Consider the following 72,089-nt stretch of genomic DNA (forward strand, 5'->3'; position numbering starts at 1 on the left):
ATTGTCTGAACTTTCCATAGTTTGAGGTTCCCCTAAGTTCCGGGGGCAGGGAGTTACACACACAGGGAGCTGTGACTGAGAATCTGACACCACCAGATCTATTCCTATTAAATTGTGTGATCACTAAATAGTGTAGATGAGTGGTTCTAAGATCCTCAGTGAGGGAAAACGTATGGTTCTGAGATTTGATGAAAGCTGTACTATTAGTGTGCAAAGTCTTTAAGATAGTATAACATACTTTGAATAGGGATCTCTGTGCAGCTGGGTGCCAATGAAGATCATGTGTCACTTGAGAACTGTGACAGTGTTTGTGAAGTTGATAGATTAGCCAAGCAGCCTGGTTTTGAATCAATTGGAGCTTGCACGTAAGATATTAAGGAAGTCTCAGATAGAGAGAATTGGCATAGTCAATTCTTGTACATACAAAAAATATCCTGTAGTCAAAACATAGAAAGACAACAAAATAACTTTATAGCTACATAGACTGATCAACAAATACGCAAAATTTGTACGGATTCCCATCACTCACCGACCCCGGTGACATGCTTCATGATCTGGGTCTCCTTTGAAGGGCTACAACTCCACCCTAGTGATGAAGGAGCCCAAGGATGTTTTACAAGATATTAATCACTACAGATGTGAGTTAATATGATGAAAAGAGTGTATGGGAAGAAAGTGCAGTGCATGAAAAAGTGATGCGAATCTAAAATTGAAGCGGAATCAGACCTATAATTTTATTCTTTACTGATCCAAACAACCATAAAAACCGTGCAGAGAACAGGGCGGATTCAACAAATAACCGTCCATAAGAATTGGTCAACATGTTTCAGCACAAGTAGGTAGAAAGTAACCTTGTGCTTTCATCAGGACCTCTTAAGTATAAAATGCTACTGCCATGCAACACAGAGAAGTGATTAAGTGGTAAATAAGAAAAGGATACGCTGCGAGATTTATCTTCTCGCAGTCAACATTCCTTTTGCCTCTTGGAGAAATCTCAAGGGTATGGAGGAAAATCCTCACCCCACCTGGCAACAGCTCAGGGCAAAGGAGGCACCGCTCTGACCGTCGGTACCTCAGGCGGTCATCTGAGCCGTAGGGAAGGTCATTTTCTTGACATGACCAAGGCAATTATAACTTGGACCAAGGTGTCATTAGTAAGAAATGTCTTTATCTTCTTAATCCTATGAAGTTGGAGAAAGCAGGATGAAATCGCTGAACCAATCTGCTGTGTTGTAGAACCGCGTCAATAATGAAGGTTGAATTTTTACCGACTTCTTGGGGAGGGGAGTCCATTTCACTAGAAGGAGGGGCTCCAGAGGTCGAACCTATTTTTGGTGACTACTATCTCTATTCTGTCAGAGTTAAGTTTCAATTGGTTGCTGTTCGTCCAGTCCAGAATGAACAGCATGGTATATTGAAAATGCAATTTGGAACTTGATATTAACAATCATAAAATGAGTTGCATGTCATCAGCATAACTGAAATTATTTACTTTCCTGTTTTTGAGAGACTGAACCAGAGGACAAATGTAGAGATTAATTAGGCGAGGGGAGAGGGAGGAGGCCTTTGGCACCCCACAATTCAATTGGACTTCAGGAGAGTTTAAAGGGGGAAGTCTAACTGATTGAGATCTGTCCTTGAGAAAAGAGACTATACAATTGAGAGCTGGGTTCTGCAGCCCCAAGGCCCGGTCAGCCAAAAGAATGTGGTTGACAAGGTCAAAGGCCGTCGACAGATCGTGGAGTACTAGGGCTTGAGTTTTACCTCTATCCACATTCTTTTGCATGTCATCAACTACTGAGAAGATCACTGCCTGTTTGGCAGGAATCAAGAAAGTCTGAGGCCTCTATAAATGAGCATAGGTGTCGAGCTACATGCGTCTCAAGTAGTTTTGCCAGATAGGGGAAGGGAAAGTTAGGTCGATAATTTTTCATGTTCAGGGGGTCCTCACCTGCTTTCTTTTGTAAGGGGACTAAAATTGCCTTTTTGAAGGAAGTGGGTTTATGCTTTGATTGAGAGACTGATTAAGTGGCGATAATGCCAGGTCTGGAGAGTGGGGAAATACAATTTTTAAGACATTTGGAGGGCAGGGATTATTGGGCAACCCTGATTTAGTTTTTATCAGTAAGCTCATTAGGTCTGCTTTACTGATCTTGGGCAGGACGAAAAGTTAGTTGTATTTGTATCGTCGAATGGCAGACTATTGTGCACAGGGCTGGAATGAATACTCTTTTTGACTGACTTGATTGTATTAATAAAAAAATAATTGAGAGAATCACAGTGGTTATGAGAGGGCGTGATAGGTAAGGTGAATCTGTTTGCGTTTGAAAGTACAGAGACTGCCTTAAAGATATTTTTAGATTTATTGGGGGCATTCAAGATCTTATTAATGAAACAATTATCTTTAGTTTGCCTGATCAATTGTTTATACTCTTCAAGTTGTCTTACAATGGTGTTTCTGAGATCCGGAGAGTAAGTATTGCTCCATTTCAATTCAGAGTCCCACCGTTTCAGTTTACCTATTTTCAGATCATCTGAAAAACATTTGTAATCAATTTGCTTGTGTAAGAGTGGGCAAGAACAGCCGCAGGGCATTCCAAAACAAAACGTTTCCCATTAGCTTTAAAAACAGCAGCGGTTTGGGGGTAAAATAAGGCATACACATGTATCCACCAAAGAGCCAGACAGAGGTCAGACTTGAAGAAGTCTCCTACATTACGCGACCTCTCTATGGTGGGCACCACATGAAGCTTAGCACTTTTGAGGGAAGAGGTAGTGAGGCTTCAGGGCACATGAATAGCATCCTCTTGGTTCATGTAAATTGCAGTCAATGTTTTGTTTTGGTACTCAGACTTGTCCACTGACTGCCCAAAAGTTATTTTTGTACAAAACGGGAAGCGCAATGATGAGGCCATAGTGTTACTCTTCAGCAGTTTAGAAGACATCAGAAAATCATTTTGATAGGAAACACTCTCCACGTACAGAATGAAAGAGCATCTAAAACCGCCTGTTTTGTTTGAATTTTTCCCTCATGGGAGGTTACAAGAAGAGACAAGACGGTACTAAGGAGGGACTACTAAACCGATTTCTGAACTGTAATCTCCCAACACTACTCCATAAATCTGCACTGCTTGCAAACCCTGCTACACAATCCCCAAATCAATAAAAAACCAGTGCGCCCCTCGCTCCTCACTTACTGAAGACCGTGACTTGAAGAAACGGTTCACAACCTGTCTTTCCTTCTTTCATTTAGTAGCTTCCCTGTGAAATGGATCCAAAAAAGAACCAGCGCGTGCATTGTGCTGGCAGCAGGGGGAGGGGAGGGAGGAGGGGGCCTGCGGCTGTTTCCCTTGCGGGAGTGAGCAGAAACCATATGCTAAAGCTCGCTCCCGCAAGGGAATCGCCAAACGTGCCCACGTTGCATTCAAAGCAATGCAATACGTACGCGTTTTTGACTGAAAAACAGAATCGATTGCAAAAGGTCTTTTTGTCCATGAAGCGTATGTGCGCTGCGTAGGCGAGACCTAAAAATGATATACTTGCCATCAAGATTATGTCCCTTGTTATTTTTCCAGCCGCAATATTTCAAACACGAGGTTATGGGCAAATAATATTCAAAATATTTAGAAGGCCATATTCATAAGGATCCTTCTTAGCATAAACATGTCAAAAGGCCCAGACCCATGCAGGTCTTTTGTGATAACATCTGTTCTATTTACTCCAATGTCTCACCTAGATAAGTGGACCGTGATTACAACTCCAACCCTTTCAGTCAGCAGAGCGGAGACTAAAGTACTTTCCCAAGAAGGCTTTTCCCACCCAAGTCTAAAGAACTCTTTAAAAAAGGCCTTTTTCACACCTAATTAGTCTAGGAGTTATTGACACGGAAGGAAAGGAAAGCAAGCAGAACTGGTTTACTACTGCTATTCATGTTTTTTTTATCATCTTAGAAATATATTAGCGAACAGCTAAATTCATGGCATAACTCGAATATATTTTTGATTAATATTATAGAAGTGTGTGGATGTTTAATGTACTATTTTCCTGGCCTCGCTTATAGAAAAAATAGACTTTTATTGCTAAGCAGATTTTAACAACAGTGAAAGCTGCTTTAGCCTGTACAATGGAAGGGGCTATGATGCCTATCCCTGCAGGGACATACCTAATTAAATATTAGGATTGTCCGACTTTTCCACATTGTTCACCAGACCATGTTGACCTTAAGGTGCTACTCATTGGTAATACAGCTATTATCAAAAGGAGGTTTTTAGACAGGTTAAGTGAAGCTGCTGTAGTCTTGCTAACAGCAAGTCAATGCTGCACCACAGATTTGAAGTCATGTCTTTTCAATCGTGCATAGTGTAGTATAATTGTGCAAATTCAACAGCCTTAGGTTGCATTCAAGGTTTATGCTACTTGTGCATTTCTGTGCTGTTTTACAGTTACTTAAATATTAAATATGACAATTAAGTGAATCACTCATTTCACCATGTTTGAGAGGTCAGAGCACACACCAGGCGAGGCTGAATAGCAGAACCAAATTATGCCGGTGCATCTTTTAAAATAACCATGCATAATCAGGGCTGACCTCTCAAAAAGACACTTTTTCCAACAGCTAATAACTCTTGGCATTCATTAAATGTCAGTCAAATGCATCAACACACACTTTGCTTAGCATGTCACAGATGAGGGAGTAGTCATACAATAAATATGATGTACTGCTTTAAATATATCATTTTTACAACAGACTATGCATATCCACTCTTGTTATTTTTTTTACCTATTCTTGGTTCCATGGGGGCCCTGTCATAGCCCAGAAGGAGCCACACAATATGGCACTTAGGTAGAATCGCAATACCTTTCTTTGAGAATTTGTTTTACTGAAAAGAAAAGTCCACTGCCTCTTTGTGGACTTGGGAACCATGTGTGCACTATCTGTGTGCATTTTTGTGAAATCGAATGCAATATGGAGGTACAATGTTGCATTCCAACATGTAATTTGGGAGGTATTGACCGACAAAGAGATCAAGAAAAAGAATACTTGAATCATGACCTGCCACAGGAGCACGCAAGTGGTTCTATGATAAAGGATAATATGGTTAGGAATTATTTTAGAAGACTAGTTAAGAGCACATTTGTCAAAGGATGAAACAGTGTCACAATTCTATTTTCTCTCTCTATGTCCAATAAACTGCCATTTGATGTTAGTATAGCGTGTGATTCTTCTTCATAGCCCGATGGCAGCTCCAGTGTTGATCTCGGGTGAGCCTGATGCCCAGCTTCCCAAGAGCATTTTGAACCAGGTTGCTTTCGGCGGACTGCCGCACATGACTGGTGACTTACCTCACGCAGCATCCCACCCGTATGATTTCCCACGCTCGCGCTCTTCTCCCTAGGGAGACATGGGTGGAAGACGCCTTAGACATTTCCGTCCTGCATTGCCTTCTCTGTCCAAATACATTCTGCCCATTCCAAGATGCCCAACTTACAATTAGTTGTTATGAGGTGATTCCCAATCCGATATGACTAAGTCCTCTTCCTGTGAGGTACTTCCTGTGTCTAGGGGATAAAAGCCAGCTGATCTGTTTCACCTTGCGTTTGATTACTCCTGATCAGATTTAGGATATCCTGGTCATTCAGCCATATAGTTCTAGCTCCTGGCATTCCTATATATATCCTGACGTATCCGGTTCCTTCTAGTCCAGCTTCCTGTCCTTGTGCTTCTACTGTTACCTGGAGCCTGGCTGCCAACTAGTTTTGTTTGTCTTCCGGCTTTTATCTCCATCCAGGGCTCCTTCTCGAAGGCACCATCTGCTAAGGCGTGTTCATGTATTGGTTGGATCAAGGCCACTGGAAAGGGTCCCCCTTACCCCTGGCAGAAGAAGGCTGTAAAGACCTGGGCTTCTCGACCTCCCCCAGTCAGAGGTTTCTCACTAAGCATCCAGCTCATGACAAATTCTTCGCCTGATGCTTTGGCACTCCTTGCCTGGATGTTAGTAAGGGGCCCTTTTAGAGGTAGTGGGAGCATTTCATGGCCATATGGGTGTATTGTCATGACGAGTTTGAAGACTAAAGCACCCATTATAAGTGGGCTATTGATTTCCGTCGTCCGGTAACAAGAAGTCAATTTTACAGAATATCTTTACAAGAAAATAAAGCTTCAAAAAATCTATACGCAAGTAATGGTCTATCATGTCTAACAAAGACTTCAAGATGCCACCGCCAAGATTTGCTTTCAAAAGAGCGTGTAATTTGAAGGACAAATAAGTTCATACCCGTCTCCCTTTGGCCCAAAAACACATTGAAACTATGATTCCAAAAGGTCATTTCCCATGTGGGTCATACGCGGTGTGTCTCTTGACAAAGAAAACTTTGAATATGTACCTTGCTTCAGGACGACAATGGTTCCTTACGCACTTCAGCAATTGTAATACCACGAATGTGGTCTATAGGCTGGCGTGTGAATGTAACCTACAGTATGCAGAACATCTGAGCACTATAAGGTCTGGAAAACTAACTACGAAATTGGTGCAACACTGCCATCTACAGAAACACGCTCTAATTGTTTTTAACTATATGGGTCACGTCCATTATGGGGGCCCGGTAGGACGTTTAAAACTATTATTGAACAGAAAATTGTATTATACTTTAACAATTGTATTCAATTCAAAACATTTTAAAGCAACAGTTATTCATAATTTGAAAACTCATACCAAAACATATATTCATGAACTCATAACGAAAAGAAGAGACAGTAAAATCAAATCATTACATTACACCAGTCAAATTGAACAAGGAAAATAGTCCTACCGTGGGCAGGCAACTTATAGTATTGACTGGTGTAATGTAATGATTTGATTTTACTGTCTCTTCTTTTCGTTATGAGTTCATGAATATATGTTTTGGTATGAGTTTTCAAAGTTACACAATGCAGAATTAAATGTGTATTCTTTCAATGCATCAAATATGAATAACTTTTGCTTTAAAATGTTTTGAATTGAGTACAATTGTTAAAGTGTAATACAATGACTAAATGTGTTGTATGTTGAATCTGCTGAATAAATTAGCAGGACACTAAATTGGTGGCCAGGTAATTTTCTGTTCGATAATATCTACAGAAACACAGCGTCACTTGCGTTGTCCTTGAAATGGTAATAGGGAACCCACATAATATTGAGAGATTTCTGGCCTCAACAGAAGCGTGCTGGATATACCAAGAAAAAAGCGATCAATATGGGCTCAACAAATTTATTGAGTGGAACAAAGTAGGGTAATGTTTAAAATAGGTCCAGTCCCGGTGAGGGGTAGAAGCCCGTTAAGAAGGTGGGACACTACTACTGTGTCATTATTAGGATTTGGGAGTTTTTCTCTTTTTAATTGTTCGGGGCTACTAACATGTTAAATGATCTTTTAAGAGTAGTGCTTTATCCCGTCTGTTTGGTGTCAGTGGTAGAAGTGTTACATTATCAATCCCATCATGGATTTTGAAGAATGTGCTTGCAGGAGAGTTATTGAACACAAAACAACAATGCGACTTGTATTGTCATATAAAGCGTATTTGCTTAATGCTAAGCTGTCACTGATGACTATTTGTATGAGCCACTAAGTGGTGAATACATGGGGCCTCATTTATGAAAAGTGACGCATCGCTGCGTGAAAACAGCGATGCGTCACTTTTCACTGCGCACTCCTTGCGACACCAATGATGCGTCATATTTAATGTATGACGCATCATGTCTCAAGGACTTACAGATACGTCAGTATTTCTGACGCATCTGTAAGCGCAAAAGTGACGCATTGCTGGAGTGTGTCACAAAAGTGACGCATCTCCAGCAATGCGTCCTTTCACAGGGGGAAAGCCCCATGTGAAAGAGCTTGCGTCAGTCTTACGCCTGCTGTGAGGCAGGTGCAAGATTTTGACGCAACCGCATCCTAAAAGTGACGCAGTGAAATCTCATAGATTTCACTGCGTCACTATTACGAGGCTTTTTGCGGGGGAACGCCCCCTCTGCATACATTATACCTGACGCAGGTATAATGTGGCGCAGGGGTTTAAAAAGTGACGCATCTACCTAGATGCGTCACTATTTAAATATGGCGCAACAAGGCGCATGTTTTACGCCGCAGATGCGTCACAAAAATTGACGCATCCGCAGCGCAAAACTGACGCAAGGCCTCATAAATGAGGCCCATGGGGTTTTGCGTTTTTTTGTGTTTTCACGCAGCGATGCGTCACTTTTCATAAATGAGGCCCCTGGATCGTTGCTTCGGTGATAGAGCCCTGGTATACATGTGATCGTCCTGTTTAGAGATCATGGTGGGGCTTCATGAACATACAGTATGTGAGCAATAAGGGGGTTTTGCTCACATTTAGTGAAATTGAATCTCCAATAGGGTAGTCTAGTGTAATAACATGATGAAATATTCTAAATTTGGCTGTCATATAAATTTTGTAAAATTCACATGGGTGTCAAGTCAATGTGGATTTTTTTTAAATATGAGAAATGATGAAAGTTCGAGCAGTTGCGGCTCAAGCATTTGCGGTATTTCTCTTTGAAAAATTTATTCATTTGGGTCCCCCAATGCAAAATGGCACCCGCAACTAGACGCTTTGTGAGAACGACCCCATGCACGTGAGTAGTGGAATCAACATGATTGCAAGGGGGATGTTTAAAACTGGTGTGTTTACAATGAGACGCCACAGAGCTGACTACGTGCTCCGTGAGGCCCCGAGAAGTTTGGAGGTATTGGGTGGGCTGGCCTGGTTGTGATAGCGGGTGGTTTTTGCAATGGGCTAGAAACCGATGGAACCCGTTTTTGAGTGGTAAAAATGATAACTTTATTGTGCATTAGCAGTGCATGGGAAAGGGGTAGCAATATACGAGCACGCTGCTAAGGAGCTTAACGGTGAATTGCTCCTCACATACATGTGCAGTTTGTATATGTGTGCTCCTTCCATTCTGCATGTTGCTAACTATGTTTTACTTTCTTTTGGCTCCACTTCAGATTGACATAACAACTGTATGGTCAATTCTCAAGTAGGACTCATGAATGGAGTTTTCTAGGTGACCTCAAAAGTGAAAGCTAGTACAAAAGATAATGGCTATCTGAGGGTAAATATTGTCATTGGTAGAGGGATGAGTAACGCAGTATGTTATGAGTCTCTTTTTTGCATTTGACAGTCTTCCATAATGGTGTGTCCAATACGGGTGCTTTGGCCCTGAAGAATTTGCCCAAAAAGTTTGCGGAAAAGAAACATGTTGACAATTGAAGAGGTATGCATGAATGGCAACCTATTCATTTTAATTTGATAAAAAAACACTCAGTAAATAATAAAGGGATTGCTTTGTGAGTGTTTTTTTCAATTTTAAATCACATTTGGTTACATCGTGGGATGTGACCTCTCTCACTTCACTGCACCTGATTCTTACTTTTCTTTGTTTGGGCACTATTTCTCTTTCTTTTTGACAAAATGACCACCAATGATGGCAAAAGTGGGCACAACTGGTGAGTACCAAACAGTTATCCTATTGGTGGTGCGCACATGAGGGGTCATTTTGTCTTTTCAAATTTGTTTACATTGTTGTTTCACAGTTTGTGACTGTGGGGTTCAGATTATTTTATTTAAAAAAATACACTTTTTGGAGGACTGTCTTTTACAAAAATTGTGATTTTAAAGAAAGGCGGCTATACATGGTGTGACTACCTAACAAGTAAAAAATAAAAATAGAGGAGTATTTAGAAATTAGCAAATGGTAGTTCTTTGCACCTGTTTAATAAAGTTGTGAACTTGATAAAAGGCGCCTTAGAAACCAGGTCTTGGTGTTTTGATGTCTTGATGAGTGGAGGGTGACTTGGTTTTCTTTTCTTTTTCCTCTGTTGCTCCTTTGTGAATATTTGGTTAGGACGGCGGCTTAGCCGTGAGAGAAGTATTCTTTGAATTTTTATTGACACACACTGCGTTGTCTCCCCTACCAGTATTTTCGTGCGTGCTCTATCTTTACCTTGACAAAGGTTTATTAATAGTCTAGATGGATAAGCCTTGCTTGGTTTTTACGGATGAACAAATTGCGGCTGACTTAGCTGGTCCGTCCTTACTTCCAGATGCCCCCTACTAAGTAGTACTTCAGCAAGGGAGGAATGGGAAAAACTAAGCAAATTGAAGAAAAAACAGGTCAGAATTGCTCTACATGGAGCGCTTATCACCGAGTCCTAAAGAGCAGAAGCAGCCCCTGCCAGTCTTCTGGTTGGAATTGAGCCCAGAATCTTTCTAGAAGATAGTAAATTTAGACTTGATTGGAGCTTTATAGCCAACAAGTGTACACGGGACTGGCTGATCCTAATAATAAGCACTGCAAAAAGGCTGAGTGAGGAATTGTTAAAGGAAATCCTGGATTTGGAAGAGAAAATAAAACAGGATACTTCTCTCACTGATACCAAAGATCACTTATTAAGAATCCAGGAAGATCTCAGTGTATACGAGACTTATATGATAAATCAAAAGATCAAATGGTTACAGCATAATCTTGAAAGATATACCCACGAGTGGCCTTTCCCGTATATTGAAGACAAACACTATCAATCTGGCCCAGAACAGAAAAATTTTGGAGGGCGCCAAAGAGGTAGAGGCGGAAGACAGCAGAATAGGCGCACCCCAAACAGCTGGACCTTTGATAATACATCTAGCGAAGAAGAAGAGGAGGGCCCATAAGGAAATAGGGTCAGATTTATCCAACAAGATAGAAATAGCGACAGAAACAACAAGGACTTAGGTGCTTTACTCAGGTCTTTTTTAGGACAGGGACAAAGAACCAACAGAAGGGGAGGATAAACAGGGAGAGGCCGAGGGAGGGGTAACCAAGCCCCACAATGGAAATCCTTCTACCCCAGAGTAACACGCAGTTGGGGTCGGAATCAAACCTGAATAATATTGTGGTTAATTTGTCTGACCATGAGTTGACGACAGGTGAAGAGAGGGTCTTAAACAAGGGATTGGGGTTTTCCCCACACCTACACATGATTCCTTTAAATGCAGAGTGGAATTTAATGAAACTATGCGCAGGATAAAACTAAAAAAAATATTTGCCAATAAAACACAAGATTCCCCTGCAGTGTTTAACACAGATTTTAAAAGACTATCACAGTTCTGCCCACCGCCCACTTCTCTAGGACCTGAGGGTGCAGTTTTTGAAGCCAAAGTTTTACAAGATATTGCCACCTTTGAAACTAACAACAACAATCAATATCATAGAAATATGACAAAGGAGGATTGGAGTGCGGTTAAGAGCCTACAAAACAACCACTCCCTGACCATAAAACCAGCTGATAAGGGTGGGGCAGTGGTTGTGATGAACACAAAGGATTACGACCCTGAGGTCAACAGATTATTGGAGGTATGCACTAACTACCAGCCCCTTAGTCGTGACCCAGCAGGCGAACTCCAACAGACTATACGTGAGATGGTGGGTAAATCAAAAGAAAACAAATGGATCACAGTGAAGGAAGCAGAATTCCTTATTAATGAAAAACCCAGGACCCCAGCTTTTTATATCCTTCCTAAAATCCATAAATCCACACGCCCTACCCCCGGAAGACCGATTGTGTCTGAGATCCAACCAATCTTGTAACCATTATCACAAGTTGCCGATTTCTTTTTATGTGAATCTGTTATTAAACAACAGTCCTTTGTCAAAGACACCACTGAGATTTTGAATATTCTGGATGGTATGCGATTTGATGGTAATCAAGAGTTCTTGGTTACCATTGACATAGAATCACTCTACACTTGCATCCATCCGGGATTCAATGTTGGTGGCAGCAGTGCGTGCCCTGGAGGAGTAAGAGTGGTTCTATGACGCGCCTCAGTCCTTTGTACTGCAGTGCGTGGAATTGGCCCTCACCAGAAACTATTTTTGCTATAAGGAGAAGCAGTACCTCCAGACCACGGGTCCATCAATGGGCGACACAATGGCGCCCAGTCTGGCATGTATATATGTCGGCCAGCTTGAGGAGCACGTCGTCTATCAGTCTACAAACCCCTTCCAGAGAAATATACGCCTCTGGAAGTGATATATAGACGATGCGCTCTGTAGGTGGTCGGGAGGAGAAGAGGCTCTTTTGGAATTTTTAAACTGGCTGAATCAGCAAGACACTAGTTTAAGATTTACCTGGTCATATAGTAACAGCTTTGCTGTGTATTTGGACATGGATATAGAAGGCAATGAAGATTCACTGACTACACGTGTCCACCAAAAAGCCACAGACAGGAACACGCTTTTGTTATATAGGTCTTACCATCCAAGAGCATTGAGGGACAATCTGCCGGTTGGGCAGTTCTTGCGTTACCGCCGAAATTGTTCCTCGGTTAATACATATTTAGAACAATCTGAAGAACTCAGCAAGAGGTTGCAACAGAGAAATTACCCCCTTAAAATAATAAAACAAGCTAAGAAAAGTGTTCTGAACACTCCACGCAGTGCACTGCTAGAGAAGAATGAAAAAGTGAAAGATTAATGTGTCCCAGTGGTGATGACAATCGACCCACTAGCAACAAGAATCAGAAAATCAATATGCAAGCATTGGTCTATCCTGTCTAACAAGGACTTCAAGATGCCACCGCCAAGATTTGCCTTCAAAAGGATGTGTAATTTGAAGGACAAATTAACTCATACCCGTCTCCCTTTGGCACAAAAACACATTGAAACTATGATTTACGATTCCACAAGGACATTTCCCCTGTGGGTCATGTACGGTGTATCCCTTGACAAAGAATTCTTCGAGTGTGTCCCTTACTTCATGTAGAGAATGATTCCTTACTCACTTCAGCAATTCTAATACCACAAATGTGGTCTATAGGCTGACATGTGAATGTAACCTGCAGTACATAGGGCTTACGTCCAGAATAATCAAAATTAGAAAACAAAAAATCTGAGCAGTATAAGGTCTGGAAAACTAACTATGGAATTGGTGCAACACTGCCATCTACAGAAACACAGCTTCACTTGGGTAGTCCTAGATAAGATAATAGGGAACCCACAGAATATTGAGAGAATTTTGGCCTCAAAAGAAGCGCGCTGGATATACCAGGAAAAAAAACAATCAATATGGGCTCAACTAATTTATCGAGTGGAACAAAGTCGGTTAATGTTTAGAAAAGGTCCAGTCCCAGTGATCGGTAGAAGCCCGTTAAGAAGGTGGGACACTACTCCTGTGCCATTATTGGGATTTGGGAGTTTTTCTCTTTTTAATTGTTAGGGGTTCCTAACATGTTAAATGACCTTTTAAGAGTAGCGCTTTATCCCGTCTGTTTGGTATCAGTGGTAGAAGTATTAAATTATCAATCCCATTATAGATTTTGAAGAATGTGCTTGGAGTAGAGTTATTGAACAGACAACAACAATGCGACTAGTATTGTCATATAAAGCGTATTCGCTTAATGCTAAGCTGTTGTGATGACGATTTGTATGAGCCACTAAGTGGTGAATACATGGACCGTTTCTTTGGTGATGGAGCCCTGGTACACATGTGATCGTCCTGTTTGGAGATCCTGGTGGTGCTTCATGAAGATACAGTATGTGAGCAATAAGGGGGTTCTGCTCACATTTAGTGAAATTAAATCTCCAATAGGGTAGTCTAGTGTAATAGCATGATGAAATATTCTAAATTTGGCTGGCATAGAAATAGGAATTTTGTCAAATTCACATGCGTGTTAAGTCAATGTGGATTTTTTTTTTTAAACATGAGATGAAAAGCAGTTGCGGCGTGAGCATTTGCGGTGTTTCTCTTTGAAAAATGTATTCATTTGGGTGTCCCAATGCAAAATGGTGCCCGCAACTAGACGCTTTGTGAGAACGACCCCATGCACGTGATTAGTGGCATCTACGTGATTGAATGGGGGATGTTTAAAACTGGCGTGTTTACAACGAGATGCCACGGGAGCTAACTACGTGCTCCGTGAGGCCCCGAGAAGTAAGGAGGTATTGTGTGGGCTGGCCTGGTTGTGATAGCGGGTGGTTTTTGCAATGGGATAGAAACCTATGGAACCCGTTTTTGAGTGGTAAAAATGATAACGTTATTGTGCATTAGCAGTACATGGGAAAGGGGTAGCAATATACGAGCACGCTGCTATGGAGCTTAACAGTGAATTGCTCATCACATACATGTGCAGTTTGTATATGTGTGCTCCTTCTGTTTTGCATGTTGCTAAATATGTTTTACTTTCTTTTGGCTCTACTTCAGATTAACAAAACAATTGTATGGTCAATTCTCAAGGAGGACTCATAAATGGAGTTTTCTAGGTGACCTCAAAAGTGAAAGCTGGTACAAAAGATAATGGCTATCTGAGGGTAAATATTGTCATCTGAACAAGTTGAAAACAGAGCCTTTTTCGTACTTTTTTAATTGGCAGAGGGATGAGTAACGCAGTATGTTATGTGTCTCTTTTTTGCACTTGACAGTCATCCATAACGGTGTGTCCAATACGGGTTGTTTTGGCGAAGTGCTTTGACCCTGAAGAATTTTCCAAAAATGTTTGCAGCAAAGAAACATGTTGGCAACTGAAGAGGTATGCATGAATGGCAGTGGGTATTGGTATGCGAGTATAGCTACCATCCTTTTTAATTCAACAGATTACACCTAAAAATTAAGAATAAAGTTGTGAGAGAGGTGTGTCTGCTGATTTTAATAACTTTTTTTCACTAGTGAAGGGTGATTGCTTATCACTCCGCTGCACTTTACACATTCTTTCTTTGTTTGGACACTTTTCTTTCATTCTTTTCTTTTCTGGGACAAAAAATGACTGCCTATGATGAGAAAAGGGGCCCAATCTGGTGAGTACCTGCCAGTTACCCTGATGGTGGTGCGCCCGTGAGGGGTCATTTTGTCCTCTACACTTTTTTCACTGTTGCAGATGTACTGAATAATTGTTTTTCAGACATTGGTATGGTTCTTGTTGACTGTCTATTGAAAAGTGTTTCATATTTTAATAAAGGACAAACAAAAGTACACACTACCCCACAGTAAATAGCAACGAAAGGGTCCCGTTGTAGCAGAGGATATAGATGGGAGATATTTCCTGCTGAAAGAAATATATATATATTTTTTGCCTGAGAGACAGGGTTTTTGTTGCATTGATGATGCATGAATGGCAACCTATTCATTTTAATTTGATAACAAACACTCAGGGATTGCTTTGTGAGTCTTTTTTTCAATTTTAAATCACATTTGGTTACATCATGGGATGTGACCTGTCTCACTTAAGTGCACCTGATTCCTACTTTTCTTTATTTGGACTGTTTCTCTTTCTTTTTGACAAAATAACCACCAATGATTACAAAAGTGGGCACAACTGGTGAGTACCAACCAGTTATCCCATTGGAGCTGCACAAGTGAGGGGTCATTTTGTCTTTTCACATATCTTTACATTGTCTTTTCACAGTTTGTGACTGTGGGGTTCACAATATTTTACTGAAAAAGAACCCTTTTTGGAGGACTGTCTTTTGCAAAAAAATTGATTTTAAAGAAAGGCGGCGATATGTGGTGTGACTACCTTACAAATAAAAAATTAAAATAGAGGAGTATTTAGAAATTAGCAAATGCAGTACTTCGCACACGTTTAATAAAGTTGTGTACTTGATAAAAGGCACCTTAGAAACCAGGTCTTGGTGTTTTGATGAAGAAAATAAAGCTGTAAACATTGAATGGACATAACTGAGCTAAAATCTATGACCAGTCATTACAGCACCTACAAATCAACTGGGTAAACTCTATATAGTTGAATAAATGAAGAGTTATGGCTATCCGTGGTTCCATATTTGCAGGTTACTTAATTTTTTTCCTGGGTTTTATTATGAGAAAGTACTGCGTTCTGGGAGCTGAAGTATTGTGTCATTTCAGTTGAACTTGTTGCCTTTTGTTTTAGATCAAAGTGGTTTGTAAAGCAAATGCAGGATTGGAAACATTGACATGAAAAGATCAGCGAAGCCCAAGCACAGCTTTTAAGTACAGCTTGTAAGTTAAACATGAATAGTCGTGGTTACCCTACAACCCAAAACATAACGCATTAAAAGGTTCATAATCTTGGGAACACCGCCGACCCCCTTCCACCCACATCACCCGCAACACTCAATCCTCTTAACTACATTTTTCTTAAGTTCTTAGAGTTCGTTCAATGTTTTTTTTTTAAATCTTTTTATTGAAATTTCATAAGATATAAATCACAGTTGTATTAAAACAAGAAAACGGACCATCACACTACTGCATTCATCATCCAGGTGATAATACATTACAATAACATAGTTTCTGCATATGTACATATGTTACAGAAAATGGGGCGGGGATAGGGGGACAAAATGTATCAATTTCATTAGGTAGTAGGATTTTTACTTAAATAGTCTGTTAAATGCTTCCAATAATCTTTCGGTCTAGGGCGAGCAGGTAGTTCTTCCTCGTATGTTCGCAATGTATCTTGACAGTGAGACATATCACAGAGCCATTGTTTGTCAGTTGGCGCATTCTTACTTTCCCAGCACATGGGGATTCTACGTTTGGCTAACAATAATGCCACCATACAGTACTTCCGTTTCACAGCCCGGACATCATTTAAGAGCCCCAGAAGACACATACGCATGTTGCAGTTAACATCGCTTCCCACCATCTCTGTCAATATTGATGTGACCTCCTCCCAATATGTACGTATTCTCAAACAATGCCATGCCAAGTGGATACAATCTGCCTGATCTAAACCACCTTGTGTATATCTCGCCTCCGATCTTAAACCATACTTATGAAGTTTCAGCGGTGTATAATATGCTTGATGCAAATATTTAAAGTGTATAACTCATAAGTTGCCATTAGGTGTTAGCATTTGGATCAGGGTGCAAGTGGTTTTCCAGTCCACCTCTGTAAGGGGGACGTCCAATACAGCATTCCATCTCTCCATGGCCCTGGAGGTGTGGCAGTTTATTTCAGTCTGCGCTACCATGTACAAACGGGAGACTAAGTGCGTGGTGTTCGGAGAGGTCAATATGAGCTGTAGAGTGTCTAATTGTGATGGCTCATTCGGATAGTTTGGATATAACTGTTTGATCGCTCTTTGTAGTCTGTGGTAGGTGAAATGGAACAACCATGTCTGATTCTGTATATACGATAAGTCCTGTGTTGTTTTGAATATCCCGTTATTGTATAGGTCTCTTACTGTTTCCATTCCCACCTGACACAGCAGACCCATACCCACCTTTTCATTGGTAACAGATATTTCAGGATGGTGATGCAGTGGCAGGGCTGGAGCATAGAGAGGTAGCTTATGCACTAGTTGGCCTAGCCTATGCCACGCTTCATTGGTAGCATCAATGGTGTTAATGTCTTTGTCGTGTAGGGGTGGTCGACGATGTGTGATAATTGCAGTCAACGGTATAGGCAGAGCGTCCCCCTCTTCTATAGCCGTGTGCATCAGATAGGAAATGTTATGATACCAGTATGTGGCATACTGTGCTTGAGCGCACAAGTAGTATAGTAGAAAGTCAGGTACATACATGCCACCCTTGGAGTACGGTAAGGTCAGAGCACACAATTCAACCCGTGCCTGTTTGCCTGCCCATATCAGCTTTAGTACTACCAACGTCATCCGTTTGAAAACTTCTCTGGGTGGGGGGATCGGGATGTTATTGAAGAGGTAGAGTAGTTTGGGTAGACAGTACCATCTTTACAATCGCTATACGATCAGCGAGCGATAGTGGGAGTTGTATCCATCGATTGATTTTATCCTCTAGTGAATCTATCGCCCTGCCGTAATTAGTTCTGATGACAAGGTCCGGGTCCCTGTCGTACCATACCCCAAGGTATCTGATGGGATCAACCTGCCACTCCAACAGGAATTCTGTAGCGTGTGGTGTGGTGGTGTCAGTTAATGGAATAATGGATGATTTTTCCCAATTTATTTGGAGTCCAGAATGTCCCCCGAATTTAATGTATGTTCGTGGACCTAGATGTTGTTCAGGATCACGAACCTACAGCAACTTGTTGTCTGCGTAAAGTGAAATATGTAGGGGTCTGCTTGGGAACTGTAGTGCCGAGGGGTGATGATGTTGTCTGACCTTACAAGCAAGCAGCTCAAGGGCGAGGGCGAAAAATAATGGGGATAGCGGACATCCCTGCCACGTCCCCCGCTCTATATTGGTTGCCTCTGAAATATACCAATCTATTCGAACTCTAGCTACTGGTTGTGTGTATAGAAGTTTTACCCATTGTATAAACATCGGGGGAACCCCACCTGTTGAGCACTGTAATTAGGTGGGACCATTCAATGGAGTCAAAAGCCTTGGCAGCATCTAGCATGTCCGCCACTGCTTTTGTGTTTAGGATCAGGTAGTGAGATATGGCGAACAGTGTTCTACTGTTATGTGTGGTGGCTCTAGATGGTATACAACCAGACTGGTCCGGGAGGAACAAATTTGTCATAAGGGGTTGTAATCTCGTGGCAAGTATCTTGGCTAAGAACTTAGAGTCCACATTAATTAATGATAAGAGCCGGTACGAGTCACACAGCTCAGGATCTTTTGCAGACTTTAAAAGCGCTATCACCACTGCTTCTCGCACTGTGGGGGGAGTATATTTTCCTCAAAAGCTGCACCAAACATCTCGACAAGTCGTGGCGCCAGCATATCAGTGTGGGGTTTGTAACATTTGCATGTGAACCCGTCTGGGCCTGGGATTTTTCCGGTCAGCAGTGATTTAATTACCTCTGAGACCTCTTCTACAGTGATTGGAAGCAATAAGTAGGCTCTCTGTGTATCTGAAAGCCACACAATGGCTACGTCTTCTAGATAATTGAGTATTTCAATTGGTCACGCAGTTGGCTGTGATTTATATAGTTTGCCATAGGTGTTTTCAAATCCCTGCAAAATGGCCATTGGGTCCGTGCATATGAAACCCCTATCATCCCGTATCTGCAACACTGCTTGGGATTTGCGTCCTTCACAAATTCTAGACGCCAGTACCCTCCCTCCTTCTCCAAATGCTCTAGCTGTGGGACGTTTGTGAATGTATTTAACCTCATCCCTCGCAAAGGATTGGTGCTCCGTGAGTGTCTGTCTTATTTCCCTTAGCACCAAATGATCATGTGTTCTTTCATATTGATGCTCTAGCGATTTCAGCTTCGCCTCACATCGTGCCAGCTTCGCTCTGATATCTCGCAGTATCCCCACCATGGTACTCATACAGACCCCGCACAGTGTGGCTTTGAAAGCCTCCCAAAGAAGGCATGCATTATCTGTGGAGTGTTCATTCAATTGGAAATATTATTTGATAGCCTTGGCTATTGTATCTACACATACTGAGTCTGTGAGGGCAGTGGCATTGAATCTCCAACTTTATGGGGGTGGTGTGTGATTTGGGATCTGAAGGAACAGTGTGATGGGGTTGTGGTCCGAAAGAGTTTTCGGCATGTGTTTAATTTCCTTGGTCCATAGCAGCACGTCTTTGGAGCCTAGCCAGTAGTCAATGCGGGACCAGCTTCCATGTGCTGCCGACGTGTGTGTCGCTTCATTAATTCCCGGATTGCGTGCCCTCCAAATATCATGTAGTTGCAACTCAGCCATGTTGTCAAGTACTTTCACCCGTACTTTTCTATGAGGTTCAGTTGTCATACCCGACCTATCTAGGTGATCGTTTAAAGCTAGATTCAGATCTCCACCCCAAAGCAAAATCTTGTCTGGTTCCCCATGTAAATGTTGCCATACCTCGTGATAGAATTCAGGCGCATCAGTGTTTGGCCCGTATGTGTTGATAAGTGTCAAGCGCTGTCCGCGCAATGTCCCCTTAAGTATAAGATAACATCCCTGTCTATCCGTTATCATGTTCTCGACTTTAAAATTCGTACCTTTTTTCACTAATATCGAGACCCCCCTGGAGTAAGAAGAGTACGTGGAGTTGTGAGTGGATTCGGCCAAGCAACGGCCAACGTGAATATGCGTGTGGGAGGATTGTGAGTTTTTTTGCAATATCACAATGTCTATATGCCATCTGTCCAGACATGCAAACAGTTGTCTTATTTTCTTCGGGTTTGTAAAGCCGCGTATGTTCCATGTAACTAGATTAAAAGACAATATACCTGGTACATTGTTAGCCATATTTAAAGAAGGTGTAGATAATGACGTCTATCCGCAATGTTCTTGTAATGATCCCCCATGAAGCATATTCTACTTTGTGTACATGCAAAAACTTCAACACAGGCATGAGTATCATCTCGGATCTCAGCAATGCATCTCAAGTGTTGTGGTCCATTGAACAAAACATGACCCCAGTCCCTCCTCCCCCTCCCACATCAGCAGCCCAATCCTGCCGAAGCCATACCCCATCCTTAAAACCCCAATAGTACATAACCTGTGTGGGGAGCACCCGTGTGGGGGTCCGCCTAGGGTACATATCACAATCCAAGTAAATGGATGTGGACGGACCATGCTTAGATATATACAACCACTACATGAATCTTAGTGAAATATCATTGACATAACTATGAAACGCACTGCACATCTCAACCTAGCTTTGTGTTGAGCATAATTCCACATGATGAGGTTCATTGTACTGTGGATCCTCCCTATATCATCCAAACACTTCACATTGTACTCACATCTGGGTTGTAGAGAAAGCAATGTCATTACACGTATGAAGGGTAACAGACTCAAGCACTTAGAGCTCTAGACATTATTCAGCCATATTGAGAACCAGTAGTCCGTTCCTTCTATGCCTTAAATCATGAAACTTCCTCCTGGACAGTGTCTCTTAATTATCTGCAAGTTGCCAATGCCTTCCAACAATCTACCTCCAGTATACTCTTAAAATGAATGCAACAGGCCTACACGTTTTTTAACGCCAGAGTAATTGTCTTTGAGCATTTTACTGACAAGGCCTAGATCGCAGTTACTGTTCTGGCAAGTGCGGAGTAACCTTCATTATTCATAATCTTAGTCTTACATACTTGGATACATCTAGCTCCCAAGTAACAGTCTCTTAGTTCAGTGGCCCATGAGTTCTCCACCCATGCGTTTTGCGCCTAGGTAGTCTCCCTTCAGCACTGCATACTACATCATGATGTGCCAAAGTGCATGTTTTACGTAAATGGTAGACTTACCGCTTAGGGAGTAGAGTATATTTAACGATTACAGGGATTCAGGCATAGGCATATCGATAAAGTGTTTTACAACAGTCATACTTGCAGATATAGTTGGCGTCAGCGGTCTTGTTCCGCTGGTCTTTTAGTCTGCTTCGTGCGGCTGATCGGTCTGTCTTTGCTACTTCCGTTGACTATTAATTTTCTGGATGAATTCATGGGCTGCCTTCGGTGTGGATAGGATTGTCGGCTTACCGTCCCAAGTGACCTTCAGGTGCGCTGGATACAGCATAGCATACTCCACCTGCATACTTCGTAGTTTTGCCTTTGCATTTGTAAACTCTTTACGGGCCTGTTACAATGCCATGGTGTATTAGGATACATTTCCAGTTGGTTACCTTGATAGATGATTTGCTTCTTCTCCCATGCCATTCGCAATATTCCATCTCGGTCTCGATAATTTAGAATGCGGGCCACTACGGGCCTAGGCGGGGCGCCCGTGGTGGACGAGGCGCCAGCGACCTGTGGGCCCGCTCGACTATAAATATCAGTGACAGTTGATCCTCTCCAAATATTGCTCGGCAAAGTTCTTCCACATACGTCTCCATGCGACCCGTGTTGGTGAACTCCGGGATGCCTGCAATTCGAACGTTGTTGCGGCGCGATCTGGCTTCTAAGTCTTCTACCTTGTTTCTGATTACGTCCAGCACTTTTTCAATTCCAGTATACTCTGTCGTGCTGGTATGCGCTTCCTCCTCCACTGCTGACAGGCGATTTTCCGCTTCGTCCAGTCGTTCACCTTGCCGATCCATTTTCGTCACCATAGTATCCATACGGCAGGTGAGGTGATCCAACTTGCCGTTAATGTCCTGGAGGCTTGTTTGGATTGCTTTCAAAATGGACTCCATGCCATTTTCGTAATTTAGATCGTTTGGTGCTTACGCAGAGTTTTGAGATTCAAAATGGCGGCATAAAGTCCTGTGGGCTGAGGAGTGCGCTATCTGGTTTTACACCAGCGCCCAGAAGATGGCCAGTCAGTGATAACGTAGATCGCAGGAGGGCAATATCCAAAGGGTCACCTGTTCAAGACTCCAGATGCAACAGTCTGGTGCGCTCGATATCAAGAAGGTCAACAGCAGAAGTCTACGACTTGCGCAGTCAGCAGCCCGAGGGTGTGATAATTGTTACAACGTTTGTGTCCCAATCTCGGGGTGATAGCGCCGTTGTCCGCTCTGCATTGGCCTCATAGATGCACTTATTCCAGATCATTCCACAGCACTATGAAAGTAAAATGGCGGGATATGACCCTAGTATGTTAGTATACAGTGGGTGCTTTTGCAAAATGGCCACTCGGCGCTTCCATCGCGTCTCCTCCAGCCAGCGCAGGATCCCAGGGAGTGGAGTGTGAACTTGCTGTGTGTCACTAGGAGCATAACTGACAAGCGTTATAGGCACAGGCGGTGTAGCGTGGATGTTATGACTGCCAGCATCAGTACTGCTTCATAGTCTGTTAATATAACATCGGAGAGGGTTGCTCTGGTGATATCTTTATGGCCCATGTAATGGTATGACCGTTGATCACCAGGTCTGCCCAGGTCTTGCACGCATTGCGAGGTGACTCCTGCCCCCAGCCTCCGATAGTCGGTCTCCCTACCGTTTTAGTGCCAATGGGTAGTTGCTGGAAGGGGAGCATCCATCCTCCTCTTAGCAGGCCCAAAAGTGCGGTATTAATGTGGGCACCGCCATTATAGTTCTCCTCTTGCAGAGTATCAACCGGGACAGCGTGTGTGTGCCTTTGGGTCCCGTGGGCAGCCGAATTACATGCTGTGACTGCCGGCAGTTGTGCTTTCCGCCTCGATCGCTCACACACCAGTTCTTTTGTCGAGATGTCCTCCAGTGCCCAGATTAGTTCGCCAACAGTCATGCGGGTGCCATCTTGCCAGGCCCTGGTCGCCGCGCTTGCCAAACCACAAAAGATGTTTTACTCCGCACTGCATACCCGTAGTGTCGCTCAGGTGCACCTCATGTCCTCTAGGTGCATTCCGCCCGCCGATTTTATCAATTGGGTGTAAATTCGGTTGCCTGCTGCATGTATAAACACGTAAATTGTCGGTCCGTCCGGCGGAGCTGCCTTCTCAGGCAGCCATCCCGCAGTGTGTCCTCTAACCCCCCCCCCCCTCGTTCAATTTTGTTTTTGCTGCAAGGGGAAACAGCATAACATTACATTACCCAGAATTGGAGAAATTATGATGGTAATAGTTTTCCCTTTCAGATGTTAATAACTTCAGCAAAACGCTGGTAGCTGCTAGAAATATGAAACTGTAGGAATAATGCTGCAATTCACTGTCTTGCGTTTTTGGCATGTCGCTAATTATGAAGGTGAGCATAATTCGTGGATACCATTTTATATGGTCGAACAATGCCCGCATGTGACAGCTGCTAAGACAAAAACTGCTTTCCACTTCTGTACAATGCTCTATTTCTGAACTGATTTTGCTTAGTTAATTGGATTGATGAAGATCACAAGGTTTATATGGCAGCACGTGATCTGGCTAATGCCTTCGGAGAACAACACCCACCCACCTTAGGGTATCCCACTTACTATTATACGTAGGCAATGTGCTCTTTTTTTCTGATATGTTTTTATTTATTTTATAATATTAACAAAGAGAAAAAGAAGTAAGCACAACAATACTATCATAAGAGCAGTATACAAACAAAAAGGAAAGGTCACAAAACAATATTAGCGGCATACACAGACCACATCGTATAGTTGTAACAGCCCATCATAATGGGTATTTCTAAAGTGACATGTCATGATTGAGTGAAACAAGTCTGTCCTCCCAGGAATCATCCTTCAGAAATTTCCACCCATTCTTGGAGGTCAACAAGTAACTTTTTATCAGTTTGCCCTACTTTAATCTGAGCACCTTCCGCTAGTAAGCATTCACTGGAAGCTTTCTACCACATCTGTAGTGAAGGCCCCTGCATCAGCGAATCATGATTCTTTGTTTTGCTAATAGTAATATCAAGCATAACATTTTATAGTGGGTTTTTAGGTTTGGTTTGGTGTGTGAGCCAAGTACACATGGTGTCAAAGAGCATTCAACCATTATTGGCAAAGTCAAGGCAGTTATCAGTAGCATCCGGCAGGACCATTTCATATGCAGGATGGCAATATGCTCTTTATGTAATGTGTACCCTTTCCAGGCAGTGACTGGAATTCGGAGCTGTGACTGCCAGGCATGTCGGGTGTTTTTTGCGGGGTCTGGGGCTACATAATTAAGCGGGCCCATTTAAAGGTTGAAGATCTGTTTTAAAGTTTTTAAAAAAGCACATTCAGGGTGAGTGTTGTTTGCACCCAAGGAAGATGCCGGCACTTCCCTGACCGGGCGAGTGACAGCAAAACAACGAAGGAATTCTTCTGCTGTAACACACAGCATATGCTCCCCACTGTACACGAGCGAATGTCGTAACTGCTACTGCACCCGCAGATGTGATTTTTGGAGCTTTTCTCTACCAAGGCTTGCTGTCAGGGTGCTCTCTTCCTCCATGACCAGACGGAGATATCAGCCGCCATTTTGTGGATGCCGTGATCAAAGATACGCGTGCAAGACGTTTTCTTAATATTCGCTCTTCACAACGAATGGATAACACAAGCGCACACTACAAATGAACACTTTTCTTCTCTCTATATTTAAGTATATAGCTCAGGTTACATAGAGTCGTTTGAGATGATATGTATTTTATTTATATCTCCAGTTTTCAGGTTAAGGTTTGCATTAAGTTTTCTTTCACTGCAGTCTCTAGTAATAACACTTGATAATCCTAATTATTTATTTATTTATTCTTTTTACAGACTCAGTTTTATTATGTCCGTTGTGTACGTCTTACACGTTCATCCTGGAGTCTTCCCCTGCCTCACTTCGTGAAATCTGGATGTCCCATCGTTCCATGTGGCCTCACCACCCTACCCCACCCCACTCATTGTTCTGAATTTTATGTAGGTACGGTCTCTTTATTCTTATTTTTCCTTATTGTATTTACATCATTTTTATTTCTCTATCTTTCCTATTCCCAGGCCCTCCTTTGTACAATGTTTCCTTCCCTCCCTATGTCCTCCCGTATCTCATTTACATGTGTACTATTCTTTTATTCTATCCTTCCTCATTTCTTAATTTGGTCTTCACATTCAATATCTTCGTACTTAATATAAAGTTTTCTCTGATCCTTTATATTCTGATTATTGTTACATTTTTGGGTAAAAATATTGCTTACAATGTACATAATTGTATTGGTTCACTTCTGTCTTCACTATTTCTAATTGACATATGTTCTTAAAAATTATCTCATGGAATGCCAGGGGCTTGAACCCCCCTATTAAAAGACACAGAGTCCTATACCACCTATCAAAGTTATATTGATAGGTGGGATGCATTATTGCAAGACACTCCTCTTACTGAAAACTAGTCATTAAAGCTTAAAAGACATTGGGTTGGTGAGGTATTTTTCTCACCAGGAGACGGCAAAAGAAACAGGGTTATAACTCTCTGCCACAAAGCATTGAGAGCCCAGCTTGTTTCCCAGGACGTTGATACTGAAGGTAGATGGGTTTTCATAAATCTCAGGTTAGGAAAGACCTTGGTATCCTTATTTAACATTTATGCCCCTACTAATGGTGACACAAATTTCTGGACACACATTTCCCAACTATTACTCAAATATCCGTCAGACAACTTTATTCTTGCAGGTGCCTGCAATCAAGTGATGGATCCATTTATCGACAGAAATTCCAGCACCCACTTTAACTCAAATGCAGCACATAAAGCTTTCATACAAACTATTAAACAGATACATTTGTTAGACTCATGGCGCCTGTGTAATCCATCCACAAGAGAATACTCCTTTTTCTCCCACCCGCACCAAACACAATCCCGAATAGACTACATTTTCATCTCACGAAGCGTATCCCAATCCTTACGCTCTGCTGATATAGGACCTATACTTATCTTAGATCATGCTCCTGTTTTGGTTCAACTAGATCTTTTAAACCAATCCACATTGACCCCAAATTCAACTCATCTTTTGTCTCCTTCTCTCAAGAATTCTTCTCTATCAATTTAACATATGGGTATGGGTATGGGATGCCTTCAAAGCCACTGCTAGAGACTTCATTATTAGATTTGTATCAAAAAAGCGCAACGCTTTTCGCGCAACTCACAACAGTCTTCTTGATAAAGTGAAGAAGCTCAAACATTCTTTTTATACTTCCAAGTCAAAAGATTCTCTGAAAGATCTCATAAATGCAAAACTAGCATTCAATGAAGCGACTACTAAACAAGCTTCCTTATATTTATTAAAATCCTCTACAAAGTATTATGGGGGTAAAAACAGATCAGGCAAACTCGTAGCCAACTATTTAAAGATTAAACAACAAACACGCCATATTGACTTCATTATAGATGATAATCAATTATCAAAACTCAAGGACCCTGAAATTCTTCAAGAATGTGTACACTTTTATAAATCTCTTTACACAACAGAAAACACACCTTCACATACAGATCTCTACCAGCATTTTTCCACAATTCCAAAACGCATTAATCCCCAATTGGATTTAACATCATTGGAATCTGACCTCACACAAACAGGAATATTTAATGCTCTAAAAACTCTAAAAAAGACAAAACCCCTGGTCCTGATGGTTTCAAAGTAGAATTGTATCTGCACTTTGCTCAGTTATTACTCCCACACTTATATTCTCTTATTTCTTCCTTTGTCACATCCCGTAAATCTATTGGTTCTTTCTCCGAAGCTCTGATCTGTCTCATAACAAAGACTGACAAGGACCCATGTTTTTGTAAAAATTATAGACCCATCTCTTTAGTCAATGTGGATTATAAAATCTTTTCCATAGTTTTAGCTTTAAGACTAGAACCACATCTTCCCTTATTACTCGGTAAAGAAAAATCAGGTTTTGTTAAAGGACGTAACATCACGGATAATACACGTTTATTTTTTTATATTATCTCCAAATCATCATGCTACACTGAATCCCTAGCATCAATCGTGTTAGACGCAGAAAAAGCATTCTATCGGGTTTACTGGCCATTTATATTTCACGCTCTTAAATGGTTCGGTTTTGGACCAAAAATCACGTTCCTTAATTGCCTTACTTTATTCAAAACCCAAAGCTGCAATTTCAGTTGATGGTCTTGTTTCGCCCTACTTTAATCTCAAATGAGGAGTCCGTCAAGGTTGTCCCTTATCACCTTTTCTTTTTAATTTAGCTTTAGAACCATTTCTGGAGATCTGAGAGCAGTGATGGAGCCTGTGTGAGGAGGAGCCACGATCCAGCCACCTCGCCACTGCTGCATGCCGGGAGAATCTTGAGGCTCGGCAATCATCGCACTGAGCGGACAGCCTGACAGCCTAAAGGCAGCAGTGGATGCGGGGCATTGTGATTGTGGAACCGCCCAGACCCATGTCCACAAAGAAAGCGGGGGCGACTTCGCGAACCCCGCAGAGGCGAGCGGAGTTCTGTGCCGTGCTCAGCCTGGTCATCCGCACCGTGTCTAACAAACGGAGCGAGGTAACAGCGGCGGTATCTGTGGCTTTCTGCTTATGAAGGGCAGTGACTGCGAGGCAGCAAGCTTGGCAGACAAACGGGAGCAGGCAGCTAGCGGTGAGGAGGATGACGACGAGAGGACAGAAAATAAATCTGATCTCGGTGCAGATGGAAGAAGACACGCTAGATCAGCCAGTGAAAGGTAAAAGGGACTTGTGGGCTATTAAAAAAACTGTTGCCAAATCTAACCTTACAAAGGAGGCTGTCTTGGACAATTCAGGCCGCTCCCCCTCAATTAGCAAGCACTTTCCCGTATTAAGATTGGTATCAACAGCAGCTAATGAGGGTAGTACGGGCAGTAAAAGACATCCCAATATTAGCCCCCAAGCTCCCCCTGCAGAGGTGGCGTCCCAAATACTGCTCGACTCACAAGAAGCGGGCCTAGAGGCATGGCAAAATGATGTGAAAGGGGGTAATGAGCCTCAGATAACTTCCTCAAGAGAGGCCAGGGCGGGCAGCGAAGAACAGGGAGAGAACCCGAAAGTTTCAACCAATTCCGGGGTTCTGCTTCCTCAGACACCAGATCCTAGTGCTGAGAACCTTTATTCTGTGTCAGATGGGTCCTTATCAGATACTGGCAAGGAAGGTTCCTCTTCAACTGAAGACTCTCTGTCAGAGGATGGTCACAGCGAGGATGAGATAGCTCAAAGCAAAACAGTTGACACAGTCTTGAGGAAGAGACAGTCCAGGCGGAAGCGGAATCAGCTAAAGTGGGACTATTCTGACACTTCAAGCCTACTTTCACTCGGAAACACCCCCAGTGCACCACCATCTGAGACAGCCTCATCAGTCCCGGATAGGAACAGGGGCGATGTGGAGGCACCTTCTTTGGCTTCAATTCTGAATTCCATTAAGCAGTTTCAGGAGGTAGTGCTCTCAGATAACCTCTCTGCCAAAGCTGCCGCTAAGAAATTGCAAAGTGGCATGAGGAAGCTTGATAAGGCTTGTACAGATATTGGAGACCAGGTAGCAATGGTGGAGGCCAGGACTGAGATACTGGAAGAGAAGGCTGCAAAGGCTAAAGAACAGGGGGCACGCATGAGGCATGCCTAGTGGACCTAATGACCAAATTAGAGGACCAGGAGAATAGACAGCGCCGTAATAATCTGCGACTACTGGGAGGGGGTTGAAGGAGAAGACCCCAGAGGGTACATAGTCAAACGTTTGCAAGCAGCATTCTCTGCAGAGACTAATTGGAATTGGGAGTTCGAGGTACAAAGGGCCCACAGATTTCCTTTTAACATCAAGGCTAGACGGGGAGAGAACCACACCAGTGAAAAGCCCAGGGTTTTTTTGGTCTTTTTTGGGAACTTCCTACTGAGGCAGATGATCTATGATAAGGGAAGACCAAGCTCACCGAAAGAGGCGAATGGGGTTATATTTTTTGCAAAACCAGATGTTTGCCATACTACCGTTGAACGGAGATGGAGGTTGCACCAGTTAATTTCCCAATTACAACAACAAGGGGCACAAGTTTATTTAATGAACCTGGCCAGACTGAAGGTTCTGCACAAGGGAAAAACAAGAGTCTTCCTCTCAGAAGTCAAAGCAGGAGAGTTTTTAAAGGAAATTAGGGAACGAAAGCGGATGAACTGACTAATGCTCTAGACTAATGATTTAGAAATCAAGAGACCCGGACCTCTGTTGTGTTTTTCTTTTTTCTTTTAGGGTGGTTTGCTGGCTGGAACTCACACTTGACATCCATCATACAAGGTCATCTTGACTGCTCAATAAGGGTGGGGGCAGGGGTGAGGGGAGGGGACACCTAAAGGTTGCAGGGGGGTGGACACAGAGGGCCAGTTTGAAATAGGTTACAGACTACAAGATTACTTTTTTCGAAAAGGCGAGGTAGGGAGAAAAGCCAGCAGGAATGCAGGAATGCCTGATAGATGGAGATTCATTCTGTTAAAATGAGTGGTACAAATAAAATTAAAATAGTATCTGTGAATATCTGTGCACTTAATGATTTGGCAAAAAGACAGAAAGTGGCACAAGGGTTGCGGACACTGGATCCAGATTTGATCTGTATCCAAGAGACACATGTCGAAGGAGCCCTAAAGCATCTTTTTAACGCACTAGGGTATAAATTAATTGGAGATACAACACAAGGCGCAAGAGTGAAAGGGGTAGGGGTGTTAGCAAATCACAGGCTTCCTTTAAAAAGGTCAGATAGTCTCGGGAGATGGGTAATTGTTGGCTGCTCTCTGACACCAAATTGCACTTTTACATTATGTTCTATCTATGAGAGTAACCAAGATGATTCAGGAGTAATTAACTGGGTAACAGAGGAACTGGTACACTGGCAAACTCCCATTATACTATGTGGAGACCTGAATTTAAATCTACCAAGCTGTTGGCAGTCAGATAGTAACTGAAGATACACTGGTAGAAAGCCAAGGGTATTTCAAGCCATGCTAAACCTGATTGAGACACATGGTCTAGTTGACGTCTGGGTAGGATTGAGATCTAATCAAGAAGGTTTTACTTTCTTTTCAGCGCCTCATGTGTCACTCGCAAGATTAGATTATTTTTTCATTTCGTCTTCCCTGATCAGTTCCTCTCACATTGACATCTCACCCCGGTTTATGTCATATCACAACCCTTTAACGTTAACCATGGATGGTTTAAGGGCCGAAAGCCCAAATATAACCTGGACTTTTGGAAAAGCACGTTTTGACTTATGATGTCAAATATAAAGTATACATGCAGGGGTGGATTCAAGAGTTTTTAAGGCAAACCTGGGATCGGCTCCTCTTATGATAGTGTGGGATACGTTCAAGGCCGGGGTCAGGGGTGAGACCCTTCACTTTTCAATAAGGGGAAATAAAATTGAAAAAGAACAGGTGCAGAAACTGCAGGATAAATTGACAGCAGAAGAAACGGGACTAGCACAGACAATAAAAGAAGGAGGGGGAGTAGAGGCAATTCAACACGTGGTAGCGGCGGTTAATGCAGAGATAGGATCAGTCTTTTCAGAAAGAACGGCTACGAGGTGGGCTGCGACCCGAGGGAAAATCTATGAATGTGGGGCGCAAATAGGGCATCAGATAGCGTTAACAATTAGGCAGCAGTCAACAATAAACACAAAAACCATAATTCATACCAATTCGGAGGGCGGAGGGAGTTACAAAGGATCCGGGGAAAATACATAAAGCCTTTGAAGGGTTTTACAGGGATCTCTATGCCGAGAAGGATGTTAGATCCTTTGAGGCCAGGAGTATAGACATTGCAGAGTATTTAGATCCCATACCTATGGCCAAACTCAGCGCAGAAATGCAAGAACAGATGGAGCACCTTCCCACGTGGGAAGAGATAGACAATGCACTTAAGAGCCTGCCGGACGGCAAGGCAACCGTCATGGACTGCATCCCTGCAGAATTCTACAAAGCCTTTGTATCGCAAATTGAAGAAGTCTTTACATCAGTGGTCATCTCAATCTTTGGTGGTGCCGCCCCTCCCCCTTCATGGTCCCTTGCAAAAATTGCAATCTTTGCTAAAAAAAACAAATCCCCACTGGAAATGTGATCCTACAGACCAATAACTTTAATAAATACGGACTCAAAAATATTTTCAAAAATATTGGCCAGCAGAGAGGGTTTAGTCTCTGACTGGCAACATGGGTTTATCCCTACAAAGGGAACTACCGAACATGTTTGAAGGACAAATATGCTGTTTGACGCAGCAAAGATAGCAGGAGACCCGATCGCTTTAATATTGTTAGATGCCGAAAAGGCTTTTGATCGGGTCTCCTGGTATTTTCTTTGGGAGGTCCTGAAGAGGGCGGGCTTTGGTCCCAAGATGCTGTAGGCGATTCAGGCTCTATATAAAACCCCTAGAGCCAGAATCATGATTAATGGAAATCTAACTGAATCAATAGAGATTTCACGTGGGATGAGACAGGGATCCCCCTGCTCCCCACTGCTGTTTGCCCTCTTTATCAATCCACTCATCAGTAAAACAGAATCAAACTCAGAAATACCATCAGACATCAGACATGGCATAAGTACTAAGATCATGGCGTATGCTGATGATTTGGCGATAGTCACTCCTGACCCTAAGAACACCATTAAGGCTCTGGAAAGTGAAGCTCAGAAGTTTTGAAAAATAACAGGGTATGCTCTAAATAAAACAAAGACTCAGATAATACTGAATGAAAACATAGCCTGGGCAGATAGACTAGTTGCCCCAAAGCTAAATACTTAGGTGTGAGTATTATGGCCGGCATAGATTCAATAGTGGAGGAAAATCTGATCCCGCTATCATTAGACATTAAAAAGGCACTTAAGAAAATTGATAATTTGCATTTAACTATAATTGGCCGCTGTAACGTCATAAAGATGACTTCTTTCCAAAGCTACTATATTTTTCAGAACAATCCCCCTGGAATTTAATAATTCAATCCTTCATCAGTGGCGGCTGGTCCATTAGGGGCGTCGGGCAGCGCCCCACTTGTCAAAATCAACGAAAAACAAACTGTAATGTTGACACAGGCAGCAAGAAATGTAAGCAGACGCAATTCATTTGTCTGTTTACATTTCCAGCCTGTGCTGGCACTGGCAGCTGCATCACAGCCTCAAGTGCGCATGCGTCATTTAACAATAGCACAGAGCACGCACGCAGGGGAGAGCAGCAGGAGCCCAGAGAAGTGGACTCCTACTGCGCATCTGCGAGCCAGAGGTGCTTTTGATTTCGCACGGCCACTGCATTGACATTACACTAGGCATGCTGCGCATGCCTAGTGTAGTGCAGGAGTCTGCAGGTAGGCTCCTGATCGGGCGGTGACGTATAGTCACCCCATGCCCAGTCAAATGACAGGATTCCGCCCCAGTCCTATGATTTGTCACGGAGACGTGATGTGTGACGCAGGACCCGAGATGGCTGCCTCATCGTGGTAAGTTTACAGTTTTTTTAATGAGTGCACAGCACACTGTAGAGTGTACTAAGAAGGTTTGTGTTTGCGTTGGGGGAGGGGGGTTCTCTATGATTGCTTTCTCCCACCAGCTGCCCGATCCGCTGCGACATCCCTATACCCATGCTGGCCCCCTCTGCACTATGACAGCCCTGTCCCTGCCGCTGATGCAGGGTCCCCTCCTAGGCACTTGTGTGGGAGGCTAGAAGATGGGGCCTGGGAGCTGGGGCCTAAAGGCCCAGAGTATCTTTGGTTCCAATTTGTGGCCGTTTTTGGTTGTCTGCCCGCTAAGAATTACTAACAGATTTATGCCGGCATTCATCTCCTGCTAGGATCCTGGACTGCTGGTAGAAGCGTGTTACGTGTCTATTTCATGAGCACAAGCATGGCAGCCCCCCACCTCTGTCCGATTTGGCATTCAGTGACGGCACAGCAGAGGTTCCTGGCACGTGTTCAGTGTCTAAATTGCCTTCAAAGTGGGTCTGATTGACTTTAGTTCCAGGAATAGAATTCAATGAGTGATAAAGAGATTATAAGTGCCCGGCACGTGGATCTGCTGAGGTCACACTCACACCACTTTCAAGCTGCCTGTTGTTCTCCTGTCTTTCTCTACCATCCCATGCTGTATCTTTTTTTTTCGCTATCACTTTAAAATATTTCTTCCTCTGTTCAGGTCTGTGTTTTTCTCTCCATTTTATCTGCCTTATGTTTCACTCCCACGCTCCTGCTGCCCCTTCCCCATGCCTCACCAGTTTCAAATGTCACCAGCTGCCCCTGTCCTTCATCTATTTGAACAAATAGTTTGCCAATTTATATGGGCCTTTTCAAATACAAGGAGATCATACAAACTACTTTCTTTACCCAAGGAGAGAGGTGGCTGGGCAGATTCAATTATTACACCTCTCTTAAGAATAACCCAATGCTCCCTTTAATATTTAGTAATTCATACTTGCAGAAATGGCACAGCGCAGGAGTAACTAAATTGGGGGACTTGGTCACCCTGGATGGGATCCGGCCTTTTGCGGATCTTAGGACACAGTTTTTGATCAAGGAAAATCAGATCTTTCTTTATCACGCTGTTAAGAATTTTTTAAACGGTAAGACAGGTGGCCTACCCGGTTTTGATCAAGTGGAATTCATAGACAGAATACAGGAAAGTAAGTCACTCCGGATTCTATCCTGAATGCCAAAATGCCAGACGATCTGGAGAAAATTGACGGAAAGTGGAAGTTGAATGCTAGTCAGAATATCTTTTGCACGGCCATGAAGCTAGCCCATAAATACTTATTATCTACTAAGTTGCAGGACCAATTTTATAAAACAGGGTTTTTTCTTTATATAACACCTAACAAAATAGCGAAGTGGGGAACTGGAAGGGAACCCTATGCCCCAGACGCCCTGAATGTTCAGCTGACCAGATCCGCATGTTCACCACCTGTCTAAACTTAAAGCCACTACTAGAACAAATAAAACATTTTATGGGGGTGGTTTTGGGACAAGGCATACAATTAACCCCTTCAGCCATCTTATTGGGACTGGAAGACACTACTCGGATCGGGGGCCCATTGATATTTGTAGCTATGACTATCTATAGGATCTGTATTGCGGCCCATTGGAAAGATCTAAATTCCCCATCGTTTGCACAATGGCAGGCAAGGCTACTTGCGACGTGTAAACTAGAGAGTGCTATCTATGCGAAAAAAGGTAAACGGGCCAAAAAAAATGGATTGGCGGTATGGGAGCATTTAGTTAATTGGATAGATGGGGTACAAGGCCAAATCTCTCTTACTACTCTTTTGTTGTTTCTTTTCTAAATAGTGTGTACTGTTTTTTTTTCGACTGTGCTTAGTTGTTTTTTGTGTCCTGTCAGAAATAGTGTGGAAGGTATTGAACGGTGTCAGGGTGGGGGAGGGGGTGGGGGCTGGAAAAAAGTCAAACATTTGTCAAAATCATTCTATCCAGGCTTTGTCTCAGGTCCTCAACAAATTAAATTAGCAGCATACACTGACACTATCTTATTTTTTCTTTCCCAACCAAAATCCTCACTCCCAGCCTTTTTAGGCAAAGTAGAAGATTATGGTTTGGGGTCCAAATACACCTTCAAAGATGAGTTTAAGATTTCTAATTTCACCTGAAATTCTAAACATATCAAATATCTTGGCATCTGGTTCTCTTCCTCTATTAAAACAACCATCTCTCTAAACATAGATAAATGTTTGGCCAAACTTAATTCACTAACTACAAGATGGCATCCTCTACATCTCTCTTGGTGGGGTAGTTTGGACACTATCAAGATGATGCTGACACCCATAGCTCTTTATCTTCTCTCAAACATACCATTATCTATTCGATCTAACTCTTTTAAAAAAATCAACCCCATTCTCACCTTCTTTTTATAGAATGGTAAAAAACTATCATAAAGCCTTCCAACTAAGACAATTATCAAACTGGATCAATACTCAAGCGGATAATAGACCTCTTTGGGTAGATCTCGTACATTCTTTTTTAACCCCTTTCTCATTCCAACAATATCTTTCCTTTACCCAAAAACCAAAAAAAGTTCTACTCCCATATTTAAGCACTTTAGAATCTTTTCTCACTTCCACAATTTGGCATAATAAACAGATCCTTATCAAAGGGAAACCTATATACTGTAAGGTTTGGAGGAATAAAGGTCTACTTTGGGTCCACCAATTTTTCGACCAGGGCTCACCCATTCGGTTCACACAAATGCAAATATTATATCATTTACCCCTTTCCTTTAAATCTAAATTTCTAACCTTGCAGACCGTACTAATTGAGGCATGTGCTAAACTTACAACCTCACCCTCTTCACAATCCCACTTTCCTTGGAACTATCTCTTACTCACAAACCCCAAGCTTCAAACATTTATTTTCGTCTAATGGAACCTCTTAAAGACAGACATAAGACCAAAACAGAACTCTCATGAGATTCTGATCTGAAAACAAACTGGCCTGTTACTTTATGGAATAAAATATTGTTAAAACGTAGGAAATCCTCTAGGGCCGCCAGTACAACACAAACACTTTTCTTAATATATAATCGGTTATTTTTTTACTCCAGTGTACCTCCATAAGATACATAACACAAGTCCTAACTCATGTTGGACATGTTCCCAGAGTGAAGCTGATCTTAACCACTTGTTATTTACATGCACATATGTCTTTAAATTCTGGGAACAGGTCTGGCACCAAATTAATACTATCTTCCATACCACAACACCCTTATCCCTTACCAACATTCTCCTAGGCAGCCTGGCACCGGATTGGGGGAAAACCCACTTCCAGCCAAAACTCATAGATCTATTACTGGCTGTAGCGTTCCAACCAATCTCAAAACATTGGAAGGACTCCTCAAAATTGTCCTATCTAGCATGGTGGAATGCAGAATGCCATAATCACTGCTTAGATACAGCTCTAGTCTACCCTATCTCTCTAGCTACCGCAAGACTACCCCTCTGGTCCCCCCCTCACACACTTTTTGAATACAGTAGCACAAAATGCTTCCTCCCCTGAGTCCTCATTACAAGAAGTTACCAAGCCTCCCTGACTTCCTACTCCTTATCTGTATATAACTCTGATTACTGTGTCAGTCCCTGCTGCACCCCTTTAACGATGTATTTTGGATATATACTGTTTTTGCAATATTTATGAACCTATGACGGTTTTCATATCATCTTCTATGCTACACTTGTATTGCTTGATGGTTTTTTGTACATTACCAGTATTCTCAAGTATTTATTCATGTGTTTATGAATTGATAAATAACTGTTCATGCAAAGTATTTTTTTATAACGATTTTAATTTCACAATAAACTTTTACTTGTACTTAAAAAAAAGCACATTCAGCTTTTGTCTCCTATCAATGACTTAGGCTGGTATAGGCCACGAAAGCATTCCACACATTAGCTGCTCAACCTTATCCTGCAAATAAGTCAGCTAAATCATTCCTTTCCTATCAGTCAAGGTCTGCCTTTTGACAGGGAAACCATGACATAGCATACATTACATGTTGTTGTGTGCATGGTACTCTTGAGCACTCTGCCACCAAAGCCTGCCCATGTTCCATTCTGAGTATGTGTGCCTGAGCCTTCTCCTAGCATGTTTCAAGCTGGTCTGCCTGCCAGAGCTCAGCAGCTATTTTGCATACACATACAGCACAATTTCAAAAATTGAATTTCCTGCATGTATTTGCATTAATACAGACTGCATACAAATCACGCACTGCGTTTAACTCCCAATGCTCAGAACGGGCATATTTTAGCAATGTTTGCAGCGAATGTAAGTGGGGAATTAGCTCCATTTCCATTTTCTTAAAATATTACAATGAGATCAACATTGGGATTTGATGGTCTTCTTATTAAGGAAAATCGAAGATGCATTAAATACCCAATATTTAGTTAATAAAAACTAAATCTAAATAAAAAAAGGTACATTGTTGAAGGTATCAGGTGTATCAATCACAGCCAATTTAGAATACATTTGCATGCAAGATAAAAAATAAATTGTAATTTATGTGTATAAAGTGTAAAAGGAAGAACACAGAAGAACAGGAATCAACAAGAATTACCTATCTATAAGTGGGATGTCATATGAAAACACAGGGCATGATTAGGATGCCAGATGAATTGACTTCCACAGTCTCATCTGAAGCGGTCAGTCCGACCACCGGATTATGTTGCTTGCATCCTGTACTCCGACGGACCGCAGAAAGACAGCTGACTCCGACGGCCTTTTTCCGACCACCTAAATGGCGGTCGGAGACAAACTGCATCCATAAGGCTGTACAGGGATCTCTGACTGCCATCTGGATCATGATGTGGGTTTCTGATGGACCGACCACGGTGATCCTACCATTGGATTCCTTCCACCAGGTCAACCCTACACCTGAGCAGCTGCAGCCTGATGACTATGATCCAGTGGGTGCTGAAATCCAGGTAAGTCCTTAAGCGAAATGTATCCCCATTGACTGGACTGTGCATACTCCGCCACACTCCAGCAATTAGGTTCATGATGAATAAGGCATATTCCCACATATGTCATGCATGTGTGTACAATTCACATGTTTTCTGTGATTTTTTTAAGCATTTGCAGCGACATATTCAGGGATACATGCTCCGCTGTTTATGGAACAGCCGCAATAGCAGTGGTTGCATCGTAAAACGGCAGGGGAAACTTCTCAGTTTTGGTGGTCGGAAAGGGCCCATGAAGATGGCGGTCAGACCGTTGGTCCAACCGGCATCATAATCAGTTCTAAAATGTCTCAGGAGGCCACAAAACTGCTTATTATAAATCTATCACAGACATAATGGGAACATGTTTATTTTTGCATGCAATTGTCCATTACAGGAAAGATAGAATCTCTCTGCATGTTTCCACACATTCTGGGATAAAACATTATTTAAATTTGACTTACAGTCAATTGATACTAATATCTTTTTTAAACAAATTACTAGATGCTTTTTAGGGCTTTTAATTTCACAGTACAGATTCTGTTTGTATTGATTTAGGTGGCTTTTGGGAAGGGTGAAGGTGTGGCCATGTTTTAAAAAGAACAAAGTTCCATAACCTATGGTCATGGAAGTGCAATGGTACTTTATCCCATGTATTATGTGAAAGTTTGGACACTACCTAACTGAAAGCAAAGCAGCCAGTTGCAGATGCCATAGTCCTTGTGGAAAGTGGTGTGAAACGGCCTTATATTGGCCTACCGAATGCCGATACCGTCCAATCCCACCAAAACAGCAGTGATTTGATGTCTGTTGACCTTCTCTATTAGATGTATAATTCAGTGGGTGTTATCGTGTGTTTGTCGACCCTTAATAAATCCGATTGGTCTGGGTGTATGAGATCAGGCATGAGATTGTTCAATTGTTTAGCTATATTGGAGGAATATAGTTTTGCATCAGGATTGAGCAGAGCAATAGGCCGTTATGAGGTGCATACATGGGGGCCCTTCCATGTTTTGGGTATAACAGTGATCATGGCTTCAGACAGGATCCGGTGGTCTCGCCCTCTTCAGCCATCTTGTTAAAGAGCTGCGTGAGGTGCGGGGTGATGTCGGGAGCAAAGGTTTTATAGAATAGGGCGGTATATCCATCCGGTCCTGTGGCTTTATGGGGCTTAAGTGCTTTAATGGCAGTGATGACGTCCTGGGAAGTGATGGGGGCGATAATTAAATCGTTCCATTCAGGGGAGACCTGTGGGAAGTGTAAAGTCTGGAGTTGGGCATCGGGATCCAAGCAATTTTTAGAATAGAGGGTTTCATAAAAGGAGCTGAGATCTCAGCCTTTTCCTCATCTCTATGGGTGAGCTCCCCATTGGGTCCCTGTATACCACCTATGTACTCTCTCTCTCGCTTGTCTTTGAGTTGTCTAGTGAGGTGTGTCCCAATCTTGTTGCCCTGGGAGTAAGATAAGTGCTGTAGTTTGAGAAGTGTGAATTCTGCCTTGTTATTATATATAGCTCGGAGTTAACCTCTGAGGAGCGCCGTCAGATTGCAAAGAGTTTCCCTTGTGGGATTCAGTTTATGGGAGTGTTCAATGGAAGCAACTTCTTTCTCCAGCATTTCCCTCTCTCTGGTGTGTTGCGCGTTTAGTGCAGAATTAACGGAAATACATTTCCCTTGGAAGACCGCCTTAAACGTGTCCCAGGTGGTATATTCCAATGTATCTTCTGGTTTGTTAATGTCAAAAAATTCAGTGACGGTTTCTCTTAGCTTAGAGTAGGATTCCTTGTCCTGCGTAAGTGCGTCGGGAAGTACCACCTGGGAGTGGCAGAAGCATTTCCACTCCAGGACAGACATATTGAGAGCAGGCTATGGTCTGACACTGAGAGGGGGAACATTTTGACCTCTTGTAGGGCACCCAGCAGTGATTGGCTAATAAAAATGTAATCAAGACGGGAATACGTACAATGAGCATGAGAATAAAATGTGTAATCTCTGGAGGGGGATAGAGAGCATGCCAGGCAACTAAGAGTCCCATGTCGTGGAAATGTTGTTGTGTGTCAATGGAGAGCGTTTCCGAGCACTGTGGGTGCGTACTATCTAGGTCTTTCTGTCAGGTCAAGTTGAAGTCGCCCATGAGAACCATCGGTCCCTCAATGAAATCTAATAGCTTCCCCAATAGTGTTTTTAGGAAAATCGTCTGTCAGTGTATACCGCTACGAAAGTGCAAAGTTTCCCCATTAGACGGCCCTTGACCATAATCCAGCGACTGTCTTTGTCGTGTTGGACGTCTAACGGTTGGAATTTTATGGAGGAATGAAATGGGAGAGCCACTCCCCTATGCTTCGTATGTACTGAGGATCTATAAAGCAGTGGGTAGTGTTTGTGTCGGAGGCGTGTGTCCTCAGATCTAGCTAGGTGTGTTTCTTGTAGAGCCACTACATTGAGATGGTGATCAATAATGTACTTCCATACCTTTTGGCGTTTTTGAGGGGAATTAAGACCTTTAATGTTCCAAGTTCCAATGGTAATCGTCATTGTGCTAGAGGGCAAAACAGCATCCTGTTGAAAATCCTACCCATCCTGTCGTGGCCTGTGTCCCCGAATGTCCCAAAGAGTGAGTATACCACGATCCAGCGCTATCTGTAAATACATTGTAATCAGAAAACCTATCAGTACAAAACTGTAAAAAGCTGCCACCATGTTCCACCCGTTCCTTCCCCTCAAACCCCAGAAAAATAAAAATGAGCATAAACAAAAGATACACTAGGAAAATTGCTACCAGGTCCCTGCCGGGGGGGCATGAAGCCCCTCAGGGACTAGGGGGGACAGCAGGTCCGAGGACCCCGTCCACACGCATCCCGCAGCAGTTCAGAAAATCAGGAGAAACATCTTTGTGCGGCTGAAGAATTGCCGCTAGGACAGACCCACACCTGGTAGGAATAAAGACTGTTCTCCTGCATTGGAAATGAAAACATGGTGCTTTTCAAGAAGAGATCAACATTCTGGTATGATGCAGATAACAAACCAGAACTAGCATCAGAGAGAAGAGAAGTTCACTGATCTCAACTGTAGAGGCGAAGTAGGGCACAGCATTTCCATAACAGTGGAGAGTTCCAAAAGCCTGGAGAGGGCAGGTAGCTGATAAAAGCGTGCTACTGGACTCCCCCTGGGGTCGCCAATATCAACAACAAGTTACTGTGACATTATGGGTCCCAGTTCGGTTGTAGAGTATAGACAGTACAATTCTTATGATGTGCTCGCCGGGATTTCATCTGCGGCCTCTACGTAGGCTCACAGACCATGCAGATGTGGATGTATGATGTTAGAACGCATACATTGACAACGCGTACCTTTACAACGCGTTCGTAACAACGAAAGTTGTTACCACGCATTGCGCTGGGGGGTGCAAAATTGATTAATTTAATTTACTATTCCAACACCAGTCCCCGTGGATAGTAGGGAAGGTGTTGGGATAGTAAATTAAATCATTTACTATCCTTGAGCGCCCCCCAGTGCAATGCGTGGTAACAACTTTCGTTGTTACGCCCGCGTTGCAAAGGTATTCCGTGGTAATGCTTGCGTTCTAAACGCTGCATACCTGCAGATGTCGATGATGTACCTTTAAGAGGCTCCCTGTTTTTATCTTGTGTGGAGTCGTTTTCCTCTGTGGGAAGACCCAGAAGTTCCATGCCTTCCTGTAAGTCGGTGATATGGTGCTGTTTGTTGTTGAATTCAGAACTGAGTCTAAATGGGTAGGTCCATCTATATCTGATTTTATCATCTTGTAATTTGGAAGTGAGGGGTCTGAACAATTGTTTCCGCGCCAGAGTAGCTAGTGCTAGATCCTGGTATACGGCACATGCATGATTTTGGAATGAAATGGACCCCCTTGTCCAAGCCGCCAGGAGGACTGCCTCTTTGACTTCATAGGAATGGAATTTTGCCAGGATATCGCGGGGTCTCTTTTTCTCTCCGGTCTGCAAGCTTCCCACTTGATGGACCCTTTCCAGTTTTATTTTGAGGGATTGGGGACCCAAGACTTCCGCAACGAGCCCCTCCATGAAGGCCCCCAGGTCAGGCCCCTCCGCTCCCTCCTCGAGGTCTTTAACGCATATGTTCTCCCGCCGTGCCCTATTTTCGAGGTCTTCCGCCTGAAGCTGTGTCCGGTGTAGCTGGTCCCGGAGAGCTCGGACATCTTCACGGAGTTCAGTGGGAAGTTTCTCTTGTTCTTGGTGGTGCGGCTCTAGGTCCAACACTCTAGTGCTGACAGAGTCCACTTCTTGCTGGAGGGAAGTCAGTCTCTCAGTAAGGTCCATCCTCAGTTGCTCCATGGAGGATTTGATGTCCTGGCCGAGGTCTTTAGGCAGCTCTGTCCTAAAGTCTTTAAACATGGTCAGGAGGTCCACCTTCGTGAGGGTCATGGTGGATGTTTCATTGTCTCCACATAGCGGCAGGCGTCTATCTGTTGAAGTGAAGAAGTTTGATACCTTTGGTGGATGTCCTGGTCGTCCCCTTCTTTGGCGGCATACGGGCTGGCCCCGGAGGACGCCTGCTGCAACAATGGAGGTGGCCAGAGAATTTGTGCACCAACATGAGGGGCCGTCAATGCTGAAGTGTAGCTGAGAGAAAGACCGCTGAGGAACCAGTGGAGTGGGCACAACCACCGTCAGCACAGGGATCCCAGAATACTGGGCAAGCCGGTCCGCCCTGTAATTGGTGCTATTGAGTAGAGGACGATCTCCTCGGAAGAGGCAGAGGGAAGATTCGTGCTTGATGTTGTGTCTCGCAGTGCACGTGGCGGAGAGTGGCAAGGAACTAGAGGCCTCACTCAGGGAGCGAAATCAGTCTTCCAGGCGCTAGCCGCTACCACCCCGAGCACACGTGGGTCCTGGTGGATTCAGTCAGCATCATGTAGAGACTATCCATGATGAGGCGGAATGGGGGCCTTTTGTGGCTGGCGGGGTAATACAGAGGTCGCACAGATGGTGGCAAAAGAGGACGTGGAGTGCTTGCAGGCCTGTCCCAGGGTCAGGAGAGGGAAGCAAAGTATTATCCCCTCTAGAGCAGCGCCTGGTAGGAGGTGGATATGGGCCTCAAGCCTGAGTCAGACGGCACCGATTTTACAGAATGGTCAGGCATGTGGGCTGCAGGATGAAGCAGCATGAATTGTTCCTCGGGAGGTGCAGGATGAAGCAGCATAAATTGTCCTTCGGGAAGTGGACCTTACCTCTGAAGGCAGCAAATAGATCTGGAGCCAGGGTCCCCACACAACATCCCCAGTAGCCACCTGCGGGGCTCTCCGTTCAACCCTGTGCAATGACCGACATTTTGACGGGCGCCTGCATTCTCCTTCCGGGTAGTGCCGGGACCGCTCTGGTGGTGTAGGAGCGGTTCGCAGCCCTCAGCGCCAAAAGCAAAATATTTAGTTTATTTCTTATATATTAAAAGTTACCAATTGCTATGTAGAGAATTAAGTTAAATTGATGTATTCATTTTTTTAAAATAAAGTTACATTTATTCTTAATTAAAAAAACAATGAATTTTGTTTAAAATAATATTTATTATTAATTTATAATTTAATAATATATAATATATTATATTATATATTATTATATAATACCAACCACTGGTATTGCTATACCCCCAATAGAAAATAATGGAGATAGTGATATAAAATAGAACCCCGTAGGAAATAATGTTAAAATAAAAGGACTCTTAACTATCCTTAATGTACTCTAGCTCAGACCTGCAGTAAGTTCAACACCACACATGACCAACCACTGGTATTGCTATACCCCCAATAGAAAATAATGGAGATAGTGATATAAAATAGAACCCCGTAGGAAATAATGTTAAAATAAATTTTAAATAAAAAAAATATATATATATATAGGAAATAATGTTAAAATAAATTTTAAATAAAAAAAATTATATATATATATATATATATATATATATATATATATATATATATATATTATTTTTTTTATTTAAAATTTATTTTAACACTATTTCCTACGGGGTTCTATTTTATATCCCTATCTCCATTATTTTCTATTGGGGGTATAGCAATACCAGTGGTTGGTCATGTGTGGTGTTGAACTTACTGCAGGTCTGAGCTAGAGTACATTAGTACATTAAGGATAGTTAAGAGTCCTTTTGGGCTAAAGTAGGTATAGAAGTACAATTTGTGAACAGCAAGGTCTTGCTCTTTTGTGTGTCGGTGCATGTGTTTCTGTAAACACCTCCTGAACTTGCCCTATTGATCTCCTTATTCCTTTCTTAACCCCTTCCATTATGTAGAAAGTATTCTCCATTTCCAGGTATCCCACACCTCTCCCTCATTTACTACTAAAACCTATTGCGATGTGTGCTGAGATCTCCACAGTCAGGGTAGATGTGTCTGCACATAAAATACAGTGAATGCAGAGAACCCTGCACATAGGTTTGTAAATAGCATTTTGCACAACGTCAGTAGTCCTGCTGTAGCAATACTAAACATACCAAACAAATACCACACACATACCAAAAAAATGCAGTTTTGAATAGGTACCTACAAACTAATTACCACATGTTGCACAAGAGTATACTCTCAAGGAATGATCAAAGTGTTCAGGAGTCTGTAAATCCTTGAGGGTGTGTAGAACTCAAAAAGGAACTGATCTATTCATCTATGGGATAGAGATGAAGGCAGAACAGAGGTCCACCATGGTAAACCAATTAGTACTTCCAGGGATTCCAGAAAGGATGGTAGACAGGTGTGGGCCACAGGAAAATGTGGGATAACCACATTATTGATGGTGTGCAGATCTTGTCAAATCTGCACATGTTGATCTTTTCTGCTTTTTTATAGGAAGGATTGGGGTATTACACTTGGTCAGAATCAGTGCTAAAAACCCTTGATTTATTAGATCTGCATTGATAGGCCATATTCTTGTCTGAGCCTTCGGTTTAAGCAGATATTGAGGAATATACGGCAGTTTGTTTAGTAGGCAGAGCTTAATTTTTAACTGGTACAATGTGGATGGTACCATGAGAAAGTAAAATGGTTGCACTGAGTGATAATTCAGCACAATTTGCAGTAGGTTGACAGTTGATAGTTTCACAGATTAATGCCAGCACCTCATCCTTATGGTGCTGAGGTATGTTGAAGTAGACTCCATCAGGGCACAGAACATCATGCAGTTAGGTTTACACAGTATATCCTGACCCAACAGATTGGCTGGTGAGGTAGCACTTAGCAAGAAAGCATGCAGCTCAATAAAGAGGCCAGGGGGAGATGGGGTTAGAAATGTGGTAGGACACACTCTAGTTTGAAATGCCGACTGTGCGTATGGACAATCACAAGAGAATTAATGATGGAAACGCAGAGGTTTTCAGAAGCTAAGCATCTGGCATCAGTAGCAACAAAAAAAGGGGAGCATTTACCATTTAAATTATACATTATGCAGAAAGCGAAGGAACCATTCAGATCAACAAGTTTAGGGTGTTCAGGGCACCCATGGAACCTCTTATGCAGTTCTAAGATTCAGGGTAAGAGTTCTGCGTAGTTTGGATAAATTTGGGTGGGTTTGCAGGACCGGGTACATTTAAAACAGCATTTGGGAGAATCTCTCTTTCAATGACTTACTTGACTCCATGCAAAAGATGAGCCTCCAATCCCTGCACAAATATGGCCCCTACAGCTTCTTGAGCGATCTCTGGTTAATGGACAAACCTATAATATTTCACCAACTTCCCCGTAAGCTTGTATAAATAATCTGTGAGTGATTTGCCTTTATTTGTTTGCAATTTGAAATCTTGGTTCAATCGGTTTGCACCGGGCACATAACTGCAGTCATACTCAGCAATATACAGTTTACCAAATTTAGTGTCCCAATGTTTGTAGGGTCCTGCCTCGACCTTGCTGACTTTTCAACCAATGATCTCTCACTTCACTGGGTACCTCTAAATGAAACATTTGATTCATATCAATTCAATTCAGTGTGTACACTTCAAGCACTTTACAACTCTTCATGGGACTAGGTTGGGTTTTCTCTAATACTGGTTAACTGTTTCTTAATGTTAATTAAATCTGATGGGATCCAAGACACATGAAGAGTGACTCTACACCCTGGGTGTGGGGTAGTCTACTAAGGTAAAGAAGTCATTGGGAAGCAGTGGGGTGTAGTTCTTCATAGTTTGTATTACTAGAGTGAAGGGAGGGGAAGAGTCACCTGGTGAGTTGGTCTGCTGTCCTAAGGCTTTCTCGATTGATGATGAGGCTGGACCCACGGAGATCTCCGTGCCCAGTTGTTACTGAACACACTCTGGATTTCTCCACAGTAGTGGAGTCCATGGCTAGCTTGACTATTATTGGGTTTCTACCTAATTGCCTACTGAGAAGGCACTGCTCTGTATCCAGGTCCATCTGTGGCTGTACAGCTAAACCTATTGATCAGTCTAGGGAAAACTTCCCGTAAATCCTGCTCCCTTGGGTATTTGCTCTCCTGCTCTTTATATTTTAGTTTGATGATCTGGGGAAATAAATAGGGAGAAGGGGAGTATTCTAGCTTTACCTGTGTATGTTTCATACCATGGGCTTTGTATTCATGTTTGTGTTTATTGGCCTCCTTATGCCATTGCAGGCCCCTTTTTTGTTTTAGGAAACTTTACCTTCTTCTGCAAGTTTCCCAATCACTCTATATCAAATGTACATGTTTAGAAAATGACATCTTTCCATCCTCTTTACTGAGTCCCACCCACTGTTTCAGATATTTTCACGTGGCTGTACAGTACGAGTGTTACATAGTTTCGGCAGCAGTTCCATTTGGTGGGGGCTTGCTATGTTTAGATTTCTCAGCCCCTGTTTTGTTTTCTTCATACCCACGAATAGGTCTTTCAGCTTTGTGCCAACAGCCACCCCATGGAGTGGGCAGAAAGAAAATAGGGTAAGGTTTCCCTACGTTAACATTTCAAATTGATATTTTGGCAGGCGGAGCAGAGGTATCATACACTCACACATCCCCTCGTATTCAGCTGACCTTCTGTTGTGCTCTAAGAAGGGCTAGCAAAGGAGCCAATGTGGCTAGATAAAAGATACAATCATCATTCAAGGATCTATCCTCTGGATCCTGGCACTCCTTCCTATCTGCCCCATCTCTGCACTGTTGCTAGAGCCTGCTCACTGTAACCCGTGTATTTTGCACACACACAATTTCTGTCTCTGGACTCTTCTTATTCCTACATTCCCAGCCAGTCTAAATTCTGCTTGTCTGTTACTTCAACAACACTTTCATGGCATTTTTAAATCCATCACAAATAATGTGCAACAACACATGCAAAGCAAGCAAACAAGCAAAATGGCCCAGTTAAACTTCACCTAAATTTAGTTCACCTGACTTATAATGTCCAATTGAATTACCAGGTCTGGCTGTGGGACATGCTCCATCCCTGCATCCCTAGATGCGGTCCAGCCTTTGCTCATAGGATGGAGACATTTCCTGGTGCACAATGAACCTGGTTCTGTAAAAGAAAACTCAGATCGTCAAGATACCACATAAAAGTCTAACATGTGTTTCATGAAAAAGTTGCTGATGAGCATTCAGAAACAAGCAATGCAATCGCCTAATCAATGAAGTGAATCCATGCGTCCATAAGTTGGAGCATGTATTGCTAAAATCTTTTCATTTCTGTGCACATTTATGCACTTTTTCTCAGTGCAAGTAAATGGAAGTGGGAACACGAGATACAATAGAAACCTACAGATAGGCACTAATAAGCAGGCATCAGGCTCTTCTCATGGAAAGAATGTGAGAATACCTTGGGGATTGGAAAGCAGTATTGTCAGCAAGAGCTGCCTTTGCTACTTTCTAACATCCTCGCCTAGATGGGCCAAGACTAGGGGACTGATTTAGAGTTCGTTGGATGGGTGACTCTGTCAAAATGATGACATATATCCCGTCCTGTGATATATACATTCCATAGTTAATTCTGGAATTTATATTCCAGTTGTGACTGAGTAACCCATCCGCCAAAATCTAAATCAGGCCACAGGTTATGAGTACGATTTAGCTAAACTGTGAAGCGTACAACAGAAGATCATCTCAAAATGGAAACTCGTGAGTGTGCAATAATGCTAAGGCATTAGTAAACTTTAAACGTGTACAGAAACAATAAAGCAATTGATGAATAAAATATAGCAGCACAAGTGAAGACTTATGTGGAAGTTCATTTTGCAGAACATGAGCATTCATTAAAGCATATATTTAAGTGAATTAATGTTGACGAAACTCTAATACCACTTTACGAGGACATGTGGGGTAAATAGTAGTATAAAGAAGGATTCTGAGATGGAGACCCTGAGTTTCACTTTCTGTTTTCAAAAGGTAGACTGCCCACCACGTCCAATAGATGGGCATGAGCCCTATATTAAACAGAAAAATGCACTGACAGGGACCGCTGTGACGGCAGTTCCTGGCAATGCTTTTAAAATGACTAGGTGGTCATTTATAATTCTGACTGCCAGTCCCTTCACCAGGGCATCTGAGTAATAACTCCATTTCCCAGGTGAAACAATGGGCTATCTGGCCAAATATAAATCAGGCCCTTTGTGCCTTAAGAGGCAATGTTGGAAGACTTGGGCAACTGAACTGAGCTCTACTACTTGGCTGTTTTCTGCCTTTTCCTCTATATACTGGGCATGGGGCATATGGCTGCATGGAATGCCCATTGAGTGAGAAAAATGTGGATACTGAAGTCTTGCCTCTTGTCCAGGGGCTCTGATGAGTATCATCTTGCAATGTATATTATGTGCAAAGTACAAAGAATGCAGAAGGGGGTATGGAAATGTTCCACAACAGTTCAGCAAAATTGCTTCCTACCCCAAACCTGGTTGGGGTATCTGCAATGCTTTAACTGTAAATAGAGAGGTGCATGTACTAACTATCACAGAGTACCTAGTTCAGTGGTCCCCAAACCAGCCCTGGAGGGCCGGATCCATGCCAGATTTTTAAAATAACTACATGTATTTCAATGGGGATATCCAAAAAATCGGGAATAGATCTGGCCCTCCAGGACCGGTTTGGAGACCCCTGACCTAGTTGCTACTGAGTAGTGTTCTCACTCTTCCTTCAAAAGCTTTATACCCTTGCTGAGAAGGCCTATACTCTTACTCTCAAATTACAAAAAGTGCAAGTACTCAACAACTGGTGGTACATGCCTATTTAAAGTACTAACGGCCTGATTTAGAGCTCAGAGGACAGGTTACTCCATTACAAACTTGACAAATATCAAATCCGCTCAAGTAGATTATCTGGATGTGCAGACTGGGTATTTGAGTTTCATGAAAGGTTACTTGCACGAGACATCCTTAATGCCTGAAGCTACATAAATAGCCGGACCTCTTGTGTATGCTCAACTTTATACTTAATCAGTTACCAGAGATTGCACAAGTTTGTTTTCTATTGTGAAATAACATGATCATGCAGACTCTGAATCAGAACTGTATTCATCTGGAATATCAGGTAGGGTGTTTCTGGATATTTCTGCAACAAATAGATCTATGAGGTGACCATTTGTTGTTACCTTAGTTTGTTTTTGATAAAACGTTTAGATTGCATTACATATATCTTGAACACAACTTTCACTATTACATTATATTGCAGAAAGTTATGACCACATTTCTTGTTACACCTCTCCCAACCAAATTAAGCACAGTGAAATCACTTAGCATGTAGACCCTTTATTTACAATACTTATTACAATGTATGAATGCCACTACCCCACTCAGACAGTGTCCAACTGTTCTATCCATTTGGATCAAATCTTGTGAGATTTGACTAGGCAGCATTTTGCCATGTAAACTACATTCTCCTCTGCAGCATACCTGTCCATACCCACCCACTTGTTTATTGAAGGCAGGTCAGAGATCCACCATCTCTTTGCGATATCCTGTGTTGTTGTCAGGAGACTCAGACCAATTAGTAGTCTTGCACTATGCCGAGTGTCCCAGCGGTCCATCATGCAAAGGGTTGGGAGCTTAGGGTCAAGAGGATCACTGTTGCCTACTACGTCCCCTAAATGGGCATGCACCATGCTCCTTTATCTTGTAATAACAGGGCTTCCCCAGATTGTATGTAAGAACAAACCTTCAATGTCACCACACTGCATGTTTGCAGGTGAAGGGGCCCTGCCCATTCGCCAAATCCTGGCTGGATGATGGTAGGTTCTCTGCAGGTATTTAAATTGCTAGAGTCAAAGATGGGATGAGATAGCAAGCTGTCTGGGAGTCACCCTCGCCTTAGTCCATTCCTTGTCATTTATGGCTCCAAGGCATCTTTCCTACCTTTCCCTGAGGCTCAGAAATAGGTCAGGGGAATTGATTATGAGCGACCTATAAAGTTTTGAGATGCCCTCCTCACCAATTTGCTTCATTAATGTTTTAACTTCTAGCGAGTGGATTTCTGGCCATGGATGTCAATTACCCAAGATTCCGTGGGTAACTGAAAAAAGCGATGTGTCCTTTGACACTGAATGATATCACAGGAAGTGATATCACATGATCTTTGCCTTGGTGACATCACAGGAAGTGATATCATGTCTGATTTGACCACCAGTGCCAGACAGATTAGTACCACAAGAGCTGTTGAATTTCAGCTTATGTCTGTGGACTGGTTATGATTTTCCTGATACAGAGCATGACCACATACAGGCTAGCCTTTGCAAGCTGTAAAGCTGTGAGAGTGGGAAGTCTGCTCAGACCGTAGAAGATTTAATCTGGTCTAAACAGCAAGCATTCCATTGCTTACTTGTAGTCATGTAGGTCATGTAAGTCAGACCCATGAGAACCAGTCCACGATCTCTCCTTGAGGTTCCGCTTAGATCGCGGATGCAACTATCTCTCCTCCTCAACGGCCGGTGTGGAACGCCCGTAGAGGCCCCGGAGGGAACTGCAAGATTGAGTGGTAAGCCTGATGGTTTCCTGCCGGGTGTGCGAAAGGCCTAGCACTCTGACGGCGCAGAGTCAAACTTGCAACGCGGGGGAGAGTGGTGTTTCCCTCCACCCCCCTCGTCTTCACTCATCACGCCTGGTGTCCAGTGCCTATATCGTATGGACTGAACCTGAGGCCTGATTAAAGCATATTGTTGTCCCCCCCCATCTACATCATGCACTGGTGCAGCTACTGAGATTCAGAGGAACCTGTGGAGTGAGCAGGAGAACAAATCGGCGCAAACACCCATACATATATAACTGGACGAGCACCAGCTTCAATTTTGACTGCGCTGCCACGGAGGCTGGAGACCCCATAAATCAGTGATGCTTCTGCCTGTGGCCTGGTGATAGGAGGGCAAACGGCGATGCCTTGTGCCTGCAAGATCCATAGCAGTGTAGCAGGCCCTGACAACAAGAGTGGGCTGCCATTTCGAAGGTGTTGTATGACGCGACCGGCCACCAACGAAGTTAGGTGGTGGGTTGGGATTCAACACTTACTCCACCATTGTGGCTGCACCTGATTCTCACACATGCGGTTCCCATACCTTAAACTCTGCAGGGGCTACCTCAAGGCAACAGTCCTGCCAGGATGTTAACATCGAGGGGGCCCAAGCAGACCCATCAGAAGAAGCTGGACAAATTTGCACAGTCCAAGATAGACGGCAAGGAAGAGAGAACTGCAAACCACAGCACGAAGTAACAATCAGAGGAAGGGGCCACAACCCTGGTGGACGTAATGGAATCTATGCAGGGGGTCAGCGCAGTGCTTGAACATAAAATTGACACTTAACGGTCGAGGTAACCTTCATGTATGCAGAACTACATAATCTGGGAGAAAGGGTCAAGGCGACTGAAGAATCAGTGTTGATGCTCCAAAAATCAGCAAAAATGCTGGAAACGACCGTCAAAAGGCTCCAGGTGCAAACCTCAGACCTGGAGGCTAAACTTGAAGATTATGAGGGGCGCGCATGCAGAGATAGCGTGATCATTTTGGGGGTTCCCGAGAGAGCGGAGGGGCAGACTACAGACCTCTTTGTCAAAGACTTGATTCAAAAACATCTCTGTCACAATATTTATCAGTTGAACTAGCTCACAGAGTGCCTGGAGGACCCACAAAGCCACTTTGGCGAGAATATTCAATTACAGAGACCGAGACACCTCCAGATGGCATGCACAGCCCCACTACTCAAGTTCGAAAATTCAATGATTACATTCTTTCCGGACTTCACACTGAAAGTGCAAAAGATGCGTAGGTCCTTTCTGGAAGTGAAGCGGGCCCTCCGGGATAAAAACTTGTAATATCTAATGCTTTTTCCGGCCAAGCTGCTCATGCTGGTGGAGGCGAAGTCCAGTTTTTTTTCAGACCCCGGAGGAAGTCTGGGAATGGTTGGATGGTTGGAGAACTCCCGGCACTCAGAACCACAACTCTTCAAGACGCTTGCTAGGACACGTGAGTCACAGAGAAAGCTCCGATTGAGAGGAGGGTGTCTGAAATGTTATAAATGTCATGCTAAAATGTTAACTTACCAACCCTCCTTGAACTGTGAGGTGATATTGACAGCCATAGGTGTAACATATGTAGGTTTGTCCCAATGAGAGCTGTGTGCCTTTGCCATGCTGGATAATTGACTAGAGGGTGCACTGTCAAGTATGTATAACTTGTGGGATTAGGCCTGACCTAGATAACAACTACTGACTAAAAGTTTACAAAATGTTATGTCATGGGCTAGTATGGTCTAGAATTAGGGGGAAGTTGGGGGCATATTACCAAGCAATAGCGATAATTATCGCTATTGCTTGGTTAGAGACAAAAATTTATCGCCGACCTGCGGCGATTTTTATCACAGATAAACCTTGGTATTACCAAGGTTTATCGCAAATGCTATAAAAATCGGCCGCAATGCATGAATATCGCTGAAAAGTCAGCGATATTCATGCATTACCGAGCTAATGCTCTTAGCCATGTTATCCACCCCCCATTGGATAACATGGCTAAGAACTGCTCAGGGCAGGTGTTAGCTTTTGGAGATATTCGTGCTTAGCGCGAATATCTCCAAAAGTTGGTAATAGGAGATAGCGATGTTAGCGACTGTTTCCAGTCGCTAACATCTTGGCACGCCCACTTTGCATGTCATTAGTGATTAATTTCTCTGACATGCAAAATGGGGCCCAAGATGGTCGCTATCTACTACTAGCTGTCGCTAACTGGTGTTAGCGACAGCTAGGTAATAGGGAGATAATTTTATCTCCGCTTTCTTGGCTTTTAAAGCCAAAAAAAGCAGAGATAAACCCCCTTGATAATATGCCCCTGGGTTTTCTGTTTGCGGTAGTCCGGCTGTGTAGCATTTTCCTTCACAAAGGTTATTAGTTAAGGGTACATATGCACTCTGCAAAATTGGGGGGTGGGCAGTTTTTAGTCCATGTTGCAGGGAGGCATGGAGGAGAGCGGTTTCGGAGCGTTTTAAGTGGGATAGTCGTAATGTGAGTTTGACTTTATGGTGCAGCTTTGAAAATAGCATTCTTCTTGGTACATTGAGTACTGACAGTCAGGCAGGAGATAGATCAATATTGACAAAGTTCAAAGTATCTAAGATGTGGTCGCCATGTGAGTATGGGAGGGTGAGTCCCCGATTTTCCACCCCTGCTTCCCTTTGTTGCATATGGCCCCATTCAAAACAACTAAATGGGTGATAAACATTAAGCGGCTCAGTTACTGAGCCGCTTTAAATTACTCTCTTCAAATATAAATGGCTTGGGGGGATCAAATCAAATGTCGAATAGTTTTGCAACATCTGAAGTGGCAGGCCCTGGAGGTGGTGCTTTTACAAGAAACTCATAATCAAGGGTCATCTTATGGTGAACTCAATAGATGGGGGTAGAAACTGGTGGCCCACTCGGGTTATGCAAGGGGGTCTAGAAGGGTGGGTATCCTCATACGTAATTGCTTCCCATTCCAGATCCAAAGGGTCGCTCAAGACCCACTTGGAAGATTTGTTAGGGTTATCTCGGCTTACACATATTAAATCTGCCCGAGGGTGACCTGTCCTGGGTGGCGTTTGTAAGGCAGCAATCAATGGAGTCCTAGTCAGGCAACAGTCGAGACGGGGCGAATCGCCTGGGAAGATACTGATGGATTTCCTTGGGACAATGGGACCGATAGATGTCTGGAGAGTATGCAACCCCTCGGCCAAGCAGTACACTTTTCTTTCCGGAGTCCACGGTAGCATGTCCTAAATTCATTATATCTTTGGCAAAGCCACCCAGCTCCCCAGGTTTAGGGAGGTCTCCTTTCTTCCCAGGGGCATCTCTGACCATTGCCCAAATGCTGCGAAATGGTTATCAACCCTTGGTACCTCCGGATGCCGGCAATTAGAGATAAACATACTGATACGACCAGCAAGTATTTTATTGAAAATGAGGAATCGGTAGATTCAGACATAGTATTGTGGGAGGCATACAAGATGGTGGTGAGAGGTAGCGGGCGGCACCAATAGCAGGGCACAGGACAGAGATAAGAAAGCAATTACAAACAATAGAAGGTGAGATTGCCCTTCTCGAGCGTGGTCTTGTGGTGTCGGACACTCCAGGCACCAAATAAATTGCTCATGAAACAAAAAATACTGGAACATTGTTGAAGATGCAGCTAAGACCCAATACCGGGCCACCCAGCATTGCAAGCAAACTTTTAGCTTGGTTAGACAAACAGGAAACAGCCAACAGATGGGTGGCTGAGATTGTAAGCCATGACAGTACGAGAACACACAATAGATCTGGGCCTGAGGAGGCGTTCGCGGACCACTTCAAACTGGTCTATACTTCCACTCAGGCCAAAATCCTATGCAGCAGTAAAAGTATTGTTAGACACCGTAGGGCTGCCTGTTCCAGAGCCCCAGGATATTAAGGACTTGGAAACCGCCTTGTCAAATGAGGAGGTGTTCAAGGCTATTGGTGGCCTGCAGTCTGGAAAGGCCTTGGCCCCTAGTGGCTTTCCTATTGAATTCTATAAATCAAATGCATCCACAATTGTCCCATACCTCAAACGAATGTACGAGGAAAGTGTGAGTAGGGGTGTTCTGCCTGAAACACAGAGATTGGCTAATATTGTCGTTATACACAAAAAGTGTAAACCCCCGAGCACTGTGTCTCGTACAGGCCTATACCCCTCCTAGACCCTGAAGTCAAAATACTAGACAAAATCCTGGCACGGCGTCTCTCACCTCTTCTCCATAAGCTGATCCACCTGGTCCAATCCAGTTTTATGCCAGCCAGAAATATCGCTTTGAACCTGTGGCGCCTTCATGGAGTCCTGGGCAGGGCAGCTACAATTCGAGAAGAGGCAGTGATCATGTCTCTGGATGCTAAGATGGCATTCGATATGATCAAGTGGCCCTTTTTATGTGCTGCACTTGAAAGATACTGGTTCGGGGAGAGATTTCTATCCTAGATGCGACTTCTTTATTAGGAGCCGTTGGCCCGAATTACAGTTAATGGGGGGCGATCAACAAAATTCACATTACAGAAGGGAACGAAGCAGGGATGTCCCCTTTCCCCCATACTTTTTGCTTTGGCCTTGGAGCCCTTGGCAATTTTGATCAGGGGGGACCCCCTCATTAGAGGCCTCAACTGGTCAATGGCCTTGATGGATAAAATCTCCCTTTATGCAGATTATATTTTGCTTTACTTGGCCAGACCCTACTTTTCCATTCACTGCGTCCTACATATATTTGCTCTTTTTCGGAAGTACTCTGGCTATACCATTAACTGGGATCTCTAGATTACGTTCTAAGTGGGGAACGCCCAACCCTGCCTAGGGGCTGCAGGGCTAAAAAAGTTACAGACGTTTATTATACCTGGGAATTTATGCCATGACCAACCCTACAGAATTTTACAATCACAATTTGGCTCCTACCCTGCGCCGCTTCCAGGCCAACTTCCAACTTGATAAACCCTGGCCCTTAACCTATTGGGCAGGGTTGCCCTATATAAAATGATGGCGCTCCCCCAATTTATATATGCCCGGCAAAACACAACCTATTTTGTCCCCGCACAGTACTTTAACGCCATTGAAGTGGAGGTATGCTCTTTACTTTGGAACAATGGTACCCCTTGAATAGCATTGACTTAACTCATGAAAAGCTGGTACGACAGAGGTATTGCCCTGCCTGCAATTACAAGCTATTATTTGGCCTCCCAGCTAGTGGTCGTCAATCACTGGGTGCACCGACCAGGGACAGATGCCGCTTACAGGATGGATAGACACAATATGTTCCCCGGCAATTATCCCAGTGCAGTTTATGAAGGGGGGAAATATGCACCAAAACACACCCCAACCTCCACCACAATTGACATATGGCATACGGTGACAGCTGCTTTGGGGTGGAAAGCTAGAATCACACAAGTCACCCCATTGCTAGACATATACCAGCTGGGAATGTTATCGAAGCATCCAGGCTTCGACAAGTGGGGCTTGATAGGTCTCTCGAGAGTTGGTGACTTGTGGGCGAGGGCAGGGTTGTCCCCTTCAGTGATCTCCAACGGGATTATCAATTGCAGAGCGGTGAAACTTTTAGATCCCTCCAAGCCCGTAATGCAGTACAAAAGGCGATACCCAAGGGCACAGAACTGCCGGTCTCCTCGCCCCGTGAGGATAGACTTCTGGATGACTATCTCCAGGAAAAGGCTTTCTCATTGACATACCGAAAAATACTCAATAATACTCCGGACACACTAGGGAGAATTTGTGCAAGGTGGGTGGAGGATATTGGGGACATTGACGACGAAGATTGGCAAGAGGCGTTGGCTTCCCCATGGGAGGTGGCGATCCGTTCCCGGTTTAAACGTATTCAACTCAAACTTCTGCACAGAGCTTACTACACCAGTTCGATGCTTGTCAAAAGGGGTGCCCTGAGCTCCGCTGCCTGCCCCAGGGGATGTGGTCAAACCGGCACCTCCCTGCATCAGTGTTGGGAATGCCCGATTCTTCAGACATTTTGGGGGAGGGTCACATCAATGCTGTCTTTAACCTGCCATAAAAATGTTGAGGTCTCACCCAGCCTGTGCCTTCTTAACATCTAGGACGCAGCTGATTTATCGAGAACCGAGAGAGTGTGGGTCTCCCTGGGTTGCATGGTTGTGAAACACAGCATAGCTAGAACATGGAAGGGCGTAGCTAAACCCAAGTTTTGGGACTGGGAGTATATGAACTGGTGCATGCAGGGGGAAAGGGTGGTATACGAAAGTAGAGGATGCCCACAAAAGTGGACAAGAATCTGGGAAGCATGGAATGTTAGTAGGGGGATGATATGCACACCCTTCAACAATGCCTTCCCACTGTCGGCGGACCACGTTATGTTATGTCATGTTAATAACTTTTATAAAGCGCAGCGATTACCTAAGGGTGTCCTGGCGCTAACATATCTATCCTGAGGCAGCGAGCAAGGAGGAACTAAAATTATTCAGCAAAAAGCCAGGTCTTCAAGCCCTTCCTAAAATCTAACAGATCAGCAGCGTTTCTTAGGCGAAACGGAAGGTCATTCCAGGCTTTCACCGCGCAAACAGCAAAGCTTCGGCCCCCCCATGAAGCTTTCCTCCTGCGCGATACAGAAATCAGCTTAGCCCCTAACCAGCGAAGTGCTCTTTTTGGAATGTACCACTGGAACAGCTGGTTCAAGTAGTCTGAGCCTTTGCCATGCAGAGCCTTGAAGACCATGCAAAGTGATTTGAAACACACTCGACTCCTTACTGGGAGCCTGTGAAGCTTCCTTATTGCCTTGGAGATGGAGGAGAATTTGGATGTGCTGTTCAGAAGTCTTGCTACTGCATTTTGCTGCAGATGAAGTTGATTCAGACTTTTTTGTTGAATATTCAAATACAGGCTGTTACAGTAGTCCAGCTTTGACAGCACCAGAGCTGTGACCTCTGTTTGGCGACTACCTAGCGGTAGGAATTACATTACTATTCTGACCGTTCTAAGCACATATGCACTTGATGATGTTACTGCATTAACCTGATCCCCAAAGGTGAGTCTCTCATCCACAATTACCCCCAAATTCTTCACCGTTTTTGAAGGCAGAGGGAGAGAGCCCATCAAATCCGGCCACCAACTTGGGGTTTAAAAAATAGTATCCTTTCCAAACAGTAGGACTTCAGTTTTGCCTGAATTAAGCTTCAGGCAAATTTCTGCCATCCATTTCCCAACTGATTGCATACAGGCTTGGAAACGTTGATCTATATCCGTTTCCTGACCTGGTCGTAGAGACATCACAATTTGGGCATCATCCACATAAGAGGTAAGACCAAACCCAAATTCTCTAATAATATGGGCCAACGATGAAACATAAACATTAAATAGAGTGGTGCTAAGGGAGGACCCTGTGGGCCCCACAGGGTAGCGAGAAGGGTTTAGATTAATATCCACCCAATGCAAAAGTATGTCCTCTGCCGGATGGAAAGGAATTTAACCAAGCCCAGGCTCTGGATTGGATCCCACATTCCTTTAGACCGTCCATCAAGATACCATGATGGACCTATCAAAAGCTGCCGACAGATCCAACAAGATCAGAGCCGCCCTCCCACCTCGATCAACAGCCTCTCTGTTCTTTTCTGTGGCCATAATGAGGGCAAACTCGGTGCTGTGTCCCCCTCTGAAAACATACTGTGAGGGGTCCAGGGCTTGTGTTGCTGCCAAGAATGAGCTAAGTAGTGTGTTCAAAATTCTTTCTACCAACTTGGCTTGGAGTGGAAGACGCGACATCAGGCGAAAATTATTGGGGTCTTTAGGGTCCAGGCTTGTTTTTTTAACAGGGGCAATATAGTAGCCAATTTCCAACAGGTAGGGAAGTGCCCTGTTTCACACATCCCCTCAAAAACGGAAGCCCGTGATCGAGCAATGGGACCAGGAGCCAATTTGGCCACTGCTATCGGGCAAGGATCATGGGGTGATCCTGATTTAGCAGCCATAAGCAGCTTCTCCAATTTGTCCGGGGAAACTGGCATGAAAGTATCTAGTATCTAAGTGTTAACTTTTAAGGGTTTAAGTTTTTCACTTGCTGGATTCAACGTGACACTCTTTAAGCCGCAAAAGGCTGAGAAAATGGTTTCCACTTTGGGGGAATAATGTCCATACCACTACGTATTAAATGAGACACGCAATTGAATTATTGATCCAATGTAACGTTATGACGAATATTCTACCGATGCACTGGGAATGTTGGAAATTATGGAAATTGCACTGTGTATTCTCTTTTTTTTTTCGTTTTCGTGTTTGTTTATCCCATAAAAAGATCTATTATTTGTTTTATTTTTAAACAAGTAGGGAAGTTTTTGGATTTTAAATCGAACACCTTCTGCCCCCTACAGCAAGTCATTGTAACGACTTGCGCTGTAATGTAATAAATAAATATATTTCTCCTCATTATACCTCTCTGACAGGAGAACAAAAGATATTACTCTTCATTAAGCCTCTCTGACTCCCCTAGGAGGAATAGCATTTTGACGCATTCCCAGGTCTACCAGTATTGGTATAGCTGGAAATGCTTCAGAATCCATGGACGGATGCATGGGAACACCCACACTCCAGCTATGGAAAACCTCCCTGGGGCAGAGTAAGGCATGTCTACATCTTGTGCTACCTTGAGTTAGTTCAGATTTACCAAGCCATGTAGGGCAATGCAAGGTGGCTTTGCGCGGCTCGGTAAATCTCATCTAAGTTTTACGTTGCCCTGGTGTAAGGGTGATGCAAAACATTGATAAATATGACACACGATGTTTTAGTGTAGCTCTAAAGCAGATGTTCAGCTGTTGTGCAGTTAATCTCACCCCCAACAGCAGAAATTGTCACGTTTATGGGATGCTCACTATCTACCTCCTGTTTTCAGATCTTGCACTGATGGTAGATCAATTTTCTGGGCTCTTTTCTGTACATATGCAATGGTTTTCTGGATGATGCACTCACGGATTCACAAGAAATTAAACCGTGGCTCTGACTGAGAAGGCTGGCCCTCGTGCACCAAGCTGCCTGCTTCATATTTGATGCAGGTAAACCAGAGATTACAACCAAGCAACTTAGATCTTGCCATTGCACAAATAACAGACACACACATATCCCAGGCCCAAAATGGCTGGTGCTATGTAACACTTAAACTGTATACCCGTAGAGCTCAGATTAGGGGTTAAGGATGTCTGAGAGACTTGTTGACAAGTAAAACCATAACAGAACTGGACAAATGTGAGCAAGAAAATGAGCTTTATAAATTATAACTGCTTCCTGTGTACAGCAAGCTTAGCCTCATGCAGTTGCTGCTGTTTGAAAACCAACTATGTAAAAACAAAACGATGATTTCTTGTACAATAGCACTTCCGTTGTGGTCCTCAGAGAGCAGTGTTCAAAAGGGAAGCGATAACCACTCAAGGGTAACTGTTTCTAAAGAAAAGGAGAAGCTGGACAATGCGTTCGGTAGAAGAAGTAGTGCGTGAAACTTAACTGCATCATTTTGAAGGTTTTTGGGAATTGATGGACAGAAAGATTGACTCCCCATGTACATTATGTGAATGTACTAATGCTCCCTGTAGTCGTCAGAGGAAGTTCCTGGTGCATCAGCAGCAAAAAGAAGAATTGATGGACAGAATGCAGAACAATGTCATACATTCACCCCAGTACAGAGATCTGGGCCTAAATCCATTGTTTTTTTGCTCACCATGCCATTATAGTTTGGACCCAGCCTTATGCAAATCAGTCTTGACCCTGCACCCAATGGGAACAATCAAGCCCAAACTGCCAGGCCAGGCCCTCCCTGGACTGGCAACAAGCATCATAGTACTGGTTTCAGGCATTCAACCCTCATCAGCCAGGATTGCTTGACTCCAGTGGCATGGAGAGCATGGCACCCATGTCTCAGCATACCGGTCCCACGCGGGGTGACGAATGCAAAAAAGAAGAATTCATGGACAGAATGCAGAACAATGTCATACATTCACCCCAGTACAGAGATCTGGGACTAAATCCATTGTTTTTTTGCTTACCATGCCATTCCAGTTTGGACCCAGACATATGGAAATCAATCTTGACCCTGCGCCCAATGGGAATAGTCGAGCCCAAACTGCCAGGCCATGTCCTCGCTGGACTGGAAAGAAGCATCCTAGGACCAGTTTCAGGCTTTCAGTCCTCATCAGCCAGGACAGCTTGACTCCAATGGCACAGAGAGCACGAGACTCACGGCTACGCATACCCGTCCCACTCTGGGTGACAAATTCAAAAAGAAGAATCGATGGACAGAATGCAGAACAATGTCATACATACACCCCAGTACAGAGATCTGGGCCTTAATCCATTGTTTTTTTGCTCACCATGCCATTACAGTTTGGACCCAGCTCTATGAAAATCAGTCTTGATCCTGCGCCCAATGGGTACAGTCGAGCCGAACTGCTAGGCCAGGTCCTCCCTGGACTAGAAACAAGCATCCTAGGACTGGTTTCCGATTTCAGTCCTCATCAGCCAGTATAGTTTGACTCCAGTGGCACGGAGGGCACGGAACTCGCGTCTGGGCATACCCGTCCCTCTCTGGGTGACAAATGCAAAATGAAGAATCGATGGACAGAACGCAAAACAATGTCATACATTCACTCCACTACAGAGATCCAGGCCTAAATCCATAGTTTTTTTGCTCACCATGCCATTCCAGTTTGGACCAAGACATATGCAAATTAGTCTGGGACTTGCGCCTAATGGGAACAGTCCAGCCCCAACTGCCTTGCCAAGTCCTCCTTGGACTGGAAACAAGCATCCCAGGACCGATTTTGGCATCTCAGTCCCTGATCAGCCAAGATAGCTTGACTCCAATGGCACGGAGAGCATGAGACTCACGTCTAGGCATACCCGACTCACCCTGGGTGACAAATGCAAAAAAGAAGAATTGATGAACTGCCATGCCAGGTCCTCCCTGGACTGGAAACAAGCATCTACGGACCAGTTGTAGGCTTACAGCCCTCATCAGCTAGGATAGTTTGACTCCAGTGGCATGGAGAGCACAAGACCCATGTCTGGGCATACCCGTCCCACTCGGGGTGACAAATGCAAATAGAATTGATGGACAAAGTGCAGAACAATGTCATACATTCACCTCAGTACAGAGATCCGGGCCTAAATCCATCAATTTTTTGCTAAGCAATGCCACTCCAGTTTATACTCAGCCATATGCAAATCAGTCTTGACCCTGCGCCCAATGGGAACAGTCCAGCCTGAACTGCCAGGTCAGGTCCTCCCTGGACTGGAAACAAGCATCCTAGGACCGGTTTCAGGCTTTCAGTCCTCATCAGCCAGGATTGCTTGACTCCAGTGGCATGGAGAGCACCTGACCCACGTCTGGGCATACCCGTCCCACTCGGGGTGACAAATGCAAAAAGAAGAATTGATGGACAGAATGCAGAATAATGTCATACATTCACCCCAGTACACAATCTGGGCCTAAATCCATCATTTTTTTGCTCACCATGCCACCCAGTTTGGACCCAGCCATATGCAAATCAGTCTTGACCCTGCGCCCAATGGTAACAGTCCAGCCTGAACTGACAGGCCAGGTCCTCCCTAGACTGGAAACAAGCATCCTAGGACCAGTTTCGGGCCTTCAGTCCTCATCAGCCAGGATAGCTTGACTCCAGTGGCACTGAGAGCACGGGACTCACGTATGGGCATACCCTTCCCACTCAGTTCAGAGATCCGGGCCTAAATCCATTGTTTTTTTGCTCACCATGCCATTCCAGTTTGGACCCAGCCATATGCAAATCAGTCTTGACCCTGCGCCTAATGGGAATGGTGCTTCAGCAGGGCACAAAGTATTTTTGGTTGTAGTATATTAGAGTGCTTATTTCCATTCCATCCTATCGGCCAGGACTTTTGCAAGCAGTTTGGCTTTGGCGTAAGCAATATATTGGTCTATACGGCGCCCATAAGTGCTGGTAGCAATGCTTTTTGGGGAGCACTGTCATTGTGGCACCACCTACCTCATATGGCAGCTCTTTCTTATCTAGTGCTCTGTGAAAGATAGCCCTGAAGTGTAGCTGTTGTAGGCACAAATATTTTTTGAAGAGTTCTAAATGGGAGGCCTGATTTTGGAAATGTATCTCTGTTGGGAGGAGTCAGAAAGCCCTCTGGGCTGGACTTCTGCCTATAGTATAGTATTGGCCTCGGCAGCCAGGACGAATAAATAGTCAATAAGAGATGATATTTGATGGGATCCCTAGTAACAGGTTTATTGTGTGTGTCCATACTATTTGCGCCATTCATCGACCTGTCCGAGTGAGCCAGCCCAGTTGGGTAGGGTAGTCTTTCTTCCCTCTCGTAGCTTGGCATAAGTGGGGTCAGGCTTAAGTTAGAGGCAATGTGTAAAGTATTATTCTGCCCAAAACTTAGGGGCAAAGTGTAAAGTATAATGCAGCACAAACAACAGTAATAACATTAAAACACAACACCAGAAAATGTCCATACCACTATAGAAAAATAGAGTGATTTTCATATAAATTATTTGACACCAAAATAATAAAAACCAATCAATAGAACCGGAGGTATGCAATTTTAAAGATTTAGATTGGCATAATACTTAAAAGCACAAAGCTTCAATGGTGGTTATTCGATCGTGCTCGACCAGGACAAAGTCACAAGTTCAGGCCAACCATGATGGAGCTTGGACTGTATACAGGGATGAAGTTAGCCCTGCTGAACAAAGTACCTTAAATCCTTGTTACGAAGCTCTGCAAAGTTGCACATTAAGTATGCGTCGCACAGAGGCAGAACCAAGGAGCTGCAGGGCTGACATACTAGGTCCTGCCTCGAGGATGTGTCTCAAAGCAGGGGTTTTGAGGAGCTGTGGGGTTATTGTGTCAGGATACGTTGTGCAGTGACGTTTCAGATGTAAGACTCTTAGGCTGCGTCACACTACGTCGGTTCTGCTATGATCACAGTTGTGCTGGCACAGCACCTTCAGGCCGAATTCCAAGGGTCCCGGACTGGGGTGGTGCTACTTGAGTTGGGTAGTACTCACCGCAGGCAGAGTCCAGGTGCAGGATTCAAAGAGTTTGGAGTCTTTTTTTGTCCCTGAGGCTCTGATCAGAAGGCCAGCCAACTAGCCCTTGAAGTCACTCTGGTGGTCCTGGGTTCAAGATGCAGGTCCTGTCCTAGCCCGGACAGCAGAGCATCAGAGTAGCAGGATAGCAGAGTAGCAGCCCTTCTTGTAGCAGAGCAGCAGAGGAGTACTTATTCTGAGTCTACGGGTACAGATGTGTACTGAAGAGTTTGGTCTGAGGGTCTACTATTTATATCTGGTGCCCACTTTGAAGTAGTCTAGAGTGTTGTTCCTCCATGCACTTGCCTCAGCTTGTCTGGGAACACTCAAGACTAATGTGAAACCCTTTGTGAGTGTGCTAAGACAGAACCTTTGTGATGTGCAAGTGTGGCAGGTGATTGCTTCTCCCTATCATCCTGACAGAGATGGCCCATCCTGCCAACATATATTCCCCTTTGTCTCACTGTCTGGGAGTAATACAAAAAGGCCAACTGCCAGCTACACCTAGTCATGCAACCCATGATACAGGCTGCAGGCACCAAATTGTTACAACATGAAAATGCCAATTTCTCAGGAGGGTGAAGACAAAATGTTAGGGGGTGACTATTCAGAGAGGACCAAGCCCAACAGTGCCTTATTGGTAACATCCATATCAGGCTCCATGATCAGATGAAAGGCTCCGCCAATAATTGTTCTACCCATTGGTGTGTCCAATAAAATCTCTAAGATTAGATTAAGAGTCGTCTCATGTAACCCGGAGCTCGGGGAGGTATATGCACTGGTCAGTGCCAGTTGAACACAATCAGGAGTCCCATTAATACCACAAATATACGTACTGGTATAAAGGTGAGGGGGAATGTTTTTTTAACCGGGCATGGAATACTCTGATATAGCCATACTGCCTAAGGAAACCAAATTCTTTCCACTAAAAAGTGAGTCTTCAGGAACAGGAGGACATCGTAGACATATTTCTTGGCATATAGGAGAACCTCTGCCCTCTTTATTTCCAGGAAATGATATTCTGCTGGCCATTAGTTATGTTATGAATGTCTGATCTGAGTCAATAAGTGGGTCTGATGTGAAATTTGGCTTGCAGTAGTAGTGCACAGTAGTAGTGCACTCTGTGTGGGCGAGGACTACGGGCCTGTAATGCCCATGCAAATCATATCTTGTTTTTTCAAGCGCCCTCACCATATTCGTGGTTATGATGGACTGGGAATAGACTCATACAGGCCAGTTACATGGGATTGTAAGGGATACGTGTATTGGGAAACAGAATGAAGCGCCAGGAAATTTATGGTGTCAGTGCGCTCTATAAATGTCACTTAAGATAAGATAAGATACGAATGAAGAACTCCAAACATAGGAAAATCAACATTCTACCCTCAATTCCCCCCCACAACTTATACTTTGGATCCTGATGCATCTGTCGCCCTAGAACAAACTACTAACCTACAACCAATTACATTCAAATATCAAAAAGAAAAATGAAAAAAGGCAGACAAGAAACAAGTAACAAGAGGGGGGAGTTGGTCCACGAAGCCCCTCCCCCACCATCTACAGGAATGTAACGGCCACATGCATCATCCCGGGAGTTTGCGAATTCTAAATTGCGAAAAATAGCGATTCGCAATTTAGAATTCGCAAAACGGGATGCATGATTATTTTCGGTACATTTATGCGATTCGGTAAAAATCGCAATTTTTACCGAATCGCATAAATTACCGAAATACAATTTGCGAATTCGCTATTCCCATTGGTTCCTATGGGCCAAAAGGCCCATAGGAAGCAATGGGAAGGCATTAGCAAATTGCGATTTTCACTTTGAAAATCGCAATTTGTTAATGCATTTCATGGGTGCAGGGGGGGTCCAAAGGACCCCCCCATGCACCCCTGAAATGTATTTTTCGCATCATGTTGCACACACACATGTCCTAAGGACATGTGTGTCCGTAACATGAATGTTTTAAAAATGCATTTTCTGCGTTTTTTACACTTTTTGCAAATTTACCGAGTGGTTCAACCACTCGGTAAATTTATCCCTCTAATTGCGAATTCGCAATTTAAAAAGTAATCATGCATTGCTTTTAAGAAATCGCAAATTTGCGATTTCTTAAAAGCAATCGCAATTTTAGAAAGCGCAAAAAAGTTGCGATTTCTAAAATTGCTTGATGCATCCAAAAAAGCATTTTTGGAATCGCAAACGGACGATTTTAAGGAATCGCACCGTTTGCGACTCCAAAAAGGCTTGATGCAGTGGGGGAAAGTCCTTAGATGACAATACTAAGAGGTTCACTCGTGGTGCAATTTTATGTCAAGGAATCTTTCAAGTAGCTAGGCACAGACCTCTATCAGGCTGTTCGTCAGGCTATATTCAGCATCTTAGGGGGTATCCGAGACCTCGTCTGTGAGCGCGGAGTGTTGAGTGGGGCCTATTCATGTCAACATAGATCTCCTTCATCTTCCCTTCGAGTGTGGATCGATCATCACTGAAGGCCTCTATAGCATCAGTGACAGACAGACACAGTGGTGTCTTCTGTTCATGAAGATGGAGCCCTCATGAACCCCAGCAGTGCCCCTTGCACAGCCCTGATCTATCAGTTGATTTTTGCCTGGCCCGGCGACATGGCTACTCCATACCCCCTTACATGTGGCCTAGTCACTGTTACAGATCTGCAAATCCCACCCAGGCCAGTGTAGCGTCAATCTGCAGTTCATTCTATTTGGAAAACGAATGGGGGGGGGAGCTGCATAGGTGGAAGAACAGACTACCGGGCTGTGTGCCTCACATCAGGCCAATTATCTCTTTTAGTAGGAAGACTGTTTATTTGAAGCTAGCCCCCAGGGTGGTCCTCCAGGGAGTAGGGGAAGAAGAAAGTGGAGGCATCCGCAAAGTTGCATCCCCCACTGGCCTCATACTGTATTTCAGAGCTGGGGGACTGAGCCCTCCCGTGCACAGGGGATCCACCCTATTAGGCAGGGAAAGTGTCATAGCCCAGTCCCACTTCAGTGAGGATCTAGGCCTATCGTGCTTCGGCATACAGCTGATACTTATCCCAGGGCTTCCCGGCTCCTCAGGTAAGTGGACCGGGTAGTGGGTAGTAGCTGGAGAACCAGCTCCAATATCGCATCTCTGCCCACAGTCTATGGGGGCTCTGGATCTGGCCCGAATTGCAGGTGTCTCTCTTATGGGTCACCCTTTCCCACCTAGGCTGTCCACTGGCCCTGACCACACCAGAAAAGTCCGGGACCCCCTGGCCTAGGAACCTCCCCTTAGTTTGGTGATTCTGTGATCAGCAGCCACTCGCCACAGAGCCACTTCTAGTGGAACCCATTCACATCTCCTTAACTGCTCCATTGTTTTGGAGGGTTTGGTTTCTGGCCATGTGACAGTTCTGCCACTCAGCGCTGTACCCAGCTTCTCCAGGACAAGGTCCACCGGCTATGAGCATTTGTGGGGTGCAGCTGGTCCCTTGTGTAGCCTGCAACAGGACGCGGAAACAGCGGATGGTGGTAGCTTATAGGGAAGATGGCGGTGACGCGAAATTAGGCTCCCTCTCTTTTGCCTGTCAGGCATACCCCCCTGTTGTTCACATGCATATGTACTCTCCAGCTTCAGAGCTACTGAATGCAAAGAACAGGGCTTAGACAGCACAAGAGAGTACTCAGGAAATGCTTTTTAATTCAGAAAGGAAACAAACTTCACCTGCAATCGAGTTCATGAAAATGAAATGTTTCTTATAAAGAAGTTGAGTCTTCTTATTATATAGACTCAGATTAAGAAACGTTAGCACTTATGTATTTGCATAAGTTTCCTCGCATTTTTTAATTGTAAGAACATATTTCATAAAACGTGGGATCCCATCAGGTTTACTCATACCTCGCCGTCTAGTCTGCATGAAGCTAACATTGGAAGTTTACCGTCTGCTGCACACGTCTGCATTCTCATGGATATTTCCCTTGAGTTGCTTGACTGCATTGAACTGAGGTGATGAAAGTGCATGTTTTCCGCAAACTCACACGGCCTGTCGGTTCTAATCCTGCACATTTGCCTGCATCGGGAAGTCAGGCATAGAAAACAGAGGTGTGAATTTGTGCTAGATTGATGGCAGAGTTATAGCAATGTCTACAACCGACAGAAGGACTTTTTCCTTGATGAAATAGTCCCTTCTATTTCAATTTACATTAGACACACTTGGTTAGTCGCAGTCTGGATTGTCTTTGTCGTAATTGGAACATGTTCAGTGTACAAATATTTGTGTTTTTGGGGAGTTCGTTGAAGAAATAATTACACAGATATAAAGGTGAATAGAAGTTGACAATACTGTAGGCAACATGCACAATAAATTCATCTATGAAAGTGATATTAGTCCGTGGATGAGAATTATAAGAGTGTTGAGAGTTCTGCACAGCCTCCGCTTTGAGAGGAGGAGGTGGGAAAGGATTGCAAACGAAAATAAGTGTTAGGCTTTCCCCTGATCCTTGTATCTGCAGTGACTACCAAGCACTTTCAAAGGCAAAAAAGCAGATGTTCCCGACTAACCAGGATACTAGGTACTAGTTAATGACTTAACGCAAAATGATGGAGCAACCTTGTAGAATGGGATCAGGGACTTCTGAATTCAAACAGGGGCTGCTTCCCTGTAATGGTGGTAGAGCGTCGTTCCACCGGTCAAAGTTTGTCACAGAAAAATAAAATGATAATTAAACAATAATATCATTTTATTTTTCTGTGACTGACTGACCTGATGCCAGCAGAGAGTGAGGAGGGGCTGGGCCATGACAGAGGGAGGAATGATGGGAACTGCAAAGTGCACATGTCAGTTTGGCTAGCCATCTTAGGCCGACCAAACCGACATGCACACTTCTATTTCTCCAACCCAGCCTGTGTTGCACAACCGGGTTGGAGAAACAGCATAGACTTCCATGCACTGTCTGAGAGGAAGACCAGGCTGCTCAGACCAATCCTGGCGCTGGTTTCATAGCTTGAGAGCAGCGTCTTGATTGGGCGGGGAGCCTGTCCTTTTGCAGTGAGCCAAAGAGGCGTCCGTCGGCGACAGCTACATTTTAAAAATTATTATTATTACCCCTCCTGCACCCCCACTTTACTTTTGCGGCAGCAGCCACTGGCCCTGAGTCTCAAATATCTCACAGGTATTCGTTGATCCTGGCCTCAACAGGTGCCCCTTGAAGGGTTCAGAGTTCCCCTGCACCACAGGGGCTTTAGGGGTCTGTGTTACGTCCCTGTAATAGGTAGATGTCGATGAGCAGTCAAGGCCTTGATCAATGTCGATGGTGCAGGGTTGAGTCTAGGCGCAGTACAGCATAATTATTAACGTTACAATAAAGATGGATATGTACAACCAGAGGCACATATTGTAGCAAAAACACAACTTTTTAAAATTATTTCAAAATTTAAATAGATTCATATTATTAATAGGTCATGTCGTAAAAAGCCCACAAATTGGAGTTGACAATAACATTGTAATTTACAGTGATAAAACCAGAGCCTTTGCTATGAACACTTTTTAATGTTCCTAGACATTAAGAGTGGAATTTATTAATCTTTGACACAAAGCAGTGCAGCAAGGCAACTTGCTGTGCTGTGTCGCGTGAAAGGGAGAGTGCAGAAATACACTATATCTACTAAAATATGGCGCACTTCTGCTCTCTCATACCACTGACACATCTCAAGCAGCCTAGCGCCAAGGTAGGCACACTTGCACCACGCTGAAAGGGTGTCTGCATTACAAGCAGAATTGTTTTTGTGCACAAAGGCATAACTTCCTGCAGAAAAAGTCCCTTGAGGCATTTTCCTCTTTCTATTTGTGTGGCAGATTGCTAAACACATAGAAAGAGAAAATAATGAGGAGAAAAACAGATTTATCTCCTTGCTACAACATCCTCTGGGAACCTTAGCAATTTCTCGCAATCCCAGGTTTAAAAACATATGTAAATCTGGGATTGCATGACATTCATGGGTGGATGCACAGGAACTGCCATACTCCACCCCTGGACGCCTCCCAGAATGAAATGTAACTCAAGGCAGCGCTAAAGGCTGCCTTGGGTTATATTATTTTACAATGCCATGTAAGGCAAATTACCCCTTGCGTGGCTTTGTAAATATCTACTGGCATTTTAGCATTGTGGCACAACCACAAACCAAAAGTTTAGTTAATATGGCACTCAATGTTCAGCAACATCATAACAGACCTCAACAATGAGAGAACATGACACAATACCAATGCAGTTATTGTAACAATGCAATGGTTATGGGAATCTTGGCAAACGTGTACTGTTCACTGTTGCTAAATGTAGGCAAACAGCACTGAAATAGGGGGGAGTCTAATCCTTCTGCCAAAACTTAGTTACTTTGTCACGATTTGCAAACCTTTACTGTTCTCAGTTCTATTAACCACCAGCTCTGAAAACAAGCTGAGACGGAGAAAAACGCAGTGGCATCGAGAAACAGTGCACCAGTAATCTGCAAATAGCTGTGAAGTGTCTCGAGTCCAGAATGTGAGAAAGTAACAGACTAAAGATAGAAAGGCATAAAACTTGGTTAAGGAATAGCTAAAGTCAGATCTAAAGAACAAAAGAGGGCCCCTTGCAAATGGAATGTAGAGAGGCAGGGGACAATATGCTGAGAATTAACAACTAAACCAGACAACTCTATATCTTTGCAATGGTGTACATACACTAAAATGTATGGCATGAGTTTTAATTACCTTACAGCATGAGTTATAGTTACTTGAGATAACTATAACTGCTGAATGTCTATGGTTTTGTTCGCGTAAAATCGGAACCTAACTATAACATCCCCTTAACCTTTGGTTGTTTAGTGAATGCTAAGGTTTTTTATTTCTATTTCCTAACTTTAACATCCCTGCAACCTTTGATTTTTCAGTGAATTTCCACGTTTTTAATTACATTCCTAACTAGAAGTCCCTGTAACCTTGTTTTTTTCAGTAAATTTCGTGTTTTTTTTAACATAAAGTAATATTCAATTGCCAACTGCCACTGAACATGGCTAGGGCCTGCGTCCAACCAACCCACATGCAGCCAATTACATGCTTCACACGGCCCCAAACCTGTGTGCAGCAGGTGGTTGCCTGCAGGACCTGTCATGCAGCCAACCAAATTAGCCCCACACCCTGGGCTGATTTTGGCCCCAGGGCCTGGCACATTTTGTTTGGGAGGAGGGCACGCGTCCCCCTCCCTGGGCTGATTTTGGCTCGGAGGATCCCATCCACTGGAGCCAGGCATATTTCTTTTTAGAAGAGGTGGTACGTGGGTCCCGTTCCCCGGGCTGTTTTTGGCCAGGGGTGCCCCTTCCCTTCGGGCCCATCACTGTAATTATGGGGCAGCCCTCCTCCCCCTGGGCCGATTTTGGCCCTAGGAACCCCATCTACTGGGTCCTGTCCCTGTTGTAAAATAGGAGGGGGCACTCAGCCCCTCTCCGAAATGATTTTGTCCCGGGCCCAGCCCTCATCCCCGGGGCCCAGCCCTTTTAAATTGGGGATGGAAGCACACAGCCCCTCTCCCTTGACATATTTCTGCCCTGGAGACCCCCTCCCCTGCATCAGGGTCAATGATCAAAGGAGGAGGTGGGATGCTCAGCTTCCCTCCCTGAGCTGGTTTTGGCCCGGGGACACCATTTCCTGGGAACCCGGCCAACTAAGGCGCCCTGGTGCCCACCCAAGGCACCCACTAACTCCTTGTTGGGGACTGCGGGGGGAGCCCCAAAGCCTTCACGGCCCCAGCCAGCCTCCTGCAGCAGCTAAAAATGTAGATCCTTGTGGACTGGACAATATTCAGATGTTTCCCTGCCAGCACCACTGCGGGCAGGGAAGCAGACCTGAAGTATGTATTTTTAAAGCTCTCAACGGCTGGGAGCAGACTTGCTGGGAGCTTTGAAATTGCTCCTGCCTGACAGAGCAAGTTTCCCTGACTGCGCCACTGTAGGCAGGAAAACCACTACGTCCCGGGGACAAGCAACCTGGGACATAGCAGGAGCCGGCCGTGGGGTATGGGGTTCCCAGGTTCCCCAGGACCTAAATGACTCCAGGAGGCCCCCCTCCATTTTAAAATTGTGTCATAGCCCAAGGGTCGGGGTACCCAGGCCAAAATTGACCTGGGGAGAGTGGGCTGCACTCCCGCCCCATCACATTCTGAATATCAGCTGGGCCCAGGAGAAAAAAAGTTGAAATCAGCTCTGGCGGTAGGCCCCTTTCCCACTCTCAGTTTCTTTTTAAGGCCGGGAAATGGGGTTACTGGGACCAAACTTGGCCTGCGGAGGTGGTCTAAATATGCCCCCCTCCCCAATTATAATATAAATCCACACTACTGGATATGGCCCACTAGAGGGGCGTAAAGAAAACAAGTATTTTTTAATTTACTACTTTACTGTGGATTCATGAATCCTCTGCAAATTAAAAAAAACATA

This window comes from Lissotriton vulgaris, chromosome 1_1, assembly GCF_964263255.1.
Source record: "Lissotriton vulgaris chromosome 1_1, aLisVul1.2, whole genome shotgun sequence".
NCBI classification, from domain to species: domain Eukaryota; kingdom Metazoa; phylum Chordata; class Amphibia; order Caudata; family Salamandridae; genus Lissotriton; species Lissotriton vulgaris.